This window comes from Scomber japonicus, chromosome 3, assembly GCF_027409825.1.
Source record: "Scomber japonicus isolate fScoJap1 chromosome 3, fScoJap1.pri, whole genome shotgun sequence".
NCBI classification, from domain to species: Eukaryota; Metazoa; Chordata; class Actinopteri; order Scombriformes; family Scombridae; genus Scomber; species Scomber japonicus.
In genome coordinates, this window is record NC_070580.1 from 19,093,917 (window position 1) to 19,166,005 (window position 72,089).

Genomic DNA, 72,089 nt, shown 5'->3' on the forward strand with positions numbered 1-72,089 from the left:
TTTTTGCCCGCTTTGGAAAATCCTTCACAATTTTCACACAATGCCTTCACGGTGCTTGATTTTACACATTTTTCATTCAGCCCGCCCTTCTGGCCCCTTGTAGCAAGTTTTGGGACAATCCCCCACCCTTCCCATTTTTGACTTTTTCGACACTACCGGCCCTGTCATTTTTTTCAATTTTTGCCCGCTTTGGAAAATCCTTCACAATTTTCACACAATGCCTTCACGGTGCTTGATTTTACACATTTTTCATTCAGCCCGCCCCTCTGGCTCCTTGTAGCAAGTTTTGGGACAATCCCCCACCCTTCCCATTTTTGACTTTTTCGACACTACCGGCCCTGTCATTTTTTTCAATTTTTGCCCGCTTTGGAAAATCCTTCACAATTTTCACACAATGCCTTCACGGTGCTTGATTTTACACATTTTTCATTCAGCACGCCCCTCTGGCCCCTTGTAGCAAGTTTTGGGACAATCCCCCACCCTTCCCATTTTTGACCTTTTCGACACTACCGGCCCTGTCATTTTTTTCAATTTTTGCCCGCTTTGGAAAATCCTTCACAATTTTCACACAATGCCTTCACGGTGCTTGATTTTACACATTTTTCATTCAGCCCGCCCCTCTGGCTCCTTGTAGCAAGTTTTGGGACAATCCCCCACCCTTCCCATTTTTTACTTTTTCGACACTACCGGCCCTGTCATTTTTTTCAATTTTTGACCGCTTTGGAAAATCCTTCACAATTTTCACACAATGCCTTCACGGTGCTTGATTTTACACATTTTTCATTCAGCCCGCCCCTCTGGCCCCTTGTAGCAAGTTTTGGGACAATCCCCCACCCTTCCCATTTTTTACTTTTTCGACACTACCGGCCCTGTCATTTTTTTCAATTTTTGCCTGCTTTGGAAAATCCTTCACAATTTTCACACAATGCCTTCACGGTGCTTGATTTTACACATTTTTCATTCAGCCCGCCCCTCTGGCCCCTTGTAGCAAGTTCGGGGATAATCCCCCACCCTTCCCTATTTTTGACTTTTTCGACACTACCGGCCCTGTCATTTTTTTCAATTTTTGCCCGCTTTGGAAAATCCTTCACAATTTTCACACAATGCCTTCACGGTGCTTGATTTTACACATTTTTCATTCAGCCCGCCCCTCTGGCCCCTTGTAGCAAGTTTTGGGACAATCCCTCACCTTTCCCATTTTTTACTTTTTCGACACTACCGGCCCTGTCATTTTTTTCAATTTTTGCCCGCTTTGGAAAATCCTTCACAATTTTCACACAATGCCTTCACGGTGCTTGATTTTACACATTTTTCATTCAGCCCGCCCCTCTGGCCCCTTGTAGCAAGTTTGGGGACAATCCCCCACCCTTCCCATTTTTGACTTTTTCGACACTACCGGCCCTGTCATTTTTTTCAATTTTTGCCCGCTTTGGAAAATCCTTCACAATTTTCACACAATGCCTTCACGGTGCTTGATTTTACACATTTTTCATTCAGCCCGCCCCTCTGGCCCCTTGTAGCAAGTTTTGGGACAATCCCCCACCCTTCCCATTTTTTACTTTTTCGACACTACCGGCCCTGTCATTTTTTTCAATTTTTGCCCGCTTTGGAAAATCCTTCACAATTTTCACACAATGCCTTCACGGTGCTTGATTTTACACATTTTTCATTCAGCCCGCCCTTCTGGCCCCTTGTAGCAAGTTTTGGGACAATCCCCCACCCTTCCCATTTTTGACTTTTTCGACACTACCGGCCCTGTCATTTTTTTCAATTTTTGCCCGCTTTGGAAAATCCTTCACAATTTTCACACAATGCCTTCACGGTGCTTGATTTTACACATTTTTCATTCAGCCCGCCCCTCTGGCTCCTTGTAGCAAGTTTTGGGACAATCCCCCACCCTTCCCATTTTTGACTTTTTCGACACTACCGGCCCTGTCATTTTTTTCAATTTTTGCCCGCTTTGGAAAATCCTTCACAATTTTCACACAATGCCTTCACGGTGCTTGATTTTACACATTTTTCATTCAGCACGCCCCTCTGGCTCCTTGTGGCAAGTTTTGGGACAATCCCCCACCCTTCCCATTTTTGACTTTTTCGACACTACCGGCCCTGTCATTTTTTTCAATTTTTGCCCGCTTTGGAAAATCCTTCACAATTTTCACACAATGCCTTCACGGTGCTTGATTTTACACATTTTTCATTCAGGCCGCCCCTCTGGCTCCTTGTAGCAAGTTTTGGGACAATCCCTCACCCTTCCCATTTTTGACTTTTTCGACACTACCGGCCCTGTCATTTTTTTCAATTTTTGCCCGCTTTGGAAAATCCTTCACAATTTTCACACAATGCCTTCACGGTGCTTGATTTTACACATTTTTCATTCAGCCCGCCCCTCTGGCCCTTTGTAGCAAGTTTTGGGACAATCCCCCACCCTTCCCATTTTTGACTTTTTCGACACTACCGGCCCTGTCATTTTTTTCAATTTTTGCCCGCTTTGGAAAATCCTTCACAATTTTCACACAATGCCTTCACGGTGCTTGATTTTACACATTTTTCATTCAGCACGCCCCTCTGGCTCCTTGTAGCAAGTTTTGGGACAATCCCCCACCCTTCCCATTTTTGACTTTTTCGACACTACCGACCCTGTCATTTTTTTCAATTTTTGCCCGCTTTGGAAAATCCTTCACAATTTTCACACAATGCCTTCACGGTGCTTGATTTTACACATTTTTCATTCAGCCCGCCCCTCTGGCCCCTTGTAGCAAGTTTGGGGACAATCCCCCACCCTTCCCATTTTTGACTTTTCCGACACTACCGGCCCTGTCATTTTTTTCAATTTTTGCCCGCTTTGGAAAATCCTTCACAATTTTCACACAATGCCTTCACGGTGCTTGATTTTACACATTTTTCATTCAGCCCGCCCCTCTGGCCCTTTGTAGCAAGTTTGGGGACAATCCCCCACCCTTCCCATTTTTGACTTTTTCGACACTACCGGCGTTGTCATTTTTTCAATTTTTGCCCGCTTTGGAAAATCCTTCACAATTTTCACACAATGCCTTCACGGTGCTTGATTTTACACATTTTTCATTCAGCCCGCCCCTCTGGCCCCTTGTAGCAAGTTTTGGGACAATCCCCCACCCTTCCCATTTTTGACTTTTTCGACACTACCGGCCCTGTCATTTTTTTCAATTTTTGCCCGCTTTGGAAAATCCTTCACAATTTTCACACAATGCCTTCACGGTGCTTGATTTTACACATTTTTCATTCAGCCCGCCCCTCTGGCTCCTTGTAGCAAGTTTTGGGACAATCCCTCACCCTTCCCATTTTTGACTTTTTCGACACTACCGGCCCTGTCATTTTTTTCAATTTTTGCCCGCTTTGGAAAATCCTTCACAATTTTCACACAATGCCTTCACGGTGCTTGATTTTACACATTTTTCATTCAGCCCGCCCCTCTGGCCCTTTGTAGCAAGTTTTGGGACAATCCCCCACCCTTCCCATTTTTGACTTTTTCGACACTACCGGCCCTGTCATTTTTTTCAATTTTTGCCCGCTTTGGAAAATCCTTCACAATTTTCACACAATGCCTTCACGGTGCTTGATTTTACACATTTTTCATTCAGCCCGCCCCTCTGGCTCCTTGTAGCAAATTTTGGGACAATCCCCCACCCTTCCCATTTTTGACTTTTCCGACACTACCGGCACTGTCATTTTTTTCAATTTTTGCCCGCTTTGGAAAATCCTTCACAATTTTCACACAATGCCTTCACGGTGCTTGATTTTACACATTTTTCATTCAGCCCGCCCCTCTGGCCCCTTGTAGCAAGTTTTGGGACAATCCCCCACCCTTCCCATTTTTGACTTTTTCGACACTGCCGGCGCTGTCATTTTTTCAATTTTTGCCCGCTTTGGAAAATCCTTCACAATTTTCACACAATGCCTTCACGGTGCTTGATTTTACACATTTTTCATTCAGGCCGCCCCTCTGGCTCCTTGTAGCAAGTTTTGGGACAATCCCCCACCCTTCCCATTTTTGACTTTTTCGACACTACCGGCCCTGTCATTTTTTTCAATTTTTGCCCGCTTTGGAAAATCCTTCACAATTTTCACACAATGCCTTCACGGTGCTTGATTTTACACATTTTTCATTCAGCCCGCCCCTCTGGCCCCTTGTAGCAAGTTTTGGGACAATCCCCCACCCTTCCCATTTTTGACTTTTTCGACACCCTGTCATTTTTTTCAATTTTTGCCCGCTTTGGAAAATCCTTCACAATTTTCACACAATGCCTTCACGGTGCTTGATTTTACACATTTTTCATTCAGCCCGCCCCTCTGGCCCCTTGTAGCAAGTTTGGGGACAATCCCCCACCCTTCCCATTTTTTACTTTTTCGACACTACCGGCCCTGTCATTTTTTTCAATTTTTGCCCGCTTTGGAAAATCCTTCACAATTTTGACACAATGCCTTCACGGTGCTTGATTTTACACATTTTTCATTCAGCCCGCCCCTCTGGCCCCTTGTAGCAAGTTTTGGGACAATCCCCCACCCTTCCCATTTTTGACTTTTTTGACACTACCGGCCCTGTCATTTTTTTCAATTTTTGCCCGCTTTGGAAAATCCTTCACAATTTTGACACAATGCCTTCACGGTGCTTGATTTTACACATGTTTCATTCAGCCCGCCCTTCTGGCCCCTTGTAGCAAGTTTTGGGACAATCCCCCACCCTTCCCATTTTTGACTTTTTCGACACTACCGGCCCTGTCATTTTTTTCAATTTTTGCCCGCTTTGGAAAATCCTTCACAATTTTCACACAATGCCTTCACGGTGCTTGATTTTACACATTTTTCATTCAGCACGCCCCTCTGGCTCCTTGTAGCAAGTTTTGGGACAATCCCCCACCCTTCCCATTTTTGACTTTTTCGACACTACCGGCCCTGTCATTTTTTTCAATTTTTGCCCGCTTTGGAAAATCCTTCACAATTTTCACACAATGCCTTCACGGTGCTTGATTTTACACATTTTTCATTCAGCACGCCCCTCTGGCTCCTTGTGGCAAGTTTTGGGACAATCCCCCACCCTTCCCATTTTTGACTTTTTCGACACTACCGACCCTGTCATTTTTTTCAATTTTTGCCCGCTTTGGAAAATCCTTCACAATTTTCACACAATGCCTTCACGGTGCTTGATTTTACACATTTTTCATTCAGCCCGCCCCTCTGGCTCCTTGTAGCAAGTTTTGGGACAATCCCCCACCCTTCCCATTTTTGACTTTTTCGACACTACCGGCCCTGTCATTTTTTTCAATTTTTGCCCGCTTTGGAAAATCCTTCACAATTTTCACACAATGCCTTCACGGTGCTTGATTTTACACATTTTTCATTCAGCCCGCCCCTCTGGCTCCTTGTAGCAAATTTTGGGACAATCCCCCACCCTTCCCATTTTTGACTTTTCCGACACTACCGGCACTGTCATTTTTTTCAATTTTTGCCCGCTTTGGAAAATCCTTCACAATTTTCACACAATGCCTTCACGGTGCTTGATTTTACACATTTTTCATTCAGCCCGCCCCTCTGGCCCCTTGTAGCAAGTTTTGGGACAATCCCCCACCCTTCCCATTTTTGACTTTTTCGACACTGCCGGCGCTGTCATTTTTTCAATTTTTGCCCGCTTTGGAAAATCCTTCACAATTTTCACACAATGCCTTCACGGTGCTTGATTTTACACATTTTTCATTCAGGCCGCCCCTCTGGCTCCTTGTAGCAAGTTTTGGGACAATCCCCCACCCTTCCCATTTTTGACTTTTTCGACACTACCGGCCCTGTCATTTTTTTCAATTTTTGCCCGCTTTGGAAAATCCTTCACAATTTTCACACAATGCCTTCACGGTGCTTGATTTTACACATTTTTCATTCAGCCCGCCCCTCTGGCCCCTTGTAGCAAGTTTTGGGACAATCCCCCACCCTTCCCATTTTTGACTTTTTCGACACCCTGTCATTTTTTTCAATTTTTGCCCGCTTTGGAAAATCCTTCACAATTTTCACACAATGCCTTCACGGTGCTTGATTTTACACATTTTTCATTCAGCCCGCCCCTCTGGCCCCTTGTAGCAAGTTTGGGGACAATCCCCCACCCTTCCCATTTTTTACTTTTTCGACACTACCGGCCCTGTCATTTTTTTCAATTTTTGCCCGCTTTGGAAAATCCTTCACAATTTTGACACAATGCCTTCACGGTGCTTGATTTTACACATTTTTCATTCAGCCCGCCCCTCTGGCCCCTTGTAGCAAGTTTTGGGACAATCCCCCACCCTTCCCATTTTTGACTTTTTTGACACTACCGGCCCTGTCATTTTTTTCAATTTTTGCCCGCTTTGGAAAATCCTTCACAATTTTGACACAATGCCTTCACGGTGCTTGATTTTACACATGTTTCATTCAGCCCGCCCTTCTGGCCCCTTGTAGCAAGTTTTGGGACAATCCCCCACCCTTCCCATTTTTGACTTTTTCGACACTACCGGCCCTGTCATTTTTTTCAATTTTTGCCCGCTTTGGAAAATCCTTCACAATTTTCACACAATGCCTTCACGGTGCTTGATTTTACACATTTTTCATTCAGCACGCCCCTCTGGCTCCTTGTAGCAAGTTTTGGGACAATCCCCCACCCTTCCCATTTTTGACTTTTTCGACACTACCGGCCCTGTCATTTTTTTCAATTTTTGCCCGCTTTGGAAAATCCTTCACAATTTTCACACAATGCCTTCACGGTGCTTGATTTTACACATTTTTCATTCAGCACGCCCCTCTGGCTCCTTGTGGCAAATTTTGGGACAATCCCCCACCCTTCCCATTTTTGACTTTTTCGACACTACCGACCCTGTCATTTTTTTCAATTTTTGCCCGCTTTGGAAAATCCTTCACAATTTTCACACAATGCCTTCACGGTGCTTGATTTTACACATTTTTCATTCAGCCCGCCCCTCTGGCTCCTTGTAGCAAGTTTTGGGACAATCCCTCACCCTTCCCATTTTTGACTTTTTCGACACTACCGGCCCTGTCATTTTTTTCAATTTTTGCCCGCTTTGGAAAATCCTTCACAATTTTCACACAATGCCTTCACGGTGCTTGATTTTACATATTTTTCATTCAGCCCGCCCCTCTGGCCCTTTGTAGCAAGTTTTGGGACAATCCCCCACCCTTCCCATTTTTGACTTTTTCGACACTACCGGCCCTGTCATTTTTTTCTATTTTTGCCCGCTTTGGAAAATCCTTCACAATTTTCACACAATGCCTTCACGGTGCTTGATTTTACACATTTTTCATTCAGCCCGCCCCTCTGGCTCCTTGTAGCAAATTTTGGGACAATCCCCCACCCTTCCCATTTTTGACTTTTCCGACACTACCGGCACTGTCATTTTTTTCAATTTTTGCCCGCTTTGGAAAATCCTTCACAATTTTCACACAATGCCTTCACGGTGCTTGATTTTACACATTTTTCATTCAGCCCGCCCCTCTGGCCCCTTGTAGCAAGTTTTGGGACAATCCCCCACCCTTCCCATTTTTGACTTTTTCGACACTGCCGGCGCTGTCATTTTTTCAATTTTTGCCCGCTTTGGAAAATCCTTCACAATTTTCACACAATGCCTTCACGGTGCTTGATTTTACACATTTTTCATTCAGCACGCCCCTCTGGCTCCTTGTGGCAAGTTTTGGGACAATCCCCCACCCTTCCCATTTTTGACTTTTTCGACACTACCGGCCCTGTCATTTTTTTCAATTTTTGCCCGCTTTGGAAAATCCTTCACAATTTTCACACAATGCCTTCACGGTGCTTGATTTTACACATTTTTCATTCAGCACGCCCCTCTGGCTCCTTGTGGCAAGTTTTGGGACAATCCCCCACCCTTCCCATTTTTGACTTTTTCGACACTACCGACCCTGTCATTTTTTTCAATTTTTGCCCGCTTTGGAAAATCCTTCACAATTTTCACACAATGCCTTCACGGTGCTTGATTTTACACATTTTTCATTCAGCCCGCCCCTCTGGCTCCTTGTAGCAAGTTTTGGGACAATCCCTCACCCTTCCCATTTTTGACTTTTTCGACACTACCGGCCCTGTCATTTTTTTCAATTTTTGCCCGCTTTGGAAAATCCTTCACAATTTTCACACAATGCCTTCACGGTGCTTGATTTTACATATTTTTCATTCAGCCCGCCCCTCTGGCCCTTTGTAGCAAGTTTTGGGACAATCCCCCACCCTTCCCATTTTTGACTTTTTCGACACTACCGGCCCTGTCATTTTTTTCTATTTTTGCCCGCTTTGGAAAATCCTTCACAATTTTCACACAATGCCTTCACGGTGCTTGATTTTACACATTTTTCATTCAGCCCGCCCCTCTGGCTCCTTGTAGCAAATTTTGGGACAATCCCCCACCCTTCCCATTTTTGACTTTTCCGACACTACCGGCACTGTCATTTTTTTCAATTTTTGCCCGCTTTGGAAAATCCTTCACAATTTTCACACAATGCCTTCACGGTGCTTGATTTTACACATTTTTCATTCAGCCCGCCCCTCTGGCTCCTTGTAGCAAGTTTTGGGACAATCCCCCACCCTTCCCATTTTTGACTTTTTCGACACTACCGGCCCTGTCATTTTTTTCAATTTTTGCCCGCTTTGGAAAATCCTTCACAATTTTCACACAATGCCTTCACGGTGCTTGATTTTACACATTTTTCATTCAGCACGCCCCTCTGGCTCCTTGTGGCAAGTTTTGGGACAATCCCCCACCCTTCCCATTTTTGACTTTTTCGACACTACCGGCCCTGTCATTTTTTTCAATTTTTGCCCGCTTTGGAAAATCCTTCACAATTTTCACACAATGCCTTCACGGTGCTTGATTTTACACATTTTTCATTCAGCCCGCCCGTCTGGCTCCTTGTAGCAAGTTTTGGGACAATCCCCCACCCTTCCCATTTTTGACTTTTTCGACACTACCGGCCCTGTCATTTTTTTCAATTTTTGCCCGCTTTGGAAAATCCTTCACAATTTTCACACAATGCCTTCACGGTGCTTGATTTTACACATTTTTCATTCAGCCCGCCCCTCTGGCTCCTTGTAGCAAGTTTTGGGACAATCCCCCACCCTTCCCATTTTTGACTTTTTCGACACTACCGGCCCTGTCATTTTTTTCAATTTTTGCCCGCTTTGGAAAATCCTTCACAATTTTCACACAATGCCTTCACGGTGCTTGATTTTACACATTTTTCATTCAGCCCGCCCCTCTGGCCCCTTGTAGCAAGTTTTGGGACAATCCCCCACCCTTCCCATTTTTGGCTTTTTCGACACCCTGTCATTTTTTTCAATTTTTGCCCGCTTTGGAAAATCCTTCACAATTTTCACACAATGCCTTCACGGTGCTTGATTTTACACATTTTTCATTCAGCCCGCCCCTCTGGCCCCTTGTAGCAAGTTTGGGGACAATCCCCCACCCTTCCCATTTTTTACTTTTTCGACAACACTACCGGCCCTGTCATTTTTTTCAATTTTTGCCCGCTTTGGAAAATCCTTCACAATTTTGACACAATGCCTTCACGGTGCTTGATTTTACACATTTTTCATTCAGCCCGCCCCTCTGGCCCCTTGTAGCAAGTTTTGGGACAATCCCCCACCCTTCCCATTTTTGACTTTTTTGACACTACCGGCCCTGTCATTTTTTTCAATTTTTGCCCGCTTTGGAAAATCCTTCACAATTTTGACACAATGCCTTCACGGTGCTTGATTTTACACATTTTTCATTCAGCCCGCCCTTCTGGCCCCTTGTAGCAAGTTTTGGGACAATCCCCCACCCTTCCCATTTTTGACTTTTTCGACACTACCGGCCCTGTCATTTTTTTCAATTTTTGCCCGCTTTGGAAAATCCTTCACAATTTTCACACAATGCCTTCACGGTGCTTGATTTTACACATTTTTCATTCAGCCCGCCCCTCTGGCTCCTTGTAGCAAGTTTTGGGACAATCCCCCACCCTTCCCATTTTTGACTTTTTCGACACTACCGGCCCTGTCATTTTTTTCAATTTTTGCCCGCTTTGGAAAATCCTTCACAATTTTCACACAATGCCTTCACGGTGCTTGATTTTACACATTTTTCATTCAGCACGCCCCTCTGGCTCCTTGTGGCAAGTTTTGGGACAATCCCCCACCCTTCCCATTTTTGACTTTTTCGACACTACCGACCCTGTCATTTTTTTCAATTTTTGCCCGCTTTGGAAAATCCTTCACAATTTTCACACAATGCCTTCACGGTGCTTGATTTTACACATTTTTCATTCAGCCCGCCCCTCTGGCTCCTTGTAGCAAGTTTTGGGACAATCCCTCACCCTTCCCATTTTTGACTTTTTCGACACTACCGGCCCTGTCATTTTTTTCAATTTTTGCCCGCTTTGGAAAATCCTTCACAATTTTCACACAATGCCTTCACGGTGCTTGATTTTACACATTTTTCATTCACCCCGCCCCTCTGGCCCCTTGTAGCAAGTTTGGGGACAATCCCCCACCCTTCCCATTTTTGACTTTTTCGACACTATCGGCCCTGTCATTTTTTTCAATTTTTGCCCGCTTTGGAAAATCCTTCACAATTTTCACACAATGCCTTCACGGTGCTTGATTTTACACATTTTTCATTCAGCCCGCCCCTCTGGCTCCTTGTAGCAAGTTTTGGGACAATCCCCCACCCTTCCCATTTTTGACTTTTCCGACACTACCGGCACTGTCATTTTTTTCAATTTTTGCCCGCTTTGGAAAATCCTTCACAATTTTCACACAATGCCTTCACGGTGCTTGATTTTACACATTTTTCATTCAGCCCGCCCCTCTGGCCCCTTGTAGCAAGTTTTGGGACAATCCCCCACCCTTCCCATTTTTGACTTTTTCGACACTGCCGGCGCTGTCATTTTTTCAATTTTTGCCCGCTTTGGAAAATCCTTCACAATTTTCACACAATGCCTTCACGGTGCTTGATTTTACACATTTTTCATTCAGGCCGCCCCTCTGGCTCCTTGTAGCAAGTTTTGGGACAATCCCCCACCCTTCCCATTTTTGACTTTTTCGACACTACCGGCCCTGTCATTTTTTTCAATTTTTGCCCGCTTTGGAAAATCCTTCACAATTTTCACACAATGCCTTCACGGTGCTTGATTTTACACATTTTTCATTCAGCCCGCCCCTCTGGCTCCTTGTAGCAAGTTTTGGGACAATCCCCCACCCTTCCCATTTTTTACTTTTTCGACACTACCGGCGCTGTCATTTTTTCAATTTTTGCCCGCTTTGGAAAATCCTTCATTATTTTCACACAATGCCTTCACAGTGCTTGATTTTACACATTTTTCATTCACCCCGCCCCTCTGGCTCCTTGTAGCAAGTTTTGGGACAATCCCCCACCCTTCCCATTTTTGACTTTTTCGACACTACCGGCCCTGTCATTTTTTTCAATTTTTGCCCGCTTTGGAAAATCCTTCACAATTTTCACACAATGCCTTCACAGTGCTTGATTTTACACATTTTTCATTCAGGCCGCCCCTCTGGCCCCTTGTAGCAAGTTTTGGGACAATCCCCCACCCTTCCTATTTTTGACTTTTTCGACACTACCGGCACTGTCATTTTTTTCAATTTTTGCCCGCTTTGGAAAATCCTTCACAATTTTCACACAATGCCTTCACGGTGCTTGATTTTACACATTTTTCATTCAGGCCGCCCCTCTGGCTCCTTGTAGCAAGTTTTGGGACAATCCCTCACCCTTCCTATTTTTGACTTTTTCGACACTACCGGCCCTGTCATTTTTTTCAATTTTTGCCCGCTTTGGAAAATCCTTCACAATTTTGACACAATGCCTTCACGGTGCTTGATTTTACACATTTTTCATTCAGCCCGCCCCTCTGGCCCTTTGTAGCAAGTTTTGGGACAATCCCCCACCCTTCCCATTTTTGACTTTTTCGACACTACTGGCTCTGTCATTTTTTTCAATTTTTGCCCGCTTTGGAAAATCCTTCACAATTTTCACACAATGCCTTCACGGTGCTTGATTTTACACATTTTTCATTCACCCCGCCCCTCTGGCCCCTTGTAGCAAGTTTGGGGACAATCCCCCACCCTTCCCATTTTTGACTTTTCCGACACTACCGGCCCTGTCATTTTTTTCAATTTTTGCCCGCTTTGGAAAATCCTTCACAATTTTCACACAATGCCTTCACGGTGCTTGATTTTACACATTTTTCATTCAGCCCGCCCCTCTGGCCCCTTGTAGCAAGTTTTGGGACAATCCCCCACCCTTCCCATTTTTGACTTTTTCGACACTGCCGGCGCTGTCATTTTTTCAATTTTTGCCCGCTTTGGAAAATCCTTCACAATTTTCACACAATGCCTTCACGGTGCTTGATTTTACACATTTTTCATTCAGGCCGCCCCTCTGGCCCCTTGTAGCAAGTTTTGGGACAATCCCCCACCCTTCCCATTTTTGACTTTTTCGACACTACCGGCCCTGTCATTTTTTTCAATTTTTGCCCGCTTTGGAAAATCCTTCACAATTTTCACACAATGCCTTCACGGTGCTTGATTTTACACATTTTTCATTCAGCCCGCCCCTCTGGCCCCTTGTAGCAAGTTTTGGGACAATCCCCCACCCTTCCCATTTTTGACTTTTTCGACACTACCGACCCTGTCATTTTTTTCAATTTTTGCCCGCTTTGGAAAATCCTTCACAATTTTCACACAATGCCTTCACGGTGCTTGATTTTACACATTTTTCATTCAGCCCGCCCCTCTGGCCCCTTGTAGCAAGTTTGGGGACAATCCCCCACCCTTCCCATTTTTGACTTTTTCGACACTACCGGCCCTGTCATTTTTTTCAATTTTTGCCCGCTTTGGAAAATCCTTCACAATTTTCACACAATGCCTTCACGGTGCTTGATTTTACACATTTTTCATTCAGGCCGCCCCTCTGGCCCCTTGTAGCAAGTTTTGGGACAATCCCCCACCCTTCCCATTTTTGACTTTTTCGACACTACCGACCCTGTCATTTTTTTAAATTTTTGCCCGCTTTGGAAAATCCTTCACAATTTTGACACAATGCCTTCACGGTGCTTGATTTTACACATTTTTCATTCAGGCCGCCCCTCTGGCCCCTTGTAGCAAGTTTTGGGACAATCCCCCACCCTTCCCATTTTTGACTTTTTCGACACTACCGACCCTGTCATTTTTTCAATTTTTGCCCGCTTTGGAAAATCCTTCACAATTTTCACACAATGCCTTCACAGTGCTTGATTTTACACATTTTTCATTCAGGCCGCCCCTCTGGCTCCTTGTAGCAAGTTTTGGGACAATCCCCCACCCTTCCCATTTTTGACTTTTTCGACACTACCGGCCCTGTCATTTTTTTCAATTTTTGCCCGCTTTGGAAAATCCTTCACAATTTTCACACAATGCCTTCACGGTGCTTGATTTTACACATTTTTCATTCAGCCCGCCCCTCTGGCCCCTTGTAGCAAGTTTTGGGACAATCCCCCACCCTTCCCATTTTTTACTTTTTCGACACTACCGGCCCTGTCATTTTTTTCAATTTTTGCCCGCTTTGGAAAATCCTTCACAATTTTGACACAATGCCTTCACGGTGCTTGATTTTACACATTTTTCATTCAGCCCGCCCCTCTGGCCCCTTGTAGCAAGTTTTGGGACAATCCCCCACCCTTCCCATTTTTGACTTTTTTGACACTACCGGCCCTGTCATTTTTTTCAATTTTTGCCCGCTTTGGAAAATCCTTCACAATTTTGACACAATGCCTTCACGGTGCTTGATTTTACACATTTTTCATTCAGCCCGCCCTTCTGGCCCCTTGTAGCAAGTTTTGGGACAATCCCCCACCCTTCCCATTTTTGACTTTTTCGACACTACCGGCCCTGTCATTTTTTTCAATTTTTGCCCCGCTTTGGAAAATCCTTCACAATTTTCACACAATGCCTTCACGGTGCTTGATTTTACACATTTTTCATTCAGCCCGCCCCTCTGGCTCCTTGTAGCAAGTTTTGGGACAATCCCCCACCCTTCCCATTTTTGACTTTTTCGACACTACCGGCCCTGTCATTTTTTTCAATTTTTGCCCGCTTTGGAAAATCCTTCACAATTTTCACACAATGCCTTCACGGTGCTTGATTTTACACATTTTTCATTCAGCACGCCCCTCTGGCTCCTTGTGGCAAGTTTTGGGACAATCCCCCACCCTTCCCATTTTTGACTTTTTCGACACTACCGACCCTGTCATTTTTTTCAATTTTTGCCCGCTTTGGAAAATCCTTCACAATTTTCACACAATGCCTTCACGGTGCTTGATTTTACACATTTTTCATTCAGCCCGCCCCTCTGGCTCCTTGTAGCAAGTTTTGGGACAATCCCTCACCCTTCCCATTTTTGACTTTTTCGACACTACCGGCCCTGTCATTTTTTTCAATTTTTGCCCGCTTTGGAAAATCCTTCACAATTTTCACACAATGCCTTCACGGTGCTTGATTTTACACATTTTTCATTCAGCCCGCCCCTCTGGCCCCTTGTAGCAAGTTTTGGGACAATCCCCCACCCTTCCCATTTTTGACTTTTTCGACACTACCGGCCCTGTCATTTTTTTCAATTTTTGCCCGCTTTGGAAAATCCTTCACAATTTTCACACAATGCCTTCACGGTGCTTGATTTTACACATTTTTCATTCAGCCCGCCCCTCTGGCCCCTTGTAGCAAGTTTTGGGACAATCCCCCACCCTTCCCATTTTTTACTTTTTCGACACTACCGGCCCTGTCATTTTTTTCAATTTTTGCCCGCTTTGGAAAATCCTTCACAATTTTGACACAATGCCTTCACGGTGCTTGATTTTACACATTTTTCATTCAGCCCGCCCCTCTGGCCCCTTGTAGCAAGTTTTGGGACAATCCCCCACCCTTCCCATTTTTGACTTTTTTGACACTACCGGCCCTGTCATTTTTTTCAATTTTTGCCCGCTTTGGAAAATCCTTCACAATTTTGACACAATGCCTTCACGGTGCTTGATTTTACACATTTTTCATTCAGCCCGCCCTTCTGGCCCCTTGTAGCAAGTTTTGGGACAATCCCCCACCCTTCCCATTTTTGACTTTTTCGACACTACCGGCCCTGTCATTTTTTTCAATTTTTGCCCGCTTTGGAAAATCCTTCACAATTTTCACACAATGCCTTCACGGTGCTTGATTTTACACATTTTTCATTCAGCCCGCCCCTCTGGCTCCTTGTAGCAAGTTTTGGGACAATCCCTCACCCTTCCCATTTTTGACTTTTTCGACACTACCGGCCCTGTCATTTTTTTCAATTTTTGCCCGCTTTGGAAAATCCTTCACAATTTTCACACAATGCCTTCACGGTGCTTGATTTTACACATTTTTCATTCAGCCCGCCCCTCTGGCCCTTTGTAGCAAGTTTTGGGGACAATCCCCCACCCTTCCCATTTTTGACTTTTTCGACACTACCGGCCCTGTCATTTTTTTCAATTTTTGCCCGCTTTGGAAAATCCTTCACAATTTTCACACAATGCCTTCACGGTGCTTGATTTTACACATTTTTCATTCACCCCGCCCCTCTGGCCCCTTGTAGCAAGTTTGGGGACAATCCCCCACCCTTCCCATTTTTGACTTTTTCGACACTATCGGCCCTGTCATTTTTTTCAATTTTTGCCCGCTTTGGAAAATCCTTCACAATTTTCACACAATGCCTTCACGGTGCTTGATTTTACACATTTTTCATTCAGCCCGCCCCTCTGGCTCCTTGTAGCAAGTTTTGGGACAATCCCCCACCCTTCCCATTTTTGACTTTTCCGACACTACCGGCACTGTCATTTTTTTCAATTTTTGCCCGCTTTGGAAAATCCTTCACAATTTTCACACAATGCCTTCACGGTGCTTGATTTTACACATTTTTCATTCAGCCCGCCCCTCTGGCCCCTTGTAGCAAGTTTTGGGACAATCCCCCACCCTTCCCATTTTTGACTTTTTCGACACTGCCGGCGCTGTCATTTTTTCAATTTTTGCCCGCTTTGGAAAATCCTTCACAATTTTCACACAATGCCTTCACGGTGCTTGATTTTACACATTTTTCATTCAGGCCGCCCCTCTGGCTCCTTGTAGCAAGTTTTGGGACAATCCCCCACCCTTCCCATTTTTGACTTTTTCGACACTACCGGCCCTGTCATTTTTTTCAATTTTTGCCCGCTTTGGAAAATCCTTCACAATTTTCACACAATGCCTTCACGGTGCTTGATTTTACACATTTTTCATTCAGCCCGCCCCTCTGGCTCCTTGTAGCAAGTTTTGGGACAATCCCCCACCCTTCCCATTTTTTACTTTTTCGACACTACCGGCGCTGTCATTTTTTCAATTTTTGCCCGCTTTGGAAAATCCTTCATTATTTTCACACAATGCCTTCACAGTGCTTGATTTTACACATTTTTCATTCACCCCGCCCCTCTGGCTCCTTGTAGCAAGTTTTGGGACAATCCCCCACCCTTCCCATTTTTGACTTTTTCGACACTACTGGCTCTGTCATTTTTTTCAATTTTTGCCCGCTTTGGAAAATCCTTCACAATTTTCACACAATGCCTTCACGGTGCTTGATTTTACACATTTTTCATTCACCCCGCCCCTCTGGCCCCTTGTAGCAAGTTTGGGGACAATCCCCCACCCTTCCCATTTTTGACTTTTCCGACACTACCGGCCCTGTCATTTTTTTCAATTTTTGCCCGCTTTGGAAAATCCTTCACAATTTTCACACAATGCCTTCACGGTGCTTGATTTTACACATTTTTCATTCAGCCCGCCCCTCTGGCCCCTTGTAGCAAGTTTTGGGACAATCCCCCACCCTTCCCATTTTTGACTTTTTCGACACTGCCGGCGCTGTCATTTTTTCAATTTTTGCCCGCTTTGGAAAATCCTTCACAATTTTCACACAATGCCTTCACGGTGCTTGATTTTACACATTTTTCATTCAGGCCGCCCCTCTGGCCCCTTGTAGCAAGTTTTGGGACAATCCCCCACCCTTCCCATTTTTGACTTTTTCGACACTACCGGCCCTGTCATTTTTTTCAATTTTTGCCCGCTTTGGAAAATCCTTCACAATTTTCACACAATGCCTTCACGGTGCTTGATTTTACACATTTTTCATTCAGCCCGCCCCTCTGGCCCCTTGTAGCAAGTTTTGGGACAATCCCCCACCCTTCCCATTTTTGACTTTTTCGACACTACCGACCCTGTCATTTTTTTCAATTTTTGCCCGCTTTGGAAAATCCTTCACAATTTTCACACAATGCCTTCACGGTGCTTGATTTTACACATTTTTCATTCAGCCCGCCCCTCTGGCCCCTTGTAGCAAGTTTGGGGACAATCCCCCACCCTTCCCATTTTTGACTTTTTCGACACTACCGGCCCTGTCATTTTTTTCAATTTTTGCCCGCTTTGGAAAATCCTTCACAATTTTCACACAATGCCTTCACGGTGCTTGATTTTACACATTTTTCATTCAGGCCGCCCCTCTGGCCCCTTGTAGCAAGTTTTGGGACAATCCCCCACCCTTCCCATTTTTGACTTTTTCGACACTACCGACCCTGTCATTTTTTTAAATTTTTGCCCGCTTTGGAAAATCCTTCACAATTTTCACACAATGCCTTCACGGTGCTTGATTTTACACATTTTTCATTCAGCCCGCCCCTCTGGCTCCTTGTAGCAAGTTTTGGGACAATCCCCCACCCTTCCCATTTTTTACTTTTTCGACACTACCGGCGCTGTCATTTTTTCAATTTTTGCCCGCTTTGGAAAATCCTTCACAATTTTCACACAATGCCTTCACAGTGCTTGATTTTACACATTTTTCATTCAGGCCGCCCCTCTGGCTCCTTGTAGCAAGTTTTGGGACAATCCCCCACCCTTCCCATTTTTGACTTTTTCGACACTACCGGCCCTGTCATTTTTTTCAATTTTTGCCCGCTTTGGAAAATCCTTCACAATTTTCACACAATGCCTTCACGGTGCTTGATTTTACACATTTTTCATTCAGCCCGCCCCTCTGGCCCCTTGTAGCAAGTTTTGGGACAATCCCCCACCCTTCCCATTTTTTACTTTTTCGACACTACCGGCCCTGTCATTTTTTTCAATTTTTGCCCGCTTTGGAAAATCCTTCACAATTTTCACACAATGCCTTCACGGTGCTTGATTTTACACATTTTTCATTCTGGCCGCCCCTCTGGCCCCTTGTAGCAAGTTTGGGGACAATCCCCCACCCTTCCTATTTTTGACTTTTTCGACACTACCGGCCCTGTCATTTTTTTCAATTTTTGCCCGCTTTGGAAAATCCTTCACAATTTTCACACAATGCCTTCACGGTGCTTGATTTTACACATTTTTCATTCAGCCCGCCCCTCTGGCTCCTTGTAGCAAGTTTTGGGACAATCCCTCACCCTTCCCATTTTTGACTTTTTCGACACTATCGGCCCTGTCATTTTTTTCAATTTTTGCCCGCTTTGGAAAATCCTTCACAATTTTCACACAATGCCTTCACGGTGCTTGATTTTACACATTTTTCATTCAGCCCGCCCCTCTGGCTCCTTGTAGCAAGTTTTGGGACAATCCCCCACCCTTCCCATTTTTGACTTTTCCGACACTACCGGCACTGTCATTTTTTTCAATTTTTGCCCGCTTTGGAAAATCCTTCACAATTTTCACACAATGCCTTCACGGTGCTTGATTTTACACATTTTTCATTCAGCCCGCCCCTCTGGCCCCTTGTAGCAAGTTTTGGGACAATCCCCCACCCTTCCCATTTTTTACTTTTTCGACACTACCGGCCCTGTCATTTTTTTCAATTTTTGCCCGCTTTGGAAAATCCTTCACAATTTTGACACAATGCCTTCACGGTGCTTGATTTTACACATTTTTCATTCAGCTCGCCCCTCTGGCCCCTTGTAGCAAGTTTTGGGACAATCCCCCACCCTTCCCATTTTTGACTTTTTCGACACTACCGGCCCTGTCATTTTTTTCAATTTTTGCCCGCTTTGGAAAATCCTTCACAATTTTCACACAATGCCTTCACGGTGCTTGATTTTACACATTTTTCATTCAGCCCGCCCCTCTGGCCCCTTGTAGCAAGTTTTGGGACAATCCCCCACCCTTCCCATTTTTGACCTTTTCGACACTACCGGCCCTGTCATTTTTTTCAATTTTTGCCCGCTTTGGAAAATCCTTCACAATTTTCACACAATGCCTTCACGGTGCTTGATTTTACACATTTTTCATTCAGCCCGCCCCTCTGGCCCCTTGTAGCAAGTTTTGGGACAATCCCCCACCCTTCCCATTTTTTACTTTTTCGACACTACCGGCCCTGTCATTTTTTTCAATTTTTGCCCGCTTTGGAAAATCCTTCACAATTTTCACACAATGCCTTCACGGTGCTTGATTTTACACATTTTTCATTCAGCCCGCCCCTCTGGCTCCTTGTGGCAAGTTTTGGGACAATCCCCCACCCTTCCCATTTTTGACTTTTTCGACACTACTGACCCTGTCATTTTTTTCAATTTTTGCCCGCTTTGGAAAATCCTTCACAATTTTCACACAATGCCTTCACGGTGCTTGATTTTACACATTTTTCATTCAGCCCGCCCCTCTGGCTCCTTGTGGCAAGTTTTGGGACAATCCCCCACCCTTCCCATTTTTGACTTTTTCGACACTACTGACCCTGTCATTTTTTTCAATTTTTGCCCGCTTTGGAAAATCCTTCACAATTTTCACACAATGCCTTCACGGTGCTTGATTTTACACATTTTTCATTCAGCCCGCCCCTCTGGCCCCTTGTAGCAAGTTTTGGGACAATCCCCCACCCTTCCCATTTTTGACTTTTTCGACACTACCGGCCCTGTCATTTTTTTCAATTTTTGCCCGCTTTGGAAAATCCTTCACAATTTTCACACAATGCCTTCACGGTGCTTGATTTTACACATTTTTCATTCAGCCCGCCCCTCTGGCCCCTTGTAGCAAGTTTTGGGACAATCCCCCACCCTTCCCATTTTTGACTTTTTCGACACTACTGACCCTGTCATTTTTTTCAATTTTTGCCCGCTTTGGAAAATCCTTCACAATTTTCACACAATGCCTTCACGGTGCTTGATTTTACACATTTTTCATTCAGCCCGCCCCTCTGGCCCCTTGTAGCAAGTTTTGGGACAATCCCCCACCCTTCCCATTTTTGACTTTTTCGACACTACCGGCCCTGTCATTTTTTTCAATTTTTGCCCGCTTTAGAAAATCCTTCACAATTTTCACACAATGCCTTCATGGTGCTTGATTTTACACATTTTTCATTCAGGCCGCCCTTCTGGCCCCTTGTAGCAAGTTTTGGGACAATCCCCCACCCTTCCTATTTTTGACTTTTTCGACACTACCGGCCCTGTCATTTTTTTCAATTTTTGCCCGCTTTGGAAAATCCTTCACAATTTTCACACAATGCCTTCACGGTGCTTGATTTTACACATTTTTCATTCAGCCCGCCCCTCTGGCTCCTTGTAGCAAGTTTTGGGACAATCCCTCACCCTTCCTATTTTTGACTTTTTCGACACTACCGGCCCTGTCATTTTTTTCAATTTTTGCCCGCTTTGGAAAATCCTTCACAATTTTCACACAATGCCTTCACGGTGCTTGATTTTACACATTTTTCATTCAGCCCGCCCCTCTGGCTCCTTGTAGCAAGTTTTGGGACAATCCCTCACCCTTCCTATTTTTGACTTTTTCGACACTACCGGCCCTGTCATTTTTTTCAATTTTTGCCCGCTTTGGAAAATCCTTCACAATTTTCACACAATGCCTTCACGGTGCTTGATTTTACACATTTTTCATTCAGCCCGCCCCTCTGGCCCTTTGTAGCAAGTTTTGGGACAATCCCCCACCCTTCCCATTTTTGACTTTTTCGACACTACTGGCTCTGTCATTTTTTTCAATTTTTGCCCGCTTTGGAAAATCCTTCACAATTTTCACACAATGCCTTCACGGTGCTTGATTTTACACATTTTTCATTCACCCCGCCCCTCTGGCCCCTTGTAGCAAGTTTGGGGACAATCCCCCACCCTTCCCATTTTTGACTTTTCCGACACTACCGGCACTGTCATTTTTTTCAATTTTTGCCCGCTTTGGAAAATCCTTCACAATTTTGACACAATGCCTTCACGGTGCTTGATTTTACACATTTTTCATTCAGCCCGCCCCTCTGGCCCCTTGTAGCAAGTTTTGGGACAATCCCCCACCCTTCCCATTTTTGACTTTTTCGACACTGCCGGCGCTGTCATTTTTTCAATTTTTGCCCGCTTTGGAAAATCCTTCACAATTTTCACACAATGCCTTCACGGTGCTTGATTTTACACATTTTTCATTCAGCCCGCCCCTCTGGCCCCTTGTAGCAAGTTTTGGGACAATCCCCCACCCTTCCCATTTTTGACTTTTTCGACACTACCGGCCCTGTCATTTTTTTCAATTTTTGCCCGCTTTGGAAAATCCTTCACAATTTTCACACAATGCCTTCACGGTGCTTGATTTTACACATTTTTCATTCAGCCCGCCCCTCTGGCCCCTTGTAGCAAGTTTTGGGACAATCCCCCACCCTTCCCATTTTTGACTTTTTCGACACTACTGGCTCTGTCATTTTTTTCAATTTTTGCCCGCTTTGGAAAATCCTTCACAATTTTCACACAATGCCTTCACGGTGCTTGATTTTACACATTTTTCATTCACCCCGCCCCTCTGGCCCCTTGTAGCAAGTTTGGGGACAATCCCCCACCCTTCCCATTTTTGACTTTTCCGACACTACCGGCACTGTCATTTTTTTCAATTTTTGCCCGCTTTGGAAAATCCTTCACAATTTTCACACAATGCCTTCACGGTGCTTGATTTTACACATTTTTCATTCAGCCCGCCCCTCTGGCCCCTTGTAGCAAGTTTTGGGACAATCCCCCACCCTTCCCATTTTTTACTTTTTCGACACTACCGGCCCTGTCATTTTTTTCAATTTTTGCCCGCTTTGGAAAATCCTTCACAATTTTGACACAATGCCTTCACGGTGCTTGATTTTACACATTTTTCATTCAGCTCGCCCCTCTGGCCCCTTGTAGCAAGTTTTGGGACAATCCCCCACCCTTCCCATTTTTGACTTTTTCGACACTACCGGCCCTGTCATTTTTTTCAATTTTTGCCCGCTTTGGAAAATCCTTCACAATTTTCACACAATGCCTTCACGGTGCTTGATTTTACACATTTTTCATTCAGCCCGCCCCTCTGGCCCCTTGTAGCAAGTTTTGGGACAATCCCCCACCCTTCCCATTTTTGACCTTTTCGACACTACCGGCCCTGTCATTTTTTTCAATTTTTGCCCGCTTTGGAAAATCCTTCACAATTTTCACACAATGCCTTCACGGTGCTTGATTTTACACATTTTTCATTCAGCCCGCCCCTCTGGCCCCTTGTAGCAAGTTTTGGGACAATCCCCCACCCTTCCCATTTTTTACTTTTTCGACACTACCGGCCCTGTCATTTTTTTCAATTTTTGCCCGCTTTGGAAAATCCTTCACAATTTTCACACAATGCCTTCACGGTGCTTGATTTTACACATTTTTCATTCAGCCCGCCCCTCTGGCTCCTTGTGGCAAGTTTTGGGACAATCCCCCACCCTTCCCATTTTTGACTTTTTCGACACTACTGACCCTGTCATTTTTTTCAATTTTTGCCCGCTTTGGAAAATCCTTCACAATTTTCACACAATGCCTTCACGGTGCTTGATTTTACACATTTTTCATTCAGCCCGCCCCTCTGGCCCCTTGTAGCAAGTTTTGGGACAATCCCCCACCCTTCCCATTTTTGACTTTTTCGACACTACCGGCCCTGTCATTTTTTTCAATTTTTGCCCGCTTTGGAAAATCCTTCACAATTTTCACACAATGCCTTCACGGTGCTTGATTTTACACATTTTTCATTCAGCCCGCCCCTCTGGCCCCTTGTAGCAAGTTTTGGGACAATCCCCCACCCTTCCCATTTTTGACTTTTTCGACACTACTGACCCTGTCATTTTTTTCAATTTTTGCCCGCTTTGGAAAATCCTTCACAATTTTCACACAATGCCTTCACGGTGCTTGATTTTACACATTTTTCATTCAGCCCGCCCCTCTGGCCCCTTGTAGCAAGTTTTGGGACAATCCCCCACCCTTCCCATTTTTGACTTTTTCGACACTACCGGCCCTGTCATTTTTTTCAATTTTTGCCCGCTTTAGAAAATCCTTCACAATTTTCACACAATGCCTTCACGGTGCTTGATTTTACACATTTTTCATTCAGGCCGCCCTTCTGGCCCCTTGTAGCAAGTTTTGGGACAATCCCCCACCCTTCCTATTTTTGACTTTTTCGACACTACCGGCCCTGTCATTTTTTTCAATTTTTGCCCGCTTTGGAAAATCCTTCACAATTTTCACACAATGCCTTCACGGTGCTTGATTTTACACATTTTTCATTCAGCCCGCCCCTCTGGCTCCTTGTAGCAAGTTTTGGGACAATCCCTCACCCTTCCTATTTTTGACTTTTTCGACACTACCGGCCCTGTCATTTTTTTCAATTTTTGCCCGCTTTGGAAAATCCTTCACAATTTTCACACAATGCCTTCACGGTGCTTGATTTTACACATTTTTCATTCAGCCCGCCCCTCTGGCCCTTTGTAGCAAGTTTTGGGACAATCCCCCACCCTTCCCATTTTTGACTTTTTCGACACTACTGGCTCTGTCATTTTTTTCAATTTTTGCCCGCTTTGGAAAATCCTTCACAATTTTCACACAATGCCTTCACGGTGCTTGATTTTACACATTTTTCATTCACCCCGCCCCTCTGGCCCCTTGTAGCAAGTTTGGGGACAATCCCCCACCCTTCCCATTTTTGACTTTTCCGACACTACCGGCACTGTCATTTTTTTCAATTTTTGCCCGCTTTGGAAAATCCTTCACAATTTTCACACAATGCCTTCACGGTGCTTGATTTTACACATTTTTCATTCAGCCCGCCCCTCTGGCCCCTTGTAGCAAGTTTTGGGACAATCCCCCACCCTTCCCATTTTTGACTTTTTCGACACTGCCGGCGCTGTCATTTTTTCAATTTTTGCCCGCTTTGGAAAATCCTTCACAATTTTCACACAATGCCTTCACGGTGCTTGATTTTACACATTTTTCATTCAGGCCGCCCCTCTGGCCCCTTGTAGCAAGTTTTGGGACAATCCCCCACCCTTCCCATTTTTGACTTTTTCGACACTACCGGCCCTGTCATTTTTTTCAATTTTTGCCCGCTTTGGAAAATCCTTCACAATTTTCACACAATGCCTTCACGGTGCTTGATTTTACACATTTTTCATTCAGCCCGCCCCTCTGGCCCCTTGTAGCAAGTTTTGGGACAATCCCCCACCCTTCCCATTTTTGACTTTTTCGACACTACTGGCTCTGTCATTTTTTTCAATTTTTGCCCGCTTTGGAAAATCCTTCACAATTTTCACACAATGCCTTCACGGTGCTTGATTTTACACATTTTTCATTCACCCCGCCCCTCTGGCCCCTTGTAGCAAGTTTGGGGACAATCCCCCACCCTTCCCATTTTTGACTTTTCCGACACTACCGGCACTGTCATTTTTTTCAATTTTTGCCCGCTTTGGAAAATCCTTCACAATTTTCACACAATGCCTTCACGGTGCTTGATTTTACACATTTTTCATTCAGCCCGCCCCTCTGGCCCCTTGTAGCAAGTTTTGGGACAATCCCCCACCCTTCCCATTTTTGACTTTTTCGACACTGCCGGCGCTGTCATTTTTTCAATTTTTGCCCGCTTTGGAAAATCCTTCACAATTTTCACACAATGCCTTCACGGTGCTTGATTTTACACATTTTTCATTCAGGCCGCCCCTCTGGCCCCTTGTAGCAAGTTTTGGGACAATCCCCCACCCTTCCCATTTTTGACTTTTTCGACACTACCGGCCCTGTCATTTTTTTCAATTTTTGCCCGCTTTGGAAAATCCTTCACAATTTTCACACAATGCCTTCACGGTGCTTGATTTTACACATTTTTCATTCAGCCCGCCCCTCTGGCCCCTTGTAGCAAGTTTTGGGACAATCCCCCACCCTTCCCATTTTTGACTTTTTCGACACTACCGACCCTGTCATTTTTTTCAATTTTTGCCCGCTTTGGAAAATCCTTCACAATTTTCACACAATGCCTTCACGGTGCTTGATTTTACACATTTTTCATTCAGCCCGCCCCTCTGGCCCCTTGTAGCAAGTTTGGGGACAATCCCCCACCCTTCCCATTTTTGACTTTTTCGACACTACCGGCCCTGTCATTTTTTTCAATTTTTGCCCGCTTTGGAAAATCCTTCACAATTTTCACACAATGCCTTCACGGTGCTTGATTTTACACATTTTTCATTCAGGCCGCCCCTCTGGCCCCTTGTAGCAAGTTTTGGGACAATCCCCCACCCTTCCCATTTTTGACTTTTTCGACACTACCGACCCTGTCATTTTTTTCAATTTTTGCCCGCTTTGGAAAATCCTTCACAATTTTCACACAATGCCTTCACGGTGCTTGATTTTACACATTTTTCATTCAGCCCGCCCCTCTGGCTCCTTGTAGCAAGTTTTGGGACAATCCCCCACCCTTCCCATTTTTTACTTTTTCGACACTACCGGCGCTGTCTTTTTTTCAATTTTTGCCCGCTTTGGAAAATCCTTCACAATTTTCACACAATGCCTTCACAGTGCTTGATTTTACACATTTTTCATTCAGGCCGCCCCTCTGGCTCCTTGTAGCAAGTTTTGGGACAATCCCCCACCCTTCCCATTTTTGACTTTTTCGACACTACCGGCCCTGTCATTTTTTTCAATTTTTGCCCGCTTTGGAAAATCCTTCACAATTTTCACACAATGCCTTCACGGTGCTTGATTTTACACATTTTTCATTCAGCCCGCCCCTCTGGCCCCTTGTAGCAAGTTTTGGGACAATCCCCCACCCTTCCCATTTTTTACTTTTTCGACACTACCGGCCCTGTCATTTTTTTCAATTTTTGCCCGCTTTGGAAAATCCTTCACAATTTTCACACAATGCCTTCACGGTGCTTGATTTTACACATTTTTCATTCTGGCCGCCCCTCTGGCCCCTTGTAGCAAGTTTGGGGACAATCCCCCACCCTTCCTATTTTTGACTTTTTCGACACTACCGGCCCTGTCATTTTTTTCAATTTTTGCCCGCTTTGGAAAATCCTTCACAATTTTCACACAATGCCTTCACGGTGCTTGATTTTACACATTTTTCATTCAGCCCGCCCCTCTGGCTCCTTGTAGCAAGTTTTGGGACAATCCCTCACCCTTCCCATTTTTGACTTTTTCGACACTACCGGCCCTGTCATTTTTTTCAATTTTTGCCCGCTTTGGAAAATCCTTCACAATTTTCACACAATGCCTTCACGGTGCTTGATTTTACACATTTTTCATTCAGCCCGCCCGTCTGGCCCTTTGTAGCAAGTTTTGGGACAATCCCCCACCCTTCCCATTTTTGACTTTTTCGACACTACCGGCCCTGTCATTTTTTTCAATTTTTGCCCGCTTTGGAAAATCCTTCACAATTTTCACACAATGCCTTCACGGTGCTTGATTTTACACATTTTTCATTCAGCCCGCCCCTCTGGCCCCTTGTAGCAAGTTTGGGGACAATCCCCCACCCTTCCCATTTTTGACTTTTTCGACACTATCGGCCCTGTCATTTTTTTCAGTTTTTGCCCGCTTTGGAAAATCCTTCACAATTTTCACACAATGCCTTCACGGTGCTTGATTTTACACATTTTTCATTCAGCCCGCCCCTCTGGCTCCTTGTAGCAAGTTTTGGGACAATCCCCCACCCTTCCCATTTTTGACTTTTTCGACACTACCGGCCCTGTCATTTTTTTCAATTTTTGCCCGCTTTGGAAAATCCTTCACAATTTTCACACAATGCCTTCACGGTGCTTGATTTTACACATTTTTCATTCAGCCTGCCCCTCTGGCTCCTTGTGGCAAGTTTTGGGACAATCCCCCACCCTTCCCATTTTTGACTTTTTCGACACTACTGACCCTGTCATTTTTTTCAATTTTTGCCCGCTTTGGAAAATCCTTCACAATTTTCACACAATGCCTTCACGGTGCTTGATTTTACACATTTTTCATTCAGCCCGCCCCTCTGGCCCCTTGTAGCAAGTTTTGGGACAATCCCCCACCCTTCCCATTTTTGACTTTTTCGACACTACCGGCCCTGTCATTTTTTTCAATTTTTGCCCGCTTTGGAAAATCCTTCACAATTTTCACACAATGCCTTCACGGTGCTTGATTTTACACATTTTTCATTCAGCCCGCCCCTCTGGCCCCTTGTAGCAAGTTTTGGGACAATCCCCCACCCTTCCCATTTTTGACTTTTTCGACACTACCGGCCCTGTCATTTTTTTCAATTTTTGCCCGCTTTGGAAAATCCTTCACAATTTTCACACAATGCCTTCACGGTGCTTGATTTTACACATTTTTCATTCAGCCCGCCCCTCTGGCCCCTTGTAGCAAGTTTTGGGACAATCCCCCACCCTTCCCATTTTTGACTTTTTCGACACTACTGACCCTGTCATTTTTTTCAATTTTTGCCCGCTTTGGAAAATCCTTCACAATTTTCACACAATGCCTTCACGGTGCTTGATTTTACACATTTTTCATTCAGCCCGCCCCTCTGGCCCCTTGTAGCAAGTTTTGGGACAATCCCCCACCCTTCCCATTTTTGACTTTTTCGACACTACCGGCCCTGTCATTTTTTTCAATTTTTGCCCGCTTTAGAAAATCCTTCACAATTTTCACACAATGCCTTCACGGTGCTTGATTTTACACATTTTTCATTCAGGCCGCCCTTCTGGCCCCTTGTAGCAAGTTTTGGGACAATCCCCCACCCTTCCTATTTTTGACTTTTTCGACACTACCGGCCCTGTCATTTTTTTCAATTTTTGCCCGCTTTGGAAAATCCTTCACAATTTTCACACAATGCCTTCACGGTGCTTGATTTTACACATTTTTCATTCAGCCCGCCCCTCTGGCTCCTTGTAGCAAGTTTTGGGACAATCCCTCACCCTTCCTATTTTTGACTTTTTCGACACTACCGGCCCTGTCATTTTTTTCAATTTTTGCCCGCTTTGGAAAATCCTTCACAATTTTCACACAATGCCTTCACGGTGCTTGATTTTACACATTTTTCATTCAGCCCGCCCCTCTGGCCCTTTGTAGCAAGTTTTGGGACAATCCCCCACCCTTCCCATTTTTGACTTTTTCGACACTACTGGCTCTGTCATTTTTTTCAATTTTTGCCCGCTTTGGAAAATCCTTCACAATTTTCACACAATGCCTTCACGGTGCTTGATTTTACACATTTTTCATTCACCCCGCCCCTCTGGCCCCTTGTAGCAAGTTTGGGGACAATCCCCCACCCTTCCCATTTTTGACTTTTCCGACACTACCGGCACTGTCATTTTTTTCAATTTTTGCCCGCTTTGGAAAATCCTTCACAATTTTCACACAATGCCTTCACGGTGCTTGATTTTACACATTTTTCATTCAGCCCGCCCCTCTGGCCCCTTGTAGCAAGTTTTGGGACAATCCCCCACCCTTCCCATTTTTGACTTTTTCGACACTGCCGGCGCTGTCATTTTTTCAATTTTTGCCCGCTTTGGAAAATCCTTCACAATTTTCACACAATGCCTTCACGGTGCTTGATTTTACACATTTTTCATTCAGGCCGCCCCTCTGGCCCCTTGTAGCAAGTTTTGGGACAATCCCCCACCCTTCCCATTTTTGACTTTTTCGACACTACCGGCCCTGTCATTTTTTTCAATTTTTGCCCGCTTTGGAAAATCCTTCACAATTTTCACACAATGCCTTCACGGTGCTTGATTTTACACATTTTTCATTCAGCCCGCCCCTCTGGCCCCTTGTAGCAAGTTTTGGGACAATCCCCCACCCTTCCCATTTTTGACTTTTTCGACACTACTGGCTCTGTCATTTTTTTCAATTTTTGCCCGCTTTGGAAAATCCTTCACAATTTTCACACAATGCCTTCACGGTGCTTGATTTTACACATTTTTCATTCACCCCGCCCCTCTGGCCCCTTGTAGCAAGTTTGGGGACAATCCCCCACCCTTCCCATTTTTGACTTTTCCGACACTACCGGCACTGTCATTTTTTTCAATTTTTGCCCGCTTTGGAAAATCCTTCACAATTTTCACACAATGCCTTCACGGTGCTTGATTTTACACATTTTTCATTCAGCCCGCCCCTCTGGCCCCTTGTAGCAAGTTTTGGGACAATCCCCCACCCTTCCCATTTTTGACTTTTTCGACACTGCCGGCGCTGTCATTTTTTCAATTTTTGCCCGCTTTGGAAAATCCTTCACAATTTTCACACAATGCCTTCACGGTGCTTGATTTTACACATTTTTCATTCAGGCCGCCCCTCTGGCCCCTTGTAGCAAGTTTTGGGACAATCCCCCACCCTTCCCATTTTTGACTTTTTCGACACTACCGGCCCTGTCATTTTTTTCAATTTTTGCCCGCTTTGGAAAATCCTTCACAATTTTCACACAATGCCTTCACGGTGCTTGATTTTACACATTTTTCATTCAGCCCGCCCCTCTGGCCCCTTGTAGCAAGTTTTGGGACAATCCCCCACCCTTCCCATTTTTGACTTTTTCGACACTACCGACCCTGTCATTTTTTTCAATTTTTGCCCGCTTTGGAAAATCCTTCACAATTTTCACACAATGCCTTCACGGTGCTTGATTTTACACATTTTTCATTCAGCCCGCCCCTCTGGCCCCTTGTAGCAAGTTTGGGGACAATCCCCCACCCTTCCCATTTTTGACTTTTTCGACACTACCGGCCCTGTCATTTTTTTCAATTTTTGCCCGCTTTGGAAAATCCTTCACAATTTTCACACAATGCCTTCACGGTGCTTGATTTTACACATTTTTCATTCAGGCCGCCCCTCTGGCCCCTTGTAGCAAGTTTTGGGACAATCCCCCACCCTTCCCATTTTTGACTTTTTCGACACTACCGACCCTGTCATTTTTTTCAATTTTTGCCCGCTTTGGAAAATCCTTCACAATTTTCACACAATGCCTTCACGGTGCTTGATTTTACACATTTTTCATTCAGCCCGCCCCTCTGGCTCCTTGTAGCAAGTTTTGGGACAATCCCCCACCCTTCCCATTTTTTACTTTTTCGACACTACCGGCGCTGTCTTTTTTTCAATTTTTGCCCGCTTTGGAAAATCCTTCACAATTTTCACACAATGCCTTCACAGTGCTTGATTTTACACATTTTTCATTCAGGCCGCCCCTCTGGCTCCTTGTAGCAAGTTTTGGGACAATCCCCCACCCTTCCCATTTTTGACTTTTTCGACACTACCGGCCCTGTCATTTTTTTCAATTTTTGCCCGCTTTGGAAAATCCTTCACAATTTTCACACAATGCCTTCACGGTGCTTGATTTTACACATTTTTCATTCAGCCCGCCCCTCTGGCCCCTTGTAGCAAGTTTTGGGACAATCCCCCACCCTTCCCATTTTTTACTTTTTCGACACTACCGGCCCTGTCATTTTTTTCAATTTTTGCCCGCTTTGGAAAATCCTTCACAATTTTCACACAATGCCTTCACGGTGCTTGATTTTACACATTTTTCATTCTGGCCGCCCCTCTGGCCCCTTGTAGCAAGTTTGGGGACAATCCCCCACCCTTCCTATTTTTGACTTTTTCGACACTACCGGCCCTGTCATTTTTTTCAATTTTTGCCCGCTTTGGAAAATCCTTCACAATTTTCACACAATGCCTTCACGGTGCTTGATTTTACACATTTTTCATTCAGCCCGCCCCTCTGGCTCCTTGTAGCAAGTTTTGGGACAATCCCTCACCCTTCCCATTTTTGACTTTTTCGACACTACCGGCCCTGTCATTTTTTTCAATTTTTGCCCGCTTTGGAAAATCCTTCACAATTTTCACACAATGCCTTCACGGTGCTTGATTTTACACATTTTTCATTCAGCCCGCCCGTCTGGCCCTTTGTAGCAAGTTTTGGGACAATCCCCCACCCTTCCCATTTTTGACTTTTTCGACACTACCGGCCCTGTCATTTTTTTCAATTTTTGCCCGCTTTGGAAAATCCTTCACAATTTTCACACAATGCCTTCACGGTGCTTGATTTTACACATTTTTCATTCAGCCCGCCCCTCTGGCCCCTTGTAGCAAGTTTGGGGACAATCCCCCACCCTTCCCATTTTTGACTTTTTCGACACTATCGGCCCTGTCATTTTTTTCAATTTTTGCCCGCTTTGGAAAATCCTTCACAATTTTCACACAATGCCTTCACGGTGCTTGATTTTACACATTTTTCATTCAGCCCGCCCCTCTGGCTCCTTGTAGCAAGTTTTGGGACAATCCCCCACCCTTCCTATTTTTGACTTTTCCGACACTACCGGCACTGTCATTTTTTTCAATTTTTGCCCGCTTTGGAAAATCCTTCACAATTTTCACACAATGCCTTCACGGTGCTTGATTTTACACATTTTTCATTCAGCCCGCCCCTCTGGCCCCTTGTAGCAAGTTTTGGGACAATCCCCCACCCTTCCCATTTTTTACTTTTTCGACACTACCGGCCCTGTCATTTTTTTCAATTTTTGCCCGCTTTGGAAAATCCTTCACAATTTTGACACAATGCCTTCACGGTGCTTGATTTTACACATTTTTCATTCAGCTCGCCCCTCTGGCCCCTTGTAGCAAGTTTTGGGACAATCCCCCACCCTTCCCATTTTTGACTTTTTCGACACTACCGGCCCTGTCATTTTTTTCAATTTTTGCCCGCTTTGGAAAATCCTTCACAATTTTCACACAATGCCTTCACGGTGCTTGATTTTACACATTTTTCATTCAGCCCGCCCCTCTGGCCCCTTGTAGCAAGTTTTGGGACAATCCCCCACCCTTCCCATTTTTGACCTTTTCGACACTACCGGCCCTGTCATTTTTTTCAATTTTTGCCCGCTTTGGAAAATCCTTCACAATTTTCACACAATGCCTTCACGGTGCTTGATTTTACACATTTTTCATTCAGCCCGCCCCTCTGGCCCCTTGTAGCAAGTTTTGGGACAATCCCCCACCCTTCCCATTTTTTACTTTTTCGACACTACCGGCCCTGTCATTTTTTTCAATTTTTGCCCGCTTTGGAAAATCCTTCACAATTTTCACACAATGCCTTCACGGTGCTTGATTTTACACATTTTTCATTCAGCCCGCCCCTCTGGCTCCTTGTAGCAAGTTTTGGGACAATCCCCCACCCTTCCCATTTTTGACTTTTTCGACACTACCGGCCCTGTCATTTTTTTCAATTTTTGCCCGCTTTGGAAAATCCTTCACAATTTTCACACAATGCCTTCACGGTGCTTGATTTTACACATTTTTCATTCAGCCCGCCCCTCTGGCTCCTTGTGGCAAGTTTTGGGACAATCCCCCACCCTTCCCATTTTTGACTTTTTCGACACTACTGACCCTGTCATTTTTTTCAATTTTTGCCCGCTTTGGAAAATCCTTCACAATTTTCACACAATGCCTTCACGGTGCTTGATTTTACACATTTTTCATTCAGCCCGCCCCTCTGGCCCCTTGTAGCAAGTTTTGGGACAATCCCCCACCCTTCCCATTTTTGACTTTTTCGACACTACCGGCCCTGTCATTTTTTTCAATTTTTGCCCGCTTTGGAAAATCCTTCACAATTTTCACACAATGCCTTCACGGTGCTTGATTTTACACATTTTTCATTCAGCCCGCCCCTCTGGCCCCTTGTAGCAAGTTTTGGGACAATCCCCCACCCTTCCTATTTTTGACTTTTTCGACACTACCGGCCCTGTCATTTTTTTCAATTTTTGCCTGCTTTGGAAAATCCTTCACAATTTTCACACAATGCCTTCACGGTGCTTGATTTTACACATTTTTCATTCAGCCCGCCCCTCTGGCCCTTTGTAGCAAGTTTTGGGACAATCCCCCACCCTTCCCATTTTTGACTTTTTCGACATTACCGGCCCTGTCATTTTTTTCAATTTTTGCCCGCTTTGGAAAATCCTTCACAATTTTCACACAATGCCTTCACGGTGCTTGATTTTACACATTTTTCATTCAGCCCGCCCCTCTGGCCCTTTGTAGCAAGTTTTGGGACAATCCCCCACCCTTCCCATTTTTGACTTTTTCGACACTGCCGGCGCTGTCATTTTTTCAATTTTTGCCCGCTTTGGAAAATCCTTCACAATTTTCACACAATGCCTTCACGGTGCTTGATTTTACACATTTTTCATTCAGGCCGCCCCTCTGGCTCCTTGTAGCAAGTTTTGGGACAATCCCCCACCCTTCCCATTTTTGACTTTTTCGACACTACCGGCCCTGTCATTTTTTTCAATTTTTGCCCGCTTTGGAAAATCCTTCACAATTTTCACACAATGCCTTCACGGTGCTTGATTTTACACATTTTTCATTCAGCCCGCCCCTCTGGCCCCTTGTAGCAAGTTTTGGGACAATCCCCCACCCTTCCCATTTTTGACTTTTTCGACACTACCGACCCTGTCATTTTTTTCAATTTTTGCCCGCTTTGGAAAATCCTTCACAATTTTCACACAATGCCTTCACGGTGCTTGATTTTACACATTTTTCATTCAGCCCGCCCCTCTGGCCCCTTGTAGCAAGTTTGGGGACAATCCCCCACCCTTCCCATTTTTGACTTTTTCGACACTACCGGCCCTGTCATTTTTTTCAATTTTTGCCCGCTTTGGAAAATCCTTCACAATTTTCACACAATGCCTTCACGGTGCTTGATTTTACACATTTTTCATTCAGCCCGCCCCTCTGGCCCCTTGTAGCAAGTTTTGGGACAATCCCCCACCCTTCCCATTTTTGACTTTTTCGACACTACCGGCCCTGTCATTTTTTTCAATTTTTGCCCGCTTTGGAAAATCCTTCACAATTTTCACACAATGCCTTCACGGTGCTTGATTTTACACATTTTTCATTCAGCCCGCCCCTCTGGCCCCTTGTAGCAAGTTTGGGGACAATCCCCCACCCTTCCCATTTTTTACTTTTTCGACACTACCGGCGCTGTCATTTTTTCAATTTTTGCCCGCTTTGGAAAATCCTTCACAATTTTCACACAATGCCTTCACAGTGCTTGATTTTACACATTTTTCATTCACCCCGCCCCTCTGGCTCCTTGTAGCAAGTTTTGGGACAATCCCCCACCCTTCCCATTTTTGACTTTTTCGACACTACCGGCCCTGTCATTTTTTTCAATTTTTGCCCGCTTTGGAAAATCCTTCACAATTTTCACACAATGCCTTCACGGTGCTTGATTTTACACATTTTTCATTCAGGCCGCCCCTCTGGCCCCTTGTAGCAAGTTTTGGGACAATCCCCCACCCTTCCTATTTTTGACTTTTTCGACACTACCGGCCCTGTCATTTTTTTCAATTTTTGCCCGCTTTGGAAAATCCTTCACAATTTTCACACAATGCCTTCACGGTGCTTGATTTTACACATTTTTCATTCAGGCCGCCCTTCTGGCCCCTTGTAGCAAGTTTTGGGACAATCCCCCACCCTTCCTATTTTTGACTTTTTCGACACTACCGGCCCTGTCATTTTTTTCAATTTTTGCCCGCTTTGGAAAATCCTTCACAATTTTCACACAATGCCTTCACGGTGCTTGATTTTACACATTTTTCATTCAGCCCGCCCCTCTGGCTCCTTGTAGCAAGTTTTGGGACAATCCCTCACCCTTCCTATTTTTGACTTTTTCGACACTACCGGCCCTGTCATTTTTTTCAATTTTTGCCCGCTTTGGAAAATCCTTCACAATTTTCACACAATGCCTTCACGGTGCTTGATTTTACACATTTTTCATTCAGCCCGCCCCTCTGGCCCTTTGTAGCAAGTTTTGGGACAATCCCCCACCCTTCCCATTTTTGACTTTTTCGACACTACTGGCTCTGTCATTTTTTTCAATTTTTGCCCGCTTTGGAAAATCCTTCACAATTTTCACACAATGCCTTCACGGTGCTTGATTTTACACATTTTTCATTCACCCCGCCCCTCTGGCCCCTTGTAGCAAGTTTGGGGACAATCCCCCACCCTTCCCATTTTTGACTTTTCCGACACTACCGGCACTGTCATTTTTTTCAATTTTTGCCCGCTTTGGAAAATCCTTCACAATTTTCACACAATGCCTTCACGGTGCTTGATTTTACACATTTTTCATTCAGCCCGCCCCTCTGGCCCCTTGTAGCAAGTTTTGGGACAATCCCCCACCCTTCCCATTTTTGACTTTTTCGACACTGCCGGCGCTGTCATTTTTTCAATTTTTGCCCGCTTTGGAAAATCCTTCACAATTTTCACACAATGCCTTCACGGTGCTTGATTTTACACATTTTTCATTCAGGCCGCCCCTCTGGCCCCTTGTAGCAAGTTTTGGGACAATCCCCCACCCTTCCCATTTTTGACTTTTTCGACACTACCGGCCCTGTCATTTTTTTCAATTTTTGCCCGCTTTGGAAAATCCTTCACAATTTTCACACAATGCCTTCACGGTGCTTGATTTTACACATTTTTCATTCAGCCCGCCCCTCTGGCCCCTTGTAGCAAGTTTTGGGACAATCCCCCACCCTTCCCATTTTTGACTTTTTCGACACTACTGGCTCTGTCATTTTTTTCAATTTTTGCCCGCTTTGGAAAATCCTTCACAATTTTCACACAATGCCTTCACGGTGCTTGATTTTACACATTTTTCATTCACCCCGCCCCTCTGGCCCCTTGTAGCAAGTTTGGGGACAATCCCCCACCCTTCCCATTTTTGACTTTTCCGACACTACCGGCACTGTCATTTTTTTCAATTTTTGCCCGCTTTGGAAAATCCTTCACAATTTTCACACAATGCCTTCACGGTGCTTGATTTTACACATTTTTCATTCAGCCCGCCCCTCTGGCCCCTTGTAGCAAGTTTTGGGACAATCCCCCACCCTTCCCATTTTTGACTTTTTCGACACTGCCGGCGCTGTCATTTTTTCAATTTTTGCCCGCTTTGGAAAATCCTTCACAATTTTCACACAATGCCTTCACGGTGCTTGATTTTACACATTTTTCATTCAGGCCGCCCCTCTGGCCCCTTGTAGCAAGTTTTGGGACAATCCCCCACCCTTCCCATTTTTGACTTTTTCGACACTACCGGCCCTGTCATTTTTTTCAATTTTTGCCCGCTTTGGAAAATCCTTCACAATTTTCACACAATGCCTTCACGGTGCTTGATTTTACACATTTTTCATTCAGCCCGCCCCTCTGGCCCCTTGTAGCAAGTTTTGGGACAATCCCCCACCCTTCCCATTTTTGACTTTTTCGACACTACCGACCCTGTCATTTTTTTCAATTTTTGCCCGCTTTGGAAAATCCTTCACAATTTTCACACAATGCCTTCACGGTGCTTGATTTTACACATTTTTCATTCAGCCCGCCCCTCTGGCCCCTTGTAGCAAGTTTGGGGACAATCCCCCACCCTTCCCATTTTTGACTTTTTCGACACTACCGGCCCTGTCATTTTTTTCAATTTTTGCCCGCTTTGGAAAATCCTTCACAATTTTCACACAATGCCTTCACGGTGCTTGATTTTACACATTTTTCATTCAGGCCGCCCCTCTGGCCCCTTGTAGCAAGTTTTGGGACAATCCCCCACCCTTCCCATTTTTGACTTTTTCGACACTACCGACCCTGTCATTTTTTTCAATTTTTGCCCGCTTTGGAAAATCCTTCACAATTTTCACACAATGCCTTCACGGTGCTTGATTTTACACATTTTTCATTCAGCCCGCCCCTCTGGCTCCTTGTAGCAAGTTTTGGGACAATCCCCCACCCTTCCCATTTTTTACTTTTTCGACACTACCGGCGCTGTCTTTTTTTCAATTTTTGCCCGCTTTGGAAAATCCTTCACAATTTTCACACAATGCCTTCACAGTGCTTGATTTTACACATTTTTCATTCAGGCCGCCCCTCTGGCTCCTTGTAGCAAGTTTTGGGACAATCCCCCACCCTTCCCATTTTTGACTTTTTCGACACTACCGGCCCTGTCATTTTTTTCAATTTTTGCCCGCTTTGGAAAATCCTTCACAATTTTCACACAATGCCTTCACGGTGCTTGATTTTACACATTTTTCATTCAGCCCGCCCCTCTGGCCCCTTGTAGCAAGTTTTGGGACAATCCCCCACCCTTCCCATTTTTTACTTTTTCGACACTACCGGCCCTGTCATTTTTTTCAATTTTTGCCCGCTTTGGAAAATCCTTCACAATTTTCACACAATGCCTTCACGGTGCTTGATTTTACACATTTTTCATTCTGGCCGCCCCTCTGGCCCCTTGTAGCAAGTTTGGGGACAATCCCCCACCCTTCCTATTTTTGACTTTTTCGACACTACCGGCCCTGTCATTTTTTTCAATTTTTGCCCGCTTTGGAAAATCCTTCACAATTTTCACACAATGCCTTCACGGTGCTTGATTTTACACATTTTTCATTCAGCCCGCCCCTCTGGCTCCTTGTAGCAAGTTTTGGGACAATCCCTCACCCTTCCCATTTTTGACTTTTTCGACACTACCGGCCCTGTCATTTTTTTCAATTTTTGCCCGCTTTGGAAAATCCTTCACAATTTTCACACAATGCCTTCACGGTGCTTGATTTTACACATTTTTCATTCAGCCCGCCCGTCTGGCCCTTTGTAGCAAGTTTTGGGACAATCCCCCACCCTTCCCATTTTTGACTTTTTCGACACTACCGGCCCTGTCATTTTTTTCAATTTTTGCCCGCTTTGGAAAATCCTTCACAATTTTCACACAATGCCTTCACGGTGCTTGATTTTACACATTTTTCATTCAGCCCGCCCCTCTGGCCCCTTGTAGCAAGTTTGGGGACAATCCCCCACCCTTCCCATTTTTGACTTTTTCGACACTATCGGCCCTGTCATTTTTTTCAATTTTTGCCCGCTTTGGAAAATCCTTCACAATTTTCACACAATGCCTTCACGGTGCTTGATTTTACACATTTTTCATTCAGCCCGCCCCTCTGGCTCCTTGTAGCAAGTTTTGGGACAATCCCCCACCCTTCCCATTTTTGACTTTTCCGACACTACCGGCACTGTCATTTTTTTCAATTTTTGCCCGCTTTGGAAAATCCTTCACAATTTTCACACAATGCCTTCACGGTGCTTGATTTTACACATTTTTCATTCAGCCCGCCCCTCTGGCCCCTTGTAGCAAGTTTTGGGACAATCCCCCACCCTTCCCATTTTTTACTTTTTCGACACTACCGGCCCTGTCATTTTTTTCAATTTTTGCCCGCTTTGGAAAATCCTTCACAATTTTGACACAATGCCTTCACGGTGCTTGATTTTACACATTTTTCATTCAGCTCGCCCCTCTGGCCCCTTGTAGCAAGTTTTGGGACAATCCCCCACCCTTCCCATTTTTGACTTTTTCGACACTACCGGCCCTGTCATTTTTTTCAATTTTTGCCCGCTTTGGAAAATCCTTCACAATTTTCACACAATGCCTTCACGGTGCTTGATTTTACACATTTTTCATTCAGCCCGCCCCTCTGGCCCCTTGTAGCAAGTTTTGGGACAATCCCCCACCCTTCCCATTTTTGACCTTTTCGACACTACCGGCCCTGTCATTTTTTTCAATTTTTGCCCGCTTTGGAAAATCCTTCACAATTTTCACACAATGCCTTCACGGTGCTTGATTTTACACATTTTTCATTCAGCCCGCCCCTCTGGCCCCTTGTAGCAAGTTTTGGGACAATCCCCCACCCTTCCCATTTTTTACTTTTTCGACACTACCGGCCCTGTCATTTTTTTCAATTTTTGCCCGCTTTGGAAAATCCTTCACAATTTTCACACAATGCCTTCACGGTGCTTGATTTTACACATTTTTCATTCAGCCCGCCCCTCTGGCTCCTTGTAGCAAGTTTTGGGACAATCCCCCACCCTTCCCATTTTTGACTTTTTCGACACTACCGGCCCTGTCATTTTTTTCAATTTTTGCCCGCTTTGGAAAATCCTTCACAATTTTCACACAATGCCTTCACGGTGCTTGATTTTACACATTTTTCATTCAGCCCGCCCCTCTGGCTCCTTGTGGCAAGTTTTGGGACAATCCCCCACCCTTCCCATTTTTGACTTTTTCGACACTACTGACCCTGTCATTTTTTTCAATTTTTGCCCGCTTTGGAAAATCCTTCACAATTTTCACACAATGCCTTCACGGTGCTTGATTTTACACATTTTTCATTCAGCCCGCCCCTCTGGCCCCTTGTAGCAAGTTTTGGGACAATCCCCCACCCTTCCCATTTTTGACTTTTTCGACACTACCGGCCCTGTCATTTTTTTCAATTTTTGCCCGCTTTGGAAAATCCTTCACAATTTTCACACAATGCCTTCACGGTGCTTGATTTTACACATTTTTCATTCAGCCCGCCCCTCTGGCCCCTTGTAGCAAGTTTTGGGACAATCCCCCACCCTTCCTATTTTTGACTTTTTCGACACTACCGGCCCTGTCATTTTTTTCAATTTTTGCCTGCTTTGGAAAATCCTTCACAATTTTCACACAATGCCTTCACGGTGCTTGATTTTACACATTTTTCATTCAGCCCGCCCCTCTGGCCCTTTGTAGCAAGTTTTGGGACAATCCCCCACCCTTCCCATTTTTGACTTTTTCGACATTACCGGCCCTGTCATTTTTTTCAATTTTTGCCCGCTTTGGAAAATCCTTCACAATTTTCACACAATGCCTTCACGGTGCTTGATTTTACACATTTTTCATTCACCCCGCCCCTCTGGCCCCTTGTAGCAAGTTTTGGGACAATCCCCCACCCTTCCCATTTTTGACTTTTTCGACACTATCGGCCCTGTCATTTTTTTCAATTTTTGCCCGCTTTGGAAAATCCTTCACAATTTTCACACAATGCCTTCACGGTGCTTGATTTTACACATTTTTCATTCAGCCCGCCCCTCTGGCTCCTTGTAGCAAGTTTTGGGACAATCCCCCACCCTTCCCATTTTTGACTTTTTCGACACTACCGGCCCTGTCATTTTTTTCAATTTTTGCCCGCTTTGGAAAATCCTTCACAATTTTCACACAATGCCTTCACGGTGCTTGATTTTACACATTTTTCATTCAGCCCGCCCCTCTGGCTCCTTGTGGCAAGTTTTGGGACAATCCCCCACCCTTCCCATTTTTGACTTTTTCGACACTACTGACCCTGTCATTTTTTTCAATTTTTGCCCGCTTTGGAAAATCCTTCACAATTTTCACACAATGCCTTCACGGTGCTTGATTTTACACATTTTTCATTCAGCCCGCCCCTCTGGCCCCTTGTAGCAAGTTTTGGGACAATCCCCCACCCTTCCCATTTTTGACTTTTTCGACACTACCGGCCCTGTCATTTTTTTCAATTTTTGCCCGCTTTGGAAAATCCTTCACAATTTTCACACAATGCCTTCACGGTGCTTGATTTTACACATTTTTCATTCAGCCCGCCCCTCTGGCCCCTTGTAGCAAGTTTTGGGACAATCCCCCACCCTTCCTATTTTTGACTTTTTCGACACTACCGGCCCTGTCATTTTTTTCAATTTTTGCCTGCTTTGGAAAATCCTTCACAATTTTCACACAATGCCTTCACGGTGCTTGATTTTACACATTTTTCATTCACCCCGCCCCTCTGGCCCCTTGTAGCAAGTTTTGGGACAATCCCCCACCCTTCCCATTTTTGACTTTTTCGACACTATCGGCCCTGTCATTTTTTTCAATTTTTGCCCGCTTTGGAAAATCCTTCACAATTTTCACACAATGCCTTCACGGTGCTTGATTTTACACATTTTTCATTCAGCCCGCCCCTCTGGCTCCTTGTAGCAAGTTTTGGGACAATCCCCCACCCTTCCCATTTTTGACTTTTCCGACACTACCGGCACTGTCATTTTTTTCAATTTTTGCCCGCTTTGGAAAATCCTTCACAATTTTCACACAATGCCTTCACGGTGCTTGATTTTACACATTTTTCATTCAGCCCGCCCCTCTGGCCCCTTGTAGCAAGTTTTGGGACAATCCCCCACCCTTCCCATTTTTGACTTTTTCGACACTGCCGGCGCTGTCATTTTTTCAATTTTTGCCCGCTTTGGAAAATCCTTCACAATTTTCACACAATGCCTTCACGGTGCTTGATTTTACACATTTTTCATTCAGGCCGCCCCTCTGGCTCCTTGTAGCAAGTTTTGGGACAATCCCCCACCCTTCCCATTTTTGACTTTTTCGACACTACCGGCCCTGTCATTTTTTTCAATTTTTGCCCGCTTTGGAAAATCCTTCACAATTTTCACACAATGCCTTCACGGTGCTTGATTTTACACATTTTTCATTCAGCCCGCCCCTCTGGCCCCTTGTAGCAAGTTTTGGGACAATCCCCCACCCTTCCCATTTTTGACTTTTTCGACACTACCGACCCTGTCATTTTTTTCAATTTTTGCCCGCTTTGGAAAATCCTTCACAATTTTCACACAATGCCTTCACGGTGCTTGATTTTACACATTTTTCATTCAGCCCGCCCCTCTGGCCCCTTGTAGCAAGTTTGGGGACAATCCCCCACCCTTCCCATTTTTGACTTTTTCGACACTACCGGCCCTGTCATTTTTTTCAATTTTTGCCCGCTTTGGAAAATCCTTCACAATTTTCACACAATGCCTTCACGGTGCTTGATTTTACACATTTTTCATTCAGCCCGCCCCTCTGGCCCCTTGTAGCAAGTTTTGGGACAATCCCCCACCCTTCCCATTTTTGACTTTTTCGACACTACCGGCCCTGTCATTTTTTTCAATTTTTGCCCGCTTTGGAAAATCCTTCACAATTTTCACACAATGCCTTCACGGTGCTTGATTTTACACATTTTTCATTCAGCCCGCCCCTCTGGCCCCTTGTAGCAAGTTTGGGGACAATCCCCCACCCTTCCCATTTTTTACTTTTTCGACACTACCGGCGCTGTCATTTTTTCAATTTTTGCCCGCTTTGGAAAATCCTTCACAATTTTCACACAATGCCTTCACAGTGCTTGATTTTACACATTTTTCATTCACCCCGCCCCTCTGGCTCCTTGTAGCAAGTTTTGGGACAATCCCCCACCCTTCCCATTTTTGACTTTTTCGACACTACCGGCCCTGTCATTTTTTTCAATTTTTGCCCGCTTTGGAAAATCCTTCACAATTTTCACACAATGCCTTCACGGTGCTTGATTTTACACATTTTTCATTCAGGCCGCCCCTCTGGCCCCTTGTAGCAAGTTTTGGGACAATCCCCCACCCTTCCTATTTTTGACTTTTTCGACACTACCGGCCCTGTCATTTTTTTCAATTTTTGCCCGCTTTGGAAAATCCTTCACAATTTTCACACAATGCCTTCACGGTGCTTGATTTTACACATTTTTCATTCAGCCCGCCCCTCTGGCTCCTTGTAGCAAGTTTTGGGACAATCCCTCACCCTTCCTATTTTTGACTTTTTCGACACTACCGGCCCTGTCATTTTTTTCAATTTTTGCCCGCTTTGGAAAATCCTTCACAATTTTCACACAATGCCTTCACGGTGCTTGATTTTACACATTTTTCATTCAGCCCGCCCCTCTGGCCCTTTGTAGCAAGTTTTGGGACAATCCCCCACCCTTCCCATTTTTGACTTTTTCGACACTACCGGCTCTGTCATTTTTTTCAATTTTTGCCCGCTTTGGAAAATCCTTCACAATTTTCACACAATGCCTTCACGGTGCTTGATTTTACACATTTTTCATTCACCCCGCCCCTCTGGCCCCTTGTAGCAAGTTTGGGGACAATCCCCCACCCTTCCCATTTTTGACTTTTCCGACACTACCGGCACTGTCATTTTTTTCAATTTTTGCCCGCTTTGGAAAATCCTTCACAATTTTCACACAATGCCTTCACGGTGCTTGATTTTACACATTTTTCATTCAGCCCGCCCCTCTGGCCCCTTGTAGCAAGTTTTGGGACAATCCCCCACCCTTCCCATTTTTGACTTTTTCGACACTACCGGCCCTGTCATTTTTTTCAATTTTTGCCCGCTTTGGAAAATCCTTCACAATTTTCACACAATGCCTTCACGGTGCTTGATTTTACACATTTTTCATTCAGCCCGCCCCTCTGGCCCCTTGTAGCAAGTTTTGGGACAATCCCCCACCCTTCCCATTTTTGACTTTTTCGACACTACCGACCCTGTCATTTTTTTCAATTTTTGCCCGCTTTGGAAAATCCTTCACAATTTTCACACAATGCCTTCACGGTGCTTGATTTTACACATTTTTCATTCAGCCCGCCCCTCTGGCCCCTTGTAGCAAGTTTTGGGACAATCCCCCACCCTTCCCATTTTTGACTTTTTCGACACTACCGACCCTGTCATTTTTTTCAATTTTTGCCCGCTTTGGAAAATCCTTCACAATTTTCACACAATGCCTTCACGGTGCTTGATTTTACACATTTTTCATTCAGCCCGCCCCTCTGGCCCCTTGTAGCAAGTTTTGGGACAATCCCCCACCCTTCCCATTTTTGACTTTTTCGACACTACCGACCCTGTCATTTTTTTCAATTTTTGCCCGCTTTGGAAAATCCTTCACAATTTTCACACAATGCCTTCACGGTGCTTGATTTTACACATTTTTCATTCAGCCCGCCCCTCTGGCCCCTTGTAGCAAGTTTGGGGACAATCCCCCACCCTTCCCATTTTTGACTTTTTCGACACTACCGGCCCTGTCATTTTTTTCAATTTTTGCCCGCTTTGGAAAATCCTTCACAATTTTCACACAATGCCTTCACGGTGCTTGATTTTACACATTTTTCATTCAGGCCGCCCCTCTGGCCCCTTGTAGCAAGTTTTGGGACAATCCCCCACCCTTCCCATTTTTGACTTTTTCGACACTACCGACCCTGTCATTTTTTTCAATTTTTGCCCGCTTTGGAAAATCCTTCACAATTTTCACACAATGCCTTCACGGTGCTTGATTTTACACATTTTTCATTCAGCCCGCCCCTCTGGCTCCTTGTAGCAAGTTTTGGGACAATCCCCCACCCTTCCCATTTTTTACTTTTTCGACACTACCGGCGCTGTCTTTTTTTCAATTTTTGCCCGCTTTGGAAAATCCTTCACAATTTTCACACAATGCCTTCACAGTGCTTGATTTTACACATTTTTCATTCAGGCCGCCCCTCTGGCTCCTTGTAGCAAGTTTTGGGACAATCCCCCACCCTTCCCATTTTTGACTTTTTCGACACTACCGGCCCTGTCATTTTTTTCAATTTTTGCCCGCTTTGGAAAATCCTTCACAATTTTCACACAATGCCTTCACGGTGCTTGATTTTACACATTTTTCATTCAGCCCGCCCCTCTGGCCCCTTGTAGCAAGTTTTGGGACAATCCCCCACCCTTCCCATTTTTTACTTTTTCGACACTACCGGCCCTGTCATTTTTTTCAATTTTTGCCCGCTTTGGAAAATCCTTCACAATTTTCACACAATGCCTTCACGGTGCTTGATTTTACACATTTTTCATTCTGGCCGCCCCTCTGGCCCCTTGTAGCAAGTTTGGGGACAATCCCCCACCCTTCCTATTTTTGACTTTTTCGACACTACCGGCCCTGTCATTTTTTTCAATTTTTGCCCGCTTTGGAAAATCCTTCACAATTTTCACACAATGCCTTCACGGTGCTTGATTTTACACATTTTTCATTCAGCCCGCCCCTCTGGCTCCTTGTAGCAAGTTTTGGGACAATCCCTCACCCTTCCCATTTTTGACTTTTTCGACACTACCGGCCCTGTCATTTTTTTCAATTTTTGCCCGCTTTGGAAAATCCTTCACAATTTTCACACAATGCCTTCACGGTGCTTGATTTTACACATTTTTCATTCAGCCCGCCCGTCTGGCCCTTTGTAGCAAGTTTTGGGACAATCCCCCACCCTTCCCATTTTTGACTTTTTCGACACTACCGGCCCTGTCATTTTTTTCAATTTTTGCCCGCTTTGGAAAATCCTTCACAATTTTCACACAATGCCTTCACGGTGCTTGATTTTACACATTTTTCATTCAGCCCGCCCCTCTGGCCCCTTGTAGCAAGTTTGGGGACAATCCCCCACCCTTCCCATTTTTGACTTTTTCGACACTATCGGCCCTGTCATTTTTTTCAATTTTTGCCCGCTTTGGAAAATCCTTCACAATTTTCACACAATGCCTTCACGGTGCTTGATTTTACACATTTTTCATTCAGCCCGCCCCTCTGGCTCCTTGTAGCAAGTTTTGGGACAATCCCCCACCCTTCCCATTTTTGACTTTTCCGACACTACCGGCACTGTCATTTTTTTCAATTTTTGCCCGCTTTGGAAAATCCTTCACAATTTTCACACAATGCCTTCACGGTGCTTGATTTTACACATTTTTCATTCAGCCCGCCCCTCTGGCCCCTTGTAGCAAGTTTTGGGACAATCCCCCACCCTTCCCATTTTTTACTTTTTCGACACTACCGGCCCTGTCATTTTTTTCAATTTTTGCCCGCTTTGGAAAATCCTTCACAATTTTGACACAATGCCTTCACGGTGCTTGATTTTACACATTTTTCATTCAGCTCGCCCCTCTGGCCCCTTGTAGCAAGTTTTGGGACAATCCCCCACCCTTCCCATTTTTGACTTTTTCGACACTACCGGCCCTGTCATTTTTTTCAATTTTTGCCCGCTTTGGAAAATCCTTCACAATTTTCACACAATGCCTTCACGGTGCTTGATTTTACACATTTTTCATTCAGCCCGCCCCTCTGGCCCCTTGTAGCAAGTTTTGGGACAATCCCCCACCCTTCCCATTTTTGACCTTTTCGACACTACCGGCCCTGTCATTTTTTTCAATTTTTGCCCGCTTTGGAAAATCCTTCACAATTTTCACACAATGCCTTCACGGTGCTTGATTTTACACATTTTTCATTCAGCCCGCCCCTCTGGCCCCTTGTAGCAAGTTTTGGGACAATCCCCCACCCTTCCCATTTTTTACTTTTTCGACACTACCGGCCCTGTCATTTTTTTCAATTTTTGCCCGCTTTGGAAAATCCTTCACAATTTTCACACAATGCCTTCACGGTGCTTGATTTTACACATTTTTCATTCAGCCCGCCCCTCTGGCTCCTTGTAGCAAGTTTTGGGACAATCCCCCACCCTTCCCATTTTTGACTTTTTCGACACTACCGGCCCTGTCATTTTTTTCAATTTTTGCCCGCTTTGGAAAATCCTTCACAATTTTCACACAATGCCTTCACGGTGCTTGATTTTACACATTTTTCATTCAGCCCGCCCCTCTGGCTCCTTGTGGCAAGTTTTGGGACAATCCCCCACCCTTCCCATTTTTGACTTTTTCGACACTACTGACCCTGTCATTTTTTTCAATTTTTGCCCGCTTTGGAAAATCCTTCACAATTTTCACACAATGCCTTCACGGTGCTTGATTTTACACATTTTTCATTCAGCCCGCCCCTCTGGCCCCTTGTAGCAAGTTTTGGGACAATCCCCCACCCTTCCCATTTTTGACTTTTTCGACACTACCGGCCCTGTCATTTTTTTCAATTTTTGCCCGCTTTGGAAAATCCTTCACAATTTTCACACAATGCCTTCACGGTGCTTGATTTTACACATTTTTCATTCAGCCCGCCCCTCTGGCCCCTTGTAGCAAGTTTTGGGACAATCCCCCACCCTTCCTATTTTTGACTTTTTCGACACTACCGGCCCTGTCATTTTTTTCAATTTTTGCCTGCTTTGGAAAATCCTTCACAATTTTCACACAATGCCTTCACGGTGCTTGATTTTACACATTTTTCATTCAGCCCGCCCCTCTGGCCCTTTGTAGCAAGTTTTGGGACAATCCCCCACCCTTCCCATTTTTGACTTTTTCGACATTACCGGCCCTGTCATTTTTTTCAATTTTTGCCCGCTTTGGAAAATCCTTCACAATTTTCACACAATGCCTTCACGGTGCTTGATTTTACACATTTTTCATTCACCCCGCCCCTCTGGCCCCTTGTAGCAAGTTTTGGGACAATCCCCCACCCTTCCCATTTTTGACTTTTTCGACACTATCGGCCCTGTCATTTTTTTCAATTTTTGCCCGCTTTGGAAAATCCTTCACAATTTTCACACAATGCCTTCACGGTGCTTGATTTTACACATTTTTCATTCAGCCCGCCCCTCTGGCTCCTTGTAGCAAGTTTTGGGACAATCCCCCACCCTTCCCATTTTTGACTTTTCCGACACTACCGGCACTGTCATTTTTTTCAATTTTTGCCCGCTTTGGAAAATCCTTCACAATTTTCACACAATGCCTTCACGGTGCTTGATTTTACACATTTTTCATTCAGCCCGCCCCTCTGGCCCCTTGTAGCAAGTTTTGGGACAATCCCCCACCCTTCCCATTTTTGACTTTTTCGACACTGCCGGCGCTGTCATTTTTTCAATTTTTGCCCGCTTTGGAAAATCCTTCACAATTTTCACACAATGCCTTCACGGTGCTTGATTTTACACATTTTTCATTCAGGCCGCCCCTCTGGCTCCTTGTAGCAAGTTTTGGGACAATCCCCCACCCTTCCCATTTTTGACTTTTTCGACACTACCGGCCCTGTCATTTTTTTCAATTTTTGCCCGCTTTGGAAAATCCTTCACAATTTTCACACAATGCCTTCACGGTGCTTGATTTTACACATTTTTCATTCAGCCCGCCCCTCTGGCCCCTTGTAGCAAGTTTTGGGACAATCCCCCACCCTTCCCATTTTTGACTTTTTCGACACTACCGACCCTGTCATTTTTTTCAATTTTTGCCCGCTTTGGAAAATCCTTCACAATTTTCACACAATGCCTTCACGGTGCTTGATTTTACACATTTTTCATTCAGCCCGCCCCTCTGGCCCCTTGTAGCAAGTTTGGGGACAATCCCCCACCCTTCCCTTTTTTGACTTTTTCGACACTACCGGCCCTGTCATTTTTTTCAATTTTTGCCCGCTTTGGAAAATCCTTCACAATTTTCACACAATGCCTTCACGGTGCTTGATTTTACACATTTTTCATTCAGCCCGCCCCTCTGGCCCCTTGTAGCAAGTTTTGGGACAATCCCCCACCCTTCCCATTTTTGACTTTTTCGACACTACCGGCCCTGTCATTTTTTTCAATTTTTGCCCGCTTTGGAAAATCCTTCACAATTTTCACACAATGCCTTCACGGTGCTTGATTTTACACATTTTTCATTCAGCCCGCCCCTCTGGCCCCTTGTAGCAAGTTTGGGGACAATCCCCCACCCTTCCCATTTTTTACTTTTTCGACACTACCGGCGCTGTCATTTTTTCAATTTTTGCCCGCTTTGGAAAATCTTTCACAATTTTCACACAATGCCTTCACAGTGCTTGATTTTACACATTTTTCATTCACCCCGCCCCTCTGGCTCCTTGTAGCAAGTTTTGGGACAATCCCCCACCCTTCCCATTTTTGACTTTTTCGACACTACCGGCCCTGTCATTTTTTTCAATTTTTGCCCGCTTTGGAAAATCCTTCACAATTTTCACACAATGCCTTCACGGTGCTTGATTTTACACATTTTTCATTCAGGCCGCCCCTCTGGCCCCTTGTAGCAAGTTTTGGGACAATCCCCCACCCTTCCTATTTTTGACTTTTTCGACACTACCGGCCCTGTCATTTTTTTCAATTTTTGCCCGCTTTGGAAAATCCTTCACAATTTTCACACAATGCCTTCACGGTGCTTGATTTTACACATTTTTCATTCAGCCCGCCCCTCTGGCTCCTTGTAGCAAGTTTTGGGACAATCCCTCACCCTTCCTATTTTTGACTTTTTCGACACTACCGGCCCTGTCATTTTTTTCAATTTTTGCCCGCTTTGGAAAATCCTTCACAATTTTCACACAATGCCTTCACGGTGCTTGATTTTACACATTTTTCATTCAGCCCGCCCCTCTGGCCCTTTGTAGCAAGTTTTGGGACAATCCCCCACCCTTCCCATTTTTGACTTTTTCGACACTACCGGCTCTGTCATTTTTTTCAATTTTTGCCCGCTTTGGAAAATCCTTCACAATTTTCACACAATGCCTTCACGGTGCTTGATTTTACACATTTTTCATTCACCCCGCCCCTCTGGCCCCTTGTAGCAAGTTTGGGGACAATCCCCCACCCTTCCCATTTTTGACTTTTCCGACACTACCGGCACTGTCATTTTTTTCAATTTTTGCCCGCTTTGGAAAATCCTTCACAATTTTCACACAATGCCTTCACGGTGCTTGATTTTACACATTTTTCATTCAGCCCGCCCCTCTGGCCCCTTGTAGCAAGTTTTGGGACAATCCCCCACCCTTCCCATTTTTTACTTTTTCGACAATACCGGCCCTGTCATTTTTTTCAATTTTTGCCCGCTTTGGAAAATCCTTCACAATTTTCACACAATGCCTTCACGGTGCTTGATTTTACACATTTTTCATTCAGCCCGCCCCTCTGGCCCCTTGTAGCAAGTTTTGGGACAATCCCCCACCCTTCCCATTTTTTACTTTTTCGACACTACCGGCCCTGTCATTTTTTTCAATTTTTGCCCGCTTTGGAAAATCCTTCACAATTTTCACACAATGCCTTCACGGTGCTTGATTTTACACATTTTTCATTCTGGCCGCCCCTCTGGCCCCTTGTAGCAAGTTTGGGGACAATCCCCCACCCTTCCTATTTTTGACTTTTTCGACACTACCGGCCCTGTCATTTTTTTCAATTTTTGCCCGCTTTGGAAAATCCTTCACAATTTTCACACAATGCCTTCACGGTGCTTGATTTTACACATTTTTCATTCAGCCCGCCCCTCTGGCTCCTTGTAGCAAGTTTTGGGACAATCCCTCACCCTTCCCATTTTTGACTTTTTCGACACTACCGGCCCTGTCATTTTTTTCAATTTTTGCCCGCTTTGGAAAATCCTTCACAATTTTCACACAATGCCTTCACGGTGCTTGATTTTACACATTTTTCATTCAGCCCGCCCCTCTGGCCCCTTGTAGCAAGTTTGGGGACAATCCCCCACCCTTCCCATTTTTGACTTTTTCGACACTATCGGCCCTGTCATTTTTTTCAATTTTTGCCCGCTTTGGAAAATCCTTCACAATTTTCACACAATGCCTTCACGGTGCTTGATTTTACACATTTTTCATTCAGCCCGCCCCTCTGGCCCCTTGTAGCAAGTTTTGGGACAATCCCCCACCCTTCCCATTTTTTACTTTTTCGACACTACCGGCCCTGTCATTTTTTTCAATTTTTGCCCGCTTTGGAAAATCCTTCACAATTTTCACACAATGCCCTCACGGTTCTTGATTTTACACATTTTTCATTCAGGCCGCCCCTCTGGCCCCTTGTAGCAAGTTTTGGGACAATCCCCCACCCTTCCCATTTTTTACTTTTTCGACACTACCGGCGCTGTCATTTTTTCAATTTTTGCCCGCTTTGGAAAATCCTTCACAATTTTCACACAATGCCTTCACAGTGCTTGATTTTAAACATTTTTCATTCAGGCCGCCCCTCTGGCTCCTTGTAGCAAGTTTTGGGACAATCCCCCACCCTTCCCATTTTTGACTTTTTCGACACTACCGGCCCTGTCATTTTTTTCAATTTTTGCCCGCTTTGGAAAATCCTTCACAATTTTCACACAATGCCTTCACGGTGCTTGATTTTACACATTTTTCATTCAGCCCGCCCCTCTGGCCCCTTGTAGCAAGTTTTGGGACAATCCCCCACCCTTCCCATTTTTTACTTTTTCGACACTACCGGCCCTGTCATTTTTTTCAATTTTTGCCCGCTTTGGAAAATCCTTCACAATTTTCACACAATGCCTTCACGGTGCTTGATTTTACACATTTTTCATTCTGGCCGCCCCTCTGGCCCCTTGTAGCAAGTTTGGGGACAATCCCCCACCCTTCCTATTTTTGACTTTTTCGACACTACCGGCCCTGTCATTTTTTTCAATTTTTGCCCGCTTTGGAAAATCCTTCACAATTTTCACACAATGCCTTCACGGTGCTTGATTTTACACATTTTTCATTCAGCCCGCCCCTCTGGCTCCTTGTAGCAAGTTTTGGGACAATCCCTCACCCTTCCCATTTTTGACTTTTTCGACACTACCGGCCCTGTCATTTTTTTCAATTTTTGCCCGCTTTGGAAAATCCTTCACAATTTTCACACAATGCCTTCACGGTGCTTGATTTTACACATTTTTCATTCAGCCCGCCCGTCTGGCCCTTTGTAGCAAGTTTTGGGACAATCCCCCACCCTTCCCATTTTTGACTTTTTCGACACTACCGGCCCTGTCATTTTTTTCAATTTTTGCCCGCTTTGGAAAATCCTTCACAATTTTCACACAATGCCTTCACGGTGCTTGATTTTACACATTTTTCATTCAGCCCGCCCCTCTGGCCCCTTGTAGCAAGTTTGGGGACAATCCCCCACCCTTCCCATTTTTGACTTTTTCGACACTATCGGCCCTGTCATTTTTTTCAATTTTTGCCCGCTTTGGAAAATCCTTCACAATTTTCACACAATGCCTTCACGGTGCTTGATTTTACACATTTTTCATTCAGCCCGCCCCTCTGGCCCCTTGTAGCAAGTTTTGGGACAATCCCCCACCCTTCCCATTTTTGACTTTTCCGACACTACCGGCACTGTCATTTTTTTCAATTTTTGCCCGCTTTGGAAAATCCTTCACAATTTTCACACAATGCCTTCACGGTGCTTGATTTTACACATTTTTCATTCAGCCCGCCCCTCTGGCCCCTTGTAGCAAGTTTTGGGACAATCCCCCACCCTTCCCATTTTTTACTTTTTCGACACTACCGGCCCTGTCATTTTTTTCAATTTTTGCCCGCTTTGGAAAATCCTTCACAATTTTGACACAATGCCTTCACGGTGCTTGATTTTACACATTTTTCATTCAGCCCGCCCCTCTGGCCCCTTGTAGCAAGTTTGGGGACAATCCCCCACCCTTCCCATTTTTGACTTTTTCGACACTACTGGCCCTGTCATTTTTTTCAATTTTTGCCCGCTTTGGAAAATCCTTCACAATTTTCACACAATGCCTTCACGGTGCTTGATTTTACACATTTTTCATTCAGCTCGCCCCTCTGGCCCCTTGTAGCAAGTTTTGGGACAATCCCCCACCCTTCCCATTTTTGACTTTTTCGACACTACCGGCCCTGTCATTTTTTTCAATTTTTGCCCGCTTTGGAAAATCCTTCACAATTTTCACACAATGCCTTCACGGTGCTTGATTTTACACATTTTTCATTCAGCCCGCCCCTCTGGCCCCTTGTAGCAAGTTTTGGGACAATCCCCCACCCTTCCCATTTTTGACCTTTTCGACACTACCGGCCCTGTCATTTTTTTCAATTTTTGCCCGCTTTGGAAAATCCTTCACAATTTTCACACAATGCCTTCACGGTGCTTGATTTTACACATTTTTCATTCAGCCCGCCCCTCTGGCCCCTTGTAGCAAGTTTTGGGACAATCCCCCACCCTTCCCATTTTTTACTTTTTCGACACTACCGGCCCTGTCATTTTTTTCAATTTTTGCCCGCTTTGGAAAATCCTTCACAATTTTCACACAATGCCTTCACGGTGCTTGATTTTACACATTTTTCATTCAGCCCGCCCCTCTGGCTCCTTGTAGCAAGTTTTGGGACAATCCCCCACCCTTCCCATTTTTGACTTTTTCGACACTACCGGCCCTGTCATTTTTTTCAATTTTTGCCCGCTTTGGAAAATCCTTCACAATTTTCACACAATGCCTTCACGGTGCTTGATTTTACACATTTTTCATTCAGCCCGCCCCTCTGGCTCCTTGTGGCAAGTTTTGGGACAATCCCCCACCCTTCCCATTTTTGACTTTTTCGACACTACCGACCCTGTCATTTTTTTCAATTTTTGCCCGCTTTGGAAAATCCTTCACAATTTTCACACAATGCCTTCACGGTGCTTGATTTTACACATTTTTCATTCAGCCCGCCCTTCTGGCCCCTTGTAGCAAGTTTTGTGACAATCCCCCACCCTTCCCATTTTTGACTTTTTCGACACTACCGGCCCTGTCATTTTTTTCAATTTTTGCCCGCTTTGGAAAATCCTTCACAATTTTCACACAATGCCTTCACGGTGCTTGATTTTACACATTTTTCATTCAGCCCGCCCCTCTGGCCCCTTGTAGCAAGTTTTGGGACAATCCCCCACCCTTCCCATTTTTGACCTTTTCGACACTACCGGCCCTGTCATTTTTTTCAATTTTTGCCTGCTTTGGAAAATCCTTCACAATTTTCACACAATGCCTTCACGGTGCTTGATTTTACACATTTTTCATTCAGCCCGCCCCTCTGGCCCCTTGTAGCAAGTTTTGGGACAATCCCCCACCCTTCCCATTTTTGACTTTTTCGACACTACCGGCCCTGTCATTTTTTTCAATTTTTGCCCGCTTTGGAAAATCCTTCACAATTTTCACACAATGCCTTCACGGTGCTTGATTTTACACATTTTTCATTCAGCCCGCCCCTCTGGCCCCTTGTAGCAAGTTTTGGGACAATCCCCCACCCTTCCCATTTTTGACTTTTTTGACACTACCGGCCCTGTCATTTTTTTCAATTTTTGCCCGCTTTGGAAAATCCTTCACAATTTTCACACAATGCCTTCACGGTGCTTGATTTTACACATTTTTCATTCAGCCCACCCTTCTGGCCCCTTGTAGCAAGTTTTGTGACAATCCCCCACCCTTCCCATTTTTGACTTTTTCGACACTACCGGCCCTGTCATTTTTTTCAATTTTTGCCCGCTTTGGAAAATCCTTCACAATTTTCACACAATGCCTTCACGGTGCTTGATTTTACACATTTTTCATTCAGCCCGCCCCTCTGGCTCCTTGTAGCAAGTTTTGGGACAATCCCCCACCCTTCCCATTTTTGACTTTTTCGACACTACCGGCCCTGTCATTTTTTCAATTTTTGCCCGCTTTGGAAAATCCTTCACAATTTTCACACAATGCCTTCACAGTGCTTGATTTTACACATTTTTCATTCAGCCCGCCCCTCTGGCCCCTTGTAGCAAGTTTTGGGACAATCCCCCACCCTTCCCATTTTTGACTTTTTCGACACCCTGTCATTTTTTTCAATTTTTGCCCGCTTTGGAAAATCCTTCACAATTTTCACACAATGCCTTCACGGTGCTTGATTTTACACATTTTTCATTCAGCCCGCCCCTCTGGCCCCTTGTAGCAAGTTTTGGGACAATCCCCCACCCTTCCCATTTTTTACTTTTTCGACACTACCGGCCCTGTCATTTTTTTCAATTTTTGCCCGCTTTGGAAAATCCTTCACAATTTTGACACAATGCCTTCACGGTGCTTGATTTTACACATTTTTCATTCAGCCCGCCCCTCTGGCCCCTTGTAGCAAGTTTTGGGACAATCCCCCACCCTTCCCATTTTTGACTTTTTCGACACTACCGGCCCTGTCATTTTTTTCAATTTTTGCCCGCTTTGGAAAATCCTTCACAATTTTGACACAATGCCTTCACGGTGCTTGATTTTACACATTTTTCATTCAGCCCGCCCTTCTGGCCCCTTGTAGCAAGTTTTGGGACAATCCCCCACCCTTCCCATTTTTGACTTTTTCGACACTACCGGCCCTGTCATTTTTTTCAATTTTTGCCCGCTTTGGAAAATCCTTCACAATTTTCACACAATGCCTTCACGGTGCTTGATTTTACACATTTTTCATTCAGCCCGCCCCTCTGGCTCCTTGTAGCAAGTTTTGGGACAATCCCCCACCCTTCCCATTTTTGACTTTTTCGACACTACCGGCCCTGTCATTTTTTTCAATTTTTGCCCGCTTTGGAAAATCCTTCACAATTTTCACACAATGCCTTCACGGTGCTTGATTTTACACATTTTTCATTCAGCACGCCCCTCTGGCTCCTTGTGGCAAGTTTTGGGACAATCCCCCACCCTTCCCATTTTTGACTTTTTCGACACTACCGACCCTGTCATTTTTTTCAATTTTTGCCCGCTTTGGAAAATCCTTCACAATTTTCACACAATGCCTTCACGGTGCTTGATTTTACACATTTTTCATTCAGCCCGCCCCTCTGGCTCCTTGTAGCAAGTTTTGGGACAATCCCTCACCCTTCCCATTTTTGACTTTTTCGACACTACCGGCCCTGTCATTTTTTTCAATTTTTGCCCGCTTTGGAAAATCCTTCACAATTTTCACACAATGCCTTCACGGTGCTTGATTTTACACATTTTTCATTCACCCCGCCCCTCTGGCCCCTTGTAGCAAGTTTGGGGACAATCCCCCACCCTTCCCATTTTTGACTTTTTCGACACTATCGGCCCTGTCATTTTTTTCAATTTTTGCCCGCTTTGGAAAATCCTTCACAATTTTCACACAATGCCTTCACGGTGCTTGATTTTACACATTTTTCATTCAGCCCGCCCCTCTGGCTCCTTGTAGCAAGTTTTGGGACAATCCCCCACCCTTCCCATTTTTGACTTTTCCGACACTACCGGCACTGTCATTTTTTTCAATTTTTGCCCGCTTTGGAAAATCCTTCACAATTTTCACACAATGCCTTCACGGTGCTTGATTTTACACATTTTTCATTCAGCCCGCCCCTCTGGCCCCTTGTAGCAAGTTTTGGGACAATCCCCCACCCTTCCCATTTTTGACTTTTTCGACACTGCCGGCGCTGTCATTTTTTCAATTTTTGCCCGCTTTGGAAAATCCTTCACAATTTTCACACAATGCCTTCACGGTGCTTGATTTTACACATTTTTCATTCAGGCCGCCCCTCTGGCTCCTTGTAGCAAGTTTTGGGACAATCCCCCACCCTTCCCATTTTTGACTTTTTCGACACTACCGGCCCTGTCATTTTTTTCAATTTTTGCCCGCTTTGGAAAATCCTTCACAATTTTCACACAATGCCTTCACGGTGCTTGATTTTACACATTTTTCATTCAGCCCGCCCCTCTGGCCCCTTGTAGCAAGTTTTGGGACAATCCCCCACCCTTCCCATTTTTGACTTTTTCGACACTACCGACCCTGTCATTTTTTTCAATTTTTGCCCGCTTTGGAAAATCCTTCACAATTTTCACACAATGCCTTCACGGTGCTTGATTTTACACATTTTTCATTCAGCCCGCCCCTCTGGCCCCTTGTAGCAAGTTTGGGGACAATCCCCCACCCTTCCCATTTTTGACTTTTTCGACACTACCGGCCCTGTCATTTTTTTCAATTTTTGCCCGCTTTGGAAAATCCTTCACAATTTTCACACAATGCCTTCACGGTGCTTGATTTTACACATTTTTCATTCAGCCCGCCCCTCTGGCCCCTTGTAGCAAGTTTGGGGACAATCCCCCACCCTTCCCATTTTTGACTTTTTCGACACTACTGGCCCTGTCATTTTTTTCAATTTTTGCCCGCTTTGGAAAATCCTTCACAATTTTCACACAATGCCTTCACGGTGCTTGATTTTACACATTTTTCATTCAGCTCGCCCCTCTGGCCCCTTGTAGCAAGTTTTGGGACAATCCCCCACCCTTCCCATTTTTGACTTTTTCGACACTACCGGCCCTGTCATTTTTTTCAATTTTTGCCCGCTTTGGAAAATCCTTCACAATTTTCACACAATGCCTTCACGGTGCTTGATTTTACACATTTTTCATTCAGCCCGCCCCTCTGGCCCCTTGTAGCAAGTTTTGGGACAATCCCCCACCCTTCCCATTTTTGACCTTTTCGACACTACCGGCCCTGTCATTTTTTTCAATTTTTGCCCGCTTTGGAAAATCCTTCACAATTTTCACACAATGCCTTCACGGTGCTTGATTTTACACATTTTTCATTCAGCCCGCCCCTCTGGCCCCTTGTAGCAAGTTTTGGGACAATCCCCCACCCTTCCCATTTTTTACTTTTTCGACACTACCGGCCCTGTCATTTTTTTCAATTTTTGCCCGCTTTGGAAAATCCTTCACAATTTTGACACAATGCCTTCACGGTGCTTGATTTTACACATTTTTCATTCAGCCCGCCCCTCTGGCCCCTTGTAGCAAGTTTTGGGACAATCCCCCACCCTTCCCATTTTTGACTTTTTCGACACTACCGGCCCTGTCATTTTTTTCAATTTTTGCCCGCTTTGGAAAATCCTTCACAATTTTGACACAATGCCTTCACGGTGCTTGATTTTACACATTTTTCATTCAGCCCGCCCTTCTGGCCCCTTGTAGCAAGTTTTGGGACAATCCCCCACCCTTCCCATTTTTGACTTTTTCGACACTACCGGCCCTGTCATTTTTTTCAATTTTTGCCCGCTTTGGAAAATCCTTCACAATTTTCACACAATGCCTTCACGGTGCTTGATTTTACACATTTTTCATTCAGCCCGCCCCTCTGGCTCCTTGTAGCAAGTTTTGGGACAATCCCCCACCCTTCCCATTTTTGACTTTTTCGACACTACCGGCCCTGTCATTTTTTTCAATTTTTGCCCGCTTTGGAAAATCCTTCACAATTTTCACACAATGCCTTCACGGTGCTTGATTTTACACATTTTTCATTCAGCACGCCCCTCTGGCTCCTTGTGGCAAGTTTTGGGACAATCCCCCACCCTTCCCATTTTTGACTTTTTCGACACTACCGACCCTGTCATTTTTTTCAATTTTTGCCCGCTTTGGAAAATCCTTCACAATTTTCACACAATGCCTTCACGGTGCTTGATTTTACACATTTTTCATTCAGCCCGCCCCTCTGGCTCCTTGTAGCAAGTTTTGGGACAATCCCTCACCCTTCCCATTTTTGACTTTTTCGACACTACCGGCCCTGTCATTTTTTTCAATTTTTGCCCGCTTTGGAAAATCCTTCACAATTTTCACACAATGCCTTCACGGTGCTTGATTTTACACATTTTTCATTCACCCCGCCCCTCTGGCCCCTTGTAGCAAGTTTGGGGACAATCCCCCACCCTTCCCATTTTTGACTTTTTCGACACTATCGGCCCTGTCATTTTTTTCAATTTTTGCCCGCTTTGGAAAATCCTTCACAATTTTCACACAATGCCTTCACGGTGCTTGATTTTACACATTTTTCATTCAGCCCGCCCCTCTGGCTCCTTGTAGCAAGTTTTGGGACAATCCCCCACCCTTCCCATTTTTGACTTTTCCGACACTACCGGCACTGTCATTTTTTTCAATTTTTGCCCGCTTTGGAAAATCCTTCACAATTTTCACACAATGCCTTCACGGTGCTTGATTTTACACATTTTTCATTCAGCCCGCCCCTCTGGCCCCTTGTAGCAAGTTTTGGGACAATCCCCCACCCTTCCCATTTTTTACTTTTTCGACACTGCCGGCGCTGTCATTTTTTCAATTTTTGCCCGCTTTGGAAAATCCTTCACAATTTTCACACAATGCCTTCACGGTGCTTGATTTTACACATTTTTCATTCAGGCCGCCCCTCTGGCTCCTTGTAGCAAGTTTTGGGACAATCCCCCACCCTTCCCATTTTTGACTTTTTCGACACTACCGGCCCTGTCATTTTTTTCAATTTTTGCCCGCTTTGGAAAATCCTTCACAATTTTCACACAATGCCTTCACGGTGCTTGATTTTACACATTTTTCATTCAGCCCGCCCCTCTGGCCCCTTGTAGCAAGTTTTGGGACAATCCCCCACCCTTCCCATTTTTGACTTTTTCGACACTACCGACCCTGTCATTTTTTTCAATTTTTGCCCGCTTTGGAAAATCCTTCACAATTTTCACACAATGCCTTCACGGTGCTTGATTTTACACATTTTTCATTCAGCCCGCCCCTCTGGCCCCTTGTAGCAAGTTTGGGGACAATCCCCCACCCTTCCCATTTTTGACTTTTTCGACACTACCGGCCCTGTCATTTTTTTCAATTTTTGCCCGCTTTGGAAAATCCTTCACAATTTTCACACAATGCCTTCACGGTGCTTGATTTTACACATTTTTCATTCAGCCCGCCCCTCTGGCCCCTTGTAGCAAGTTTTGGGACAATCCCCCACCCTTCCCATTTTTGACTTTTTCGACACTACCGGCCCTGTCATTTTTTTCAATTTTTGCCCGCTTTGGAAAATCCTTCACAATTTTCACACAATGCCTTCACGGTGCTTGATTTTACACATTTTTCATTCAGCCTGCCCCTCTGGCCCCTTGTAGCAAGTTTGGGGACAATCCCCCACCCTTCCTATTTTTGACTTTTTCGACACTACCGGCCCTGTCATTTTTTTCAATTTTTGCCCACTTTGGAAAATCCTTCACAATTTTCACACAATGCCTTCACGGTGCTTGATTTTACACATTTTTCATTCAGCCCGCCCCTCTGGCTCCTTGTAGCAAGTTTTGGGACAATCCCCCACCCTTCCCATTTTTTACTTTTTCGACACTACCGGCCCTGTCATTTTTTTCAATTTTTGCCCGCTTTGGAAAATCCTTCACAATTTTCACACAATGCCTTCACGGTGCTTGATTTTACACATTTTTCATTCAGCCCGCCCCTCTGGCCCCTTGTAGCAAGTTTTGGGACAATCCCCCACCCTTCCCATTTTTGACTTTTTTGACACTACCGGCCCTGTCATTTTTTTCAATTTTTGCCCGCTTTGGAAAATCCTTCACAATTTTCACACAATGCCTTCACGGTGCTTGATTTTACACATTTTTCATTCAGCCCGCCCTTCTGGCCCCTTGTAGCAAGTTTTGTGACAATCCCCCACCCTTCCCATTTTTGACTTTTTCGACACTACCGGCCCTGTCATTTTTTTCAATTTTTGCCCGCTTTGGAAAATCCTTCACAATTTTCACACAATGCCTTCACGGTGCTTGATTTTACACATTTTTCATTCAGCCCGCCCCTCTGGCTCCTTGTAGCAAGTTTTGGGACAATCCCCCACCCTTCCCATTTTTGACTTTTTCGACACTACCGGCCCTGTCATTTTTTCAATTTTTGCCCGCTTTGGAAAATCCTTCACAATTTTCACACAATGCCTTCACAGTGCTTGATTTTACACATTTTTCATTCAGCCCGCCCCTCTGGCCCCTTGTAGCAAGTTTTGGGACAATCCCCCACCCTTCCCATTTTTGACTTTTTCGACACCCTGTCATTTTTTTCAATTTTTGCCCGCTTTGGAAAATCCTTCACAATTTTCACACAATGCCTTCACGGTGCTTGATTTTACACATTTTTCATTCAGCCCGCCCCTCTGGCCCCTTGTAGCAAGTTTTGGGACAATCCCCCACCCTTCCCATTTTTTACTTTTTCGACACTACCGGCCCTGTCATTTTTTTCAATTTTTGCCCGCTTTGGAAAATCCTTCACAATTTTGACACAATGCCTTCACGGTGCTTGATTTTACACATTTTTCATTCAGCCCGCCCCTCTGGCCCCTTGTAGCAAGTTTTGGGACAATCCCCCACCCTTCCCATTTTTGACTTTTTCGACACTACCGGCCCTGTCATTTTTTTCAATTTTTGCCCGTTTGGAAAATCCTTCACAATTTTGACACAATGCCTTCACGGTGCTTGATTTTACACATTTTTCATTCAGCCCGCCCTTCTGGCCCCTTGTAGCAAGTTTTGGGACAATCCCCCACCCTTCCCATTTTTGACTTTTTCGACACTACCGGCCCTGTCATTTTTTTCAATTTTTGCCCGCTTTGGAAAATCCTTCACAATTTTCACACAATGCCTTCACGGTGCTTGATTTTACACATTTTTCATTCAGCCCGCCCCTCTGGCTCCTTGTAGCAAGTTTTGGGACAATCCCCCACCCTTCCCATTTTTGACTTTTTCGACACTACCGGCCCTGTCATTTTTTTCAATTTTTGCCCGCTTTGGAAAATCCTTCACAATTTTCACACAATGCCTTCACGGTGCTTGATTTTACACATTTTTCATTCAGCACGCCCCTCTGGCTCCTTGTGGCAAGTTTTGGGACAATCCCCCACCCTTCCCATTTTTGACTTTTTCGACACTACCGACCCTGTCATTTTTTTCAATTTTTGCCCGCTTTGGAAAATCCTTCACAATTTTCACACAATGCCTTCACGGTGCTTGATTTTACACATTTTTCATTCAGCCCGCCCCTCTGGCTCCTTGTAGCAAGTTTTGGGACAATCCCTCACCCTTCCCATTTTTGACTTTTTCGACACTACCGGCCCTGTCATTTTTTTCAATTTTTGCCCGCTTTGGAAAATCCTTCACAATTTTCACACAATGCCTTCACGGTGCTTGATTTTACACATTTTTCATTCACCCCGCCCCTCTGGCCCCTTGTAGCAAGTTTGGGGACAATCCCCCACCCTTCCCATTTTTGACTTTTTCGACACTATCGGCCCTGTCATTTTTTTCAATTTTTGCCCGCTTTGGAAAATCCTTCACAATTTTCACACAATGCCTTCACGGTGCTTGATTTTACACATTTTTCATTCAGCCCGCCCCTCTGGCTCCTTGTAGCAAGTTTTGGGACAATCCCCCACCCTTCCCATTTTTGACTTTTCCGACACTACCGGCACTGTCATTTTTTTCAATTTTTGCCCGCTTTGGAAAATCCTTCACAATTTTCACACAATGCCTTCACGGTGCTTGATTTTACACATTTTTCATTCAGCCCGCCCCTCTGGCCCCTTGTAGCAAGTTTTGGGACAATCCCCCACCCTTCCCATTTTTGACTTTTTCGACACTGCCGGCGCTGTCATTTTTTCAATTTTTGCCCGCTTTGGAAAATCCTTCACAATTTTCACACAATGCCTTCACGGTGCTTGATTTTACACATTTTTCATTCAGGCCGCCCCTCTGGCTCCTTGTAGCAAGTTTTGGGACAATCCCCCACCCTTCCCATTTTTGACTTTTTCGACACTACCGGCCCTGTCATTTTTTTCAATTTTTGCCCGCTTTGGAAAATCCTTCACAATTTTCACACAATGCCTTCACGGTGCTTGATTTTACACATTTTTCATTCAGCCCGCCCCTCTGGCCCCTTGTAGCAAGTTTTGGGACAATCCCCCACCCTTCCCATTTTTGACTTTTTCGACACTACCGACCCTGTCATTTTTTTCAATTTTTGCCCGCTTTGGAAAATCCTTCACAATTTTCACACAATGCCTTCACGGTGCTTGATTTTACACATTTTTCATTCAGCCCGCCCCTCTGGCCCCTTGTAGCAAGTTTGGGGACAATCCCCCACCCTTCCCATTTTTGACTTTTTCGACACTACCGGCCCTGTCATTTTTTTCAATTTTTGCCCGCTTTGGAAAATCCTTCACAATTTTCACACAATGCCTTCACGGTGCTTGATTTTACACATTTTTCATTCAGCCCGCCCCTCTGGCCCCTTGTAGCAAGTTTTGGGACAATCCCCCACCCTTCCCATTTTTGACTTTTTCGACACTACCGGCCCTGTCATTTTTTTCAATTTTTGCCCGCTTTGGAAAATCCTTCACAATTTTCACACAATGCCTTCACGGTGCTTGATTTTACACATTTTTCATTCAGCCTGCCCCTCTGGCCCCTTGTAGCAAGTTTGGGGACAATCCCCCACCCTTCCTATTTTTGACTTTTTCGACACTACCGGCCCTGTCATTTTTTTCAATTTTTGCCCACTTTGGAAAATCCTTCACAATTTTCACACAATGCCTTCACGGTGCTTGATTTTACACATTTTTCATTCAGCCCGCCCCTCTGGCTCCTTGTAGCAAGTTTTGGGACAATCCCCCACCCTTCCCATTTTTTACTTTTTCGACACTACCGGCGCTGTCATTTTTTCAATTTTTGCCCGCTTTGGAAAATCCTTCACAATTTTCACACAATGCCTTCACAGTGCTTGATTTTACACATTTTTCATTCAGGCCGCCCCTCTGGCTCCTTGTAGCAAGTTTTGGGACAATCCCCCACCCTTCCCATTTTTGACTTTTTCGACACTACCGGCCCTGTCATTTTTTTCAATTTTTGCCCGCTTTGGAAAATCCTTCACAATTTTCACACAATGCCTTCACGGTGCTTGATTTTACACATTTTTCATTCAGCCCGCCCCTCTGGCCCCTTGTAGCAAGTTTTGGGACAATCCCCCACCCTTCCCATTTTTTACTTTTTCGACACTACCGGCCCTGTCATTTTTTTCAATTTTTGCCCGCTTTAGAAAATCCTTCACAATTTTCACACAATGCCTTCACGGTGCTTGATTTTACACATTTTTCATTCAGGCCGCCCCTCTGGCCCCTTGTAGCAAGTTTGGGGACAATCCCCCACCCTTTCTATTTTTGACTTTTTCGACACTACCGGCCCTGTCATTTTTTTCAATTTTTGCCCGCTTTGGAAAATCCTTCACAATTTTCACACAATGCCTTCACGGTGCTTGATTTTACACATTTTTCATTCAGCCCGCCCCTCTGGCTCCTTGTAGCAAGTTTTGGGACAATCCCTCACCCTTCCCATTTTTGACTTTTTCGACACTACCGGCCCTGTCATTTTTTTCAATTTTTGCCCGCTTTGGAAAATCCTTCACAATTTTCACACAATGCCTTCACGGTGCTTGATTTTACACATTTTTCATTCAGCCCGCCCGTCTGGCCCTTTGTAGCAAGTTTTGGGACAATCCCCCACCCTTCCCATTTTTGACTTTTTCGACACTACCGGCCCTGTCATTTTTTTCAATTTTTGCCCGCTTTGGAAAATCCTTCACAATTTTCACACAATGCCTTCACGGTGCTTGATTTTACACATTTTTCATTCAGCCCGCCCCTCTGGCCCCTTGTAGCAAGTTTGGGGACAATCCCCCACCCTTCCCATTTTTGACTTTTTCGACACTATCGGCCCTGTCATTTTTTTCAATTTTTGCCCGCTTTGGAAAATCCTTCACAATTTTCACACAATGCCTTCACGGTGCTTGATTTTACACATTTTTCATTCAGCCCGCCCCTCTGGCCCCTTGTAGCAAGTTTAGGGACAATCCCCCACCCTTCCCATTTTTGACTTTTTCGACACTACCGACCCTGTCATTTTTTTCAATTTTTGCCCGCTTTGGAAAATCCTTCACAATTTTCACACAATGCCTTCACGGTGCTTGATTTTACACATTTTTCATTCAGCCCGCCCCTCTGGCCCCTTGTAGCAAGTTTGGGGACAATCCCCCACCCTTCCCATTTTTGACTTTTTCGACACTACCGGCCCTGTCATTTTTTTCAATTTTTGCCCGCTTTGGAAAATCCTTCACAATTTTCACACAATGCCTTCACGGTGCTTGATTTTACACATTTTTCATTCAGCCCGCCCCTCTGGCCCCTTGTAGCAAGTTTTGGGACAATCCCCCACCCTTCCCATTTTTGACTTTTTCGACACTACCGGCCCTGTCATTTTTTTCAATTTTTGCCCGCTTTGGAAAATCCTTCACAATTTTCACACAATGCCTTCACGGTGCTTGATTTTACACATTTTTCATTCAGCCTGCCCCTCTGGCCCCTTGTAGCAAGTTTGGGGACAATCCCCCACCCTTCCTATTTTTGACTTTTTCGACACTACCGGCCCTGTCATTTTTTTCAATTTTTGCCCACTTTGGAAAATCCTTCACAATTTTCACACAATGCCTTCACGGTGCTTGATTTTACACATTTTTCATTCAGCCCGCCCCTCTGGCTCCTTGTAGCAAGTTTTGGGACAATCCCCCACCCTTCCCATTTTTTACTTTTTCGACACTACCGGCGCTGTCATTTTTTCAATTTTTGCCCGCTTTGGAAAATCCTTCACAATTTTCACACAATGCCTTCACAGTGCTTGATTTTACACATTTTTCATTCAGGCCGCCCCTCTGGCTCCTTGTAGCAAGTTTTGGGACAATCCCCCACCCTTCCCATTTTTGACTTTTTCGACACTACCGGCCCTGTCATTTTTTTCAATTTTTGCCCGCTTTGGAAAATCCTTCACAATTTTCACACAATGCCTTCACGGTGCTTGATTTTACACATTTTTCATTCAGCCCGCCCCTCTGGCCCCTTGTAGCAAGTTTTGGGACAATCCCCCACCCTTCCCATTTTTGACTTTTTCGACACTACCGGCCCTGTCATTTTTTTCAATTTTTGCCCGCTTTGGAAAATCCTTCACAATTTTCACACAATGCCTTCACGGTGCTTGATTTTACACATTTTTCATTCAGCCCGCCCCTCTGGCCCCTTGTAGCAAGTTTGGGGACAATCCCCCACCCTTCCCATTTTTGACTTTTTCGACACTATCGGCCCTGTCATTTTTTTCAATTTTTGCCCGCTTTGGAAAATCCTTCACAATTTTCACACAATGCCTTCACGGTGCTTGATTTTACACATTTTTCATTCAGCCCGCCCCTCTGGCTCCTTGTAGCAAGTTTTGGGACAATCCCCCACCCTTCCCATTTTTGACTTTTCCGACACTACCGGCACTGTCATTTTTTTCAATTTTTGCCCGCTTTGGAAAATCCTTCACAATTTTCACACAATGCCTTCACGGTGCTTGATTTTACACATTTTTCATTCAGCCCGCCCCTCTGGCCCCTTGTAGCAAGTTTTGGGACAATCCCCCACCCTTCCCATTTTTGACTTTTTCGACACTACCGACCCTGTCATTTTTTTCAATTTTTGCCCGCTTTGGAAAATCCTTCACAATTTTCACACAATGCCTTCACGGTGCTTGATTTTTACACATTTTTCATTCAGGCCGCCCCTCTGGCCCCTTGTAGCAAGTTTTGGGACAATCCCCCACCCTTCCCATTTTTGACTTTTTCGACACTACCGGCGCTGTCATTTTTTCAATTTTTGCCCGCTTTGGAAAATCCTTCACAATTTTCACACAATGCCTTCACAGTGCTTGATTTTACACATTTTTCATTCAGGCCGCCCCTCTGGCTCCTTGTAGCAAGTTTTGGGACAATCCCCCACCCTTCCCATTTTTGACTTTTTCGACACTACCGGCCCTGTCATTTTTTTCAATTTTTGCCCGCTTTGGAAAATCCTTCACAATTTTCACACAATGCCTTCACGGTGCTTGATTTTACACATTTTTCATTCAGCCCGCCCCTCTGGCCCCTTGTAGCAAGTTTTGGGACAATCCCCCACCCTTCCCATTTTTGACTTTTTCGACACTACCGGCCCTGTCATTTTTTTCAATTTTTGCCCGCTTTGGAAAATCCTTCACAATTTTCACACAATGCCTTCACGGTGCTTGATTTTACACATTTTTCATTCAGGCCGCCCCTCTGGCCCCTTGTAGCAAGTTTGGGGACAATCCCCCACCCTTCCTATTTTTGACTTTTTCGACACTACCGGCCCTGTCATTTTTTTCAATTTTTGCCCGCTTTGGAAAATCCTTCACAATTTTCACACAATGCCTTCACGGTGCTTGATTTTACACATTTTTCATTCAGCCCGCCCCTCTGGCCCCTTGTAGCAAGTTTTGGGACAATCCCCCACCCTTCCCATTTTTGACTTTTTCGACACTACCGGCCCTGTCATTTTTTTCAATTTTTGCCCGCTTTGGAAAATCCTTCACAATTTTCACACAATGCCTTCACGGTGCTTGATTTTACACATTTTTCATTCAGCCCGCCCCTCTGGCTCCTTGTAGCAAGTTTTGGGACAATCCCCCACCCTTCCTATTTTTGACTTTTTCGACACTACCGGCGCTGTCATTTTTTCAATTTTTGCCCGCTTTGGAAAATCCTTCACAATTTTCACACAATGCCTTCACAGTGCTTGATTTTACACATTTTTCATTCAGGCCGCCCCTCTGGCTCCTTGTAGCAAGTTTTGGGACAATCCCCCACCCTTCCTATTTTTGACTTTTTCGACACTACCGGCGCTGTCATTTTTTCAATTTTTGCCCGCTTTGGAAAATCCTTCACAATTTTCACACAATGCCTTCACAGTGCTTGATTTTACACATTTTTCATTCAGGCCGCCCCTCTGGCCCCTTGTAGCAAGTTTGGGGACAATCCCCCACCCTTCCTATTTTTGACTTTTTCGACACTACCGGCCCTGTCATTTTTTTCAATTTTTGCCCGCTTTGGAAAATCCTTCACAATTTTCACACAATGCCTTCACGGTGCTTGATTTTACACATTTTTCATTCAGCCCGCCCCTCTGGCCCCTTGTAGCAAGTTTTGGGACAATCCCCCACCCTTCCCATTTTTGACTTTTTCGACACTACCGGCCCTGTCATTTTTTTCAATTTTTGCCCGCTTTGGAAAATCCTTCACAATTTTCACACAATGCCTTCACGGTGCTTGATTTTACACATTTTTCATTCAGCCTGCCCCTCTGGCCCCTTGTAGCAAGTTTGGGGACAATCCCCCACCCTTCCTATTTTTGACTTTTTCGACACTACCGGCCCTGTCATTTTTTTCAATTTTTGCCCACTTTGGAAAATCCTTCACAATTTTCACACAATGCCTTCACGGTGCTTGATTTTACACATTTTTCATTCAGCCCGCCCCTCTGGCTCCTTGTAGCAAGTTTTGGGACAATCCCCCACCCTTCCCATTTTTTACTTTTTCGACACTACCGGCGCTGTCATTTTTTCAATTTTTGCCCGCTTTGGAAAATCCTTCACAATTTTCACACAATGCCTTCACAGTGCTTGATTTTACACATTTTTCATTCAGGCCGCCCCTCTGGCTCCTTGTAGCAAGTTTTGGGACAATCCCCCACCCTTCCCATTTTTGACTTTTTCGACACTACCGGCCCTGTCATTTTTTTCAATTTTTGCCCGCTTTGGAAAATCCTTCACAATTTTCACACAATGCCTTCACGGTGCTTGATTTTACACATTTTTCATTCAGCCCGCCCCTCTGGCCCCTTGTAGCAAGTTTTGGGACAATCCCCCACCCTTCCCATTTTTGACTTTTTCGACACTACCGGCCCTGTCATTTTTTTCAATTTTTGCCCGCTTTGGAAAATCCTTCACAATTTTCACACAATGCCTTCACGGTGCTTGATTTTACACATTTTTCATTCAGCCCGCCCCTCTGGCCCCTTGTAGCAAGTTTGGGGACAATCCCCCACCCTTCCCATTTTTGACTTTTTCGACACTATCGGCCCTGTCATTTTTTTCAATTTTTGCCCGCTTTGGAAAATCCTTCACAATTTTCACACAATGCCTTCACGGTGCTTGATTTTACACATTTTTCATTCAGCCCGCCCCTCTGGCTCCTTGTAGCAAGTTTTGGGACAATCCCCCACCCTTCCCATTTTTGACTTTTCCGACACTACCGGCACTGTCATTTTTTTCAATTTTTGCCCGCTTTGGAAAATCCTTCACAATTTTCACACAATGCCTTCACGGTGCTTGATTTTACACATTTTTCATTCAGCCCGCCCCTCTGGCCCCTTGTAGCAAGTTTTGGGACAATCCCCCACCCTTCCCATTTTTGACTTTTTCGACACTACCGACCCTGTCATTTTTTTCAATTTTTGCCCGCTTTGGAAAATCCTTCACAATTTTCACACAATGCCTTCACGGTGCTTGATTTTTACACATTTTTCATTCAGGCCGCCCCTCTGGCCCCTTGTAGCAAGTTTTGGGACAATCCCCCACCCTTCCCATTTTTGACTTTTTCGACACTACCGGCGCTGTCATTTTTTCAATTTTTGCCCGCTTTGGAAAATCCTTCACAATTTTCACACAATGCCTTCACAGTGCTTGATTTTACACATTTTTCATTCAGGCCGCCCCTCTGGCTCCTTGTAGCAAGTTTTGGGACAATCCCCCACCCTTCCCATTTTTGACTTTTTCGACACTACCGGCCCTGTCATTTTTTTCAATTTTTGCCCGCTTTGGAAAATCCTTCACAATTTTCACACAATGCCTTCACGGTGCTTGATTTTACACATTTTTCATTCAGCCCGCCCCTCTGGCCCCTTGTAGCAAGTTTTGGGACAATCCCCCACCCTTCCCATTTTTGACTTTTTCGACACTACCGGCCCTGTCATTTTTTTCAATTTTTGCCCGCTTTGGAAAATCCTTCACAATTTTCACACAATGCCTTCACGGTGCTTGATTTTACACATTTTTCATTCAGGCCGCCCCTCTGGCCCCTTGTAGCAAGTTTGGGGACAATCCCCCACCCTTCCTATTTTTGACTTTTTCGACACTACCGGCCCTGTCATTTTTTTCAATTTTTGCCCGCTTTGGAAAATCCTTCACAATTTTCACACAATGCCTTCACGGTGCTTGATTTTACACATTTTTCATTCAGCCCGCCCCTCTGGCCCCTTGTAGCAAGTTTTGGGACAATCCCCCACCCTTCCCATTTTTGACTTTTTCGACACTACCGGCCCTGTCATTTTTTTCAATTTTTGCCCGCTTTGGAAAATCCTTCACAATTTTCACACAATGCCTTCACGGTGCTTGATTTTACACATTTTTCATTCAGCCCGCCCCTCTGGCTCCTTGTAGCAAGTTTTGGGACAATCCCCCACCCTTCCTATTTTTGACTTTTTCGACACTACCGGCGCTGTCATTTTTTCAATTTTTGCCCGCTTTGGAAAATCCTTCACAATTTTCACACAATGCCTTCACAGTGCTTGATTTTACACATTTTTCATTCAGGCCGCCCCTCTGGCTCCTTGTAGCAAGTTTTGGGACAATCCCCCACCCTTCCCATTTTTGACTTTTTCGACACTACCGGCCCTGTCATTTTTTCAATTTTTGCCCGCTTTGGAAAATCCTTCACAATTTTCACACAATGCCTTCACGGTGCTTGATTTTACACATTTTTCATTCAGCCCGCCCCTCTGGCCCCTTGTAGCAAGTTTTGGGACAATCCCCCACCCTTCCCATTTTTGACTTTTCCGACACTACCGACCCTGTCATTTTTTTCAATTTTTGCCCGCTTTGGAAAATCCTTCACAATTTTCACACAATGCCTTCACGGTGCTTGATTTTACACATTTTTCATTCAGCCCGCCCCTCTGGCCCCTTGTAGCAAGTTTAGGGACAATCCCCCACCCTTCCCATTTTTGACTTTTTCGACACTACCGGCCCTGTCATTTTTTTCAATTTTTGCCCGCTTTGGAAAATCCTTCACAATTTTCACACAATGCGTTCACAGTGCTTGATTTTACACATTTTTCATTCAGGCCGCCCCTCTGGCTCCTTGTAGCAAGTTTTGGGACAATCCCCCACCCTTCCCATTTTTGACTTTTTCGACACTACCGGCCCTGTCATTTTTTTCAATTTTTGCCCGCTTTGGAAAATCCTTCACAATTTTCACACAATGCCTTCACGGTGCTTGATTTTACACATTTTTCATTCAGCCCGCCCCTCTGGCCCCTTGTAGCAAGTTTTGGGACAATCCCCCACCCTTCCCATTTTTTACTTTTTCGACACTACCGGCCCTGTCATTTTTTTCAATTTTTGCCCGCTTTAGAAAATCCTTCACAATTTTCACACAATGCCTTCACGGTGCTTGATTTTACACATTTTTCATTCAGGCCGCCCCTCTGGCCCCTTGTAGCAAGTTTGGGGACAATCCCCCACCCTTTCTATTTTTGACTTTTTCGACACTACCGGCCCTGTCATTTTTTTCAATTTTTGCCCGCTTTGGAAAATCCTTCACAATTTTCACACAATGCCTTCACGGTGCTTGATTTTACACATTTTTCATTCAGCCCGCCCCTCTGGCCCCTTGTAGCAAGTTTGGGGACAATCCCCCACCCTTCCCATTTTTGACTTTTTCGACACTATCGGCCCTGTCATTTTTTTCAATTTTTGCCCGCTTTGGAAAATCCTTCACAATTTTCACACAATGCCTTCACGGTGCTTGATTTTACACATTTTTCATTCAGCCCGCCCCTCTGGCTCCTTGTAGCAAGTTTTGGGACAATCCCCCACCCTTCCCATTTTTGACTTTTCCGACACTACCGGCACTGTCATTTTTTTCAATTTTTGCCCGCTTTGGAAAATCCTTCACAATTTTCACACAATGCCTTCACGGTGCTTGATTTTACACATTTTTCATTCAGCCCGCCCCTCTGGCCCCTTGTAGCAAGTTTTGGGACAATCCCCCACCCTTCCCATTTTTGACTTTTTCGACACTACCGACCCTGTCATTTTTTTCAATTTTTGCCCGCTTTGGATAATCCTTCACAATTTTCACACAATGCCTTCACGGTGCTTGATTTTTACACATTTTTCATTCAGGCCGCCCCTCTGGCCCCTTGTAGCAAGTTTTGGGACAATCCCCCACCCTTCCCATTTTTGACTTTTTCGACACTACCGGCGCTGTCATTTTTTCAATTTTTGCCCGCTTTGGAAAATCCTTCACAATTTTCACACAATGCCTTCACAGTGCTTGATTTTACACATTTTTCATTCAGGCCGCCCCTCTGGCTCCTTGTAGCAAGTTTTGGGACAATCCCCCACCCTTCCCATTTTTGACTTTTTCGACACTACCGGCCCTGTCATTTTTTTCAATTTTTGCCCGCTTTGGAAAATCCTTCACAATTTTCACACAATGCCTTCACGGTGCTTGATTTTACACATTTTTCATTCAGCCCGCCCCTCTGGCCCCTTGTAGCAAGTTTTGGGACAATCCCCCACCCTTCCCATTTTTTACTTTTTCGACACTACCGGCCCTGTCATTTTTTTCAATTTTTGCCCGCTTTAGAAAATCCTTCACAATTTTCACACAATGCCTTCACGGTGCTTGATTTTACACATTTTTCATTCAGGCCGCCCCTCTGGCCCCTTGTAGCAAGTTTGGGGACAATCCC